Here is a 53,937-nt window from a genome sequence, read left to right as displayed (position 1 = left end):
TGGTGCAGTTAATGTTCATACTGAACATCTGAATTGTAATTGACCACACTTCTCGTGTTGCAATCTTTATTGAATATATTCCTATAGTAGACAAGGCTCTGGGTCTAACAGGTGCTGTTAACCACTGCCACCAAAACCCAATGCAACAACCACCACTGTTTAAAGGCTGATTCTCCTACTCTGATCATAGAGGCCAGTCCCTATTTAGTTATACAATTAATTGAAATGCAAGTCAGGTTACCAAGTCGTAAATCAAATCTGAGATGCATGTATATTGAATGTTGGCTCACAATGTAGGGTCAATGAGCGTGGAAAAGCCCTTTCGATCCAACTCTTCCATGCACACAGAGTTTCTTAAACTAAACCAGTCCCATTTGTCTGCATTTAGCCCATGTCCTTCAAAACCTCTCCTATTTATGCACTTGTCCAAATGTCTTTTAAAATGTAGTAACTGTACCTGCATCTCACTTCCTCTATCAGTCCATTCCATGTAAGATGCATCTGCTATGTGGAAAAAGTTGCTCCTTACGTCCCTTCTCAATCTTTCCCTTGTCCCCTTAAGCTATGCCCTGTAGTTTTGAAATCCCATACCTGAAAAGAAAGATAATAAAATGTGAGGCTGGATGAACATAGCAGGCCCAGCAGCATCTCAGGAGCATAAAAGCTGACGTTTCGGGCCTAGACCCTTCTAGGCCCGAAACGTCAGCTTTTGTGCTCCTGAGATGCTACTGGGCCTGCTGTGTTCATCCAGCCTCACGCTTTATTATCTTGGATTCTCTAGCATCTGCAGTTCCCATTATTCCTGAGGAGAAAGACCTAGGTTATTCGCCCTATCCATGTGGTACGTGTATGGAACGAGCTGCCAGAGGAAGTGATGGAGGGTGCTACAATTATAACATTTAAAAGGCATCTGGATGGGTACATGAATGGGAAGGGTTTGGAGGGATATTGCCCAAAAGCTGACAAATGGTGCAGACAAGTTGGACTGAAAGGCCTGTTTCTGAATAGTGGAAGGAGGAAGTGTACAATACCTACTCTGTTAATATATGCCAATATTAGTCCTATCACCAAGATGAGGGGGAGAAAAAGAAATGGTGAAAATCATGAACTGCCTCTATCTGGTGTGGAAGACATGATGATAGAGGAGGTCCACAATGATTCCTTTAAAATCTAAAAACTGATCTAGCTGTTGAATATATTCAGTGACTTGGCTTCCACAGTCTTCTGTTGTAAAGAATTCCACAAGTTCACCAACCTCTGAGTGATGATTGCATTTTCAGTCTAGCTTCTCTCTGTTGATGAGTATCTCCCTTTGGATTCGGGTACCATTAATGTACCAGAATGATTCAAGCTTTAAATTGTGAAGGGAGGCTCGTAAATGGTTTGACTTGCCCTGTATACAATTGAATCTATATAAAATCCAGATGAATAAGGTTACAAATCTCTGATACAGGATGGAGAACTAGCTCTGCCATCAACCTTTCCATCCCAATTCTTCTCTATTGATTGTAATTGCATGCCAATTTCCCTAACTCTGTACATTTATATGGTTTATTCATGGTACTTTCTCATCACAATCTGGAACAAAGCCATTGATACTTTACCAGTGGGTGTTTGCTTTGTGGATAGTGTACCATGCCTGCAGAATTTATCATCTGCAGGGTGGACACATCAACTTTCCAATGTTTCTTCATCTGAAACTCCCAACTTCTATCGAAAGACGTAGGCAGCAGCTACTGGGGTACGTTATTATGTTCCGTTTCCTCAAAGTTTCACACCATTCTGGCTCGATCACATGCCACCACTTTTTCAGCGTTGCTGGATCAGAATCCTGGCAATTCCTACTCAAGATACCATTTCAAGAGTTAATTATTCCACGAAAGCTGGTATCCCATCACAAAGTCACTCGAGTGTCAGTTTCTCTGACGCACTGTTTATGTCAGCCAGGGCTCCCTGATTGAACCAGATTAACAGCCCCAGTCAAGGAACTCATACTCTGTAATGTCCACTAGCTGCCCTTGTTATAATCACCACGTAAATATTTGCCAGCATTACTAGCTTCCTGGTGCAAGCCTTATAAGTTCTGTACATATTTCTAACACATTTGGGGTCAAAAGTTATATCTTATGATCACAGGACAGCTTTGCCTTCTGTTCCCTTGAGGTTCAATGGATATCAAGGTCATGAGTAACATCCTGCTTGACTGTGAGAAAGGTAGAACACTGTTCCTGATCCTTCTCAAAATGTCTGCAGCCTTTGATTGGTTGGTCTAACCATTCTCCTCCAACACCTCTCCAGTAGGGCTGCAATTCCCTATTTTTACAAGGATAAGAAATTTTCACATGACTTTTTATTATGGAATTCCACCCATTGAAAAGACTTCTGCTTACCTCTCTTCATTGCCCTTTGCTATGTACCATATATAAGCCAGCAAAGCCATGTTCTGCAGTCAGTTTGGACTTCATCCTATGTTACATGCAGTGTACGTTGAAATGCTGAGGTAACTGGTTCAATCTCGATGATCGTAAATGGTAAGATAAGGGAAATCTATTGTTTCTACCCACAAAGATGAATTATTCTCTGCATGTGAAGTGACTTTGAAGCATATGCATTTCACTATCGATTTTAGTGTCATAATTTTCCAGTTCCTTGTGCTACAGTGACTGCCTCTTATTGCAAAATTGTTTACATGATTCTTTGTCCCAAAAGAATCTGACCCACTCTCATTTCTGATTCTTAGCTATCCATTCATAACCAAGAGATTGCTCACACTGGCTTCGCTGCCTGCTCCCATATTGTTACTGCTCTCTTATTTAGCATCTATATTTAAAACTGGGACAGACAGTGACCAGGGAATGGGGTTTAACATTGATGATGAGAAAAACAATAGAATCATTAAAAAGCAAGAGAATAGAAGGACACCTAATGAAATACTGACTAGTTGGGAAGGATGTCAAATGGGAAAATCTTGCTTGACCAATCTTATTGAAATCTTGAGGAGGTAACAGCAGATAATAGTAATGCAGTAGATAAATGAACTGGGTCAGCTAGTGTGGAAGTGAGGGACAAGAAGCTGAATGGGGATTGCAGCCAGTTAGGAACATAGTCAGTACTGAGGAGGATGGCAACAAATGGTAGGTGAGCACAACAGCCTTGCAGAATGGGCAAATAATTGGCAAATGCAGTTCAGCACATAAATATGGGATGGTGCACGTTTTGTTGGAAGAAGCTAATAGTCTAGGTGGGGGTAAGAAACAAAAGGATTTTGGGAGTAGATGTACACCAGTTGTTGGAAGTTGTGCCACAGGTTTTCAAGGTCATAAATAAAGCAAATCCAGAATGGGATGGGTATATATTTCAGGAAAAGATTGACAGACTGGGTCTCTCGTAACAACAGTCAGAAGGGTGACCTAATGCAGATCTTTAAAACCCCGAAAGGTTTTAATAGGGCAGGTATAGAGGCAATGTATCCTCTTGTGGGGAATAGTATAACAGATCTTTGAAAGTGGTGGAACGTGTTGAGGGTGTTTGAGTTAGCAAAATATGTGGGATCTCAGGCTTCATAAATAGATCCATTTTGTGCAAAATCAAACATTAAGCTGAACCTTCATGAAGCCCTAGTTAGATCCTAAATAGAGTATCACATCTAATTCTGGAATTACATTTCAGAAATAATGTGATGATCCCTGGGAAAGTAGAGGAGATTTACAAGAATGGTACTGGGGTGAGGGATTTTAAAGGCGTGGCTAATTTGAGGAGGAAGCTGGGGTTATTCTCCTTGGATCAAAGGAGATTTGAGGGCAGCTGGGACAGAGGTGAAAAGATCATAACAATTTTAAAGTAGAAAAGGAGGCATTCCATTAGTTTGTGGTACAAGGTCTAATGGGGCAATGATTTAAGGTGTTGAGCTAGAGATGCAGAAGGAATCTGAGGAAGAGTTATTCATGACCAAGGAAGGCGATAGAAGTGGAGATAATGAATGATTTCAAAGAAAATTGGCTGGGTGTGGAGTTACAGGGATAGGGAATGAATGGATTGCTCCACGGTGAGCTGGCATGGACATAACCTGTTGAATGATTCCAACTAGTACTATAAATAATTCTGTAATCTAATGACAAGGCTGTCCCAAAATAGTACAGTCAACAAATTCCAGTAAAGAACATCCTTCTGAAAGAGAGTGGTGAGAATGAACTCCTAACCAGACAAAGTGTTTGATGCTTTTAAGGGGATGCTAGACAAGTATCTGAGGGAGAGGTTATTTATAATAGTAAATTGGTCCAAAGACGTGCAGGTTAGTTGGATTGGCTATGGGAAATGCAGGGTTACAGAGATGGGGTAGAGGATAGGTCTGAGTGGAATGCTCTTCAAAGGGTTGATGTGGACTTGATGGGCCTAATGGCTTGCTTCCACACTGTAGGGATTCCATGATTCTGTGAAATTGCGATGAGAAAAGATGGAAGGAGGCTAGGGCAGAGAATAGGCATCAGTTTCATATGGTCACCCAGCCTTACCTCACCACCACCACTTGATTCAATTGTCGGGCTGCACAACCCACTTGTGACAATGGATGAGCTGTACCCACCCCCCAGAGAAATGTCAGGAAGGCCAACCATTGTCATGACTCCTTGCTCCAGACTCTGCTCCTTTAGCCACTGACTTCATCCTTCTTGGGAACTCTGAGGCTGAGTTGAACTGTTGGCTGCCCACAATGCCCTCATGTGGAGAATGAACTTTTTAAAAAATCACCAAGAGTTTCTTTGTCAAGCCCCTTAACCTCTTGCCTTGGCCCTTCCCTCAGTTTATCTGCTTTTAAAACCCACAACCTTGATGTTAAGTGCCTTCCCAAAGATGGCCATCCCTCCAGCTGCCTGGGCCGCAGGTACTGGAACTCTGTCCGTAAATGTCTCAGCCTCTCTACTTATTTCTTTTAAGATGATCCCTAAAACTAACCCCTTTGACCAAGAGTTTGGTCCTTTGCTTAGGTGTCTCGTTACATGGCTCAGTGTCAAACGTTTCCTTTGCAATACCATGATGTGATTGGGATGGTGCTGTTTTCAATCAGTGCAAGCGTGATGTTTAAGAATACGACACTTTCCTACTGGGTGAACAAAGAAGCGTAATCCCAACATTATTGCTTTCATTGCTCAGACCTTTGAGTAAAGAAGTTGGGAAGTCATGTGAAGGTTGTACAGGACATCGCTGAGGCCTCTTCTGGAGCAAGTTCTGTGTGAAGTTCTGGTCACCCTATAATTAGGATATTATTAAGCCGGACAGGCTTCATAAGAGATTTACCAGATGTTGCTGGGAATGGAGGGTTTAGGTTAGAGGGAGAGGTTGAGAGATAACCTTACAGAGGTTTATAAATCATGAGACAAGATGAATGACAGGTGTCTTTTCCCTAGGGTGGGGAATTTCAAGACTTGGGGGGGGGGCAAATTTTTAAAGTGAGAAGAAAATCAAGTAAGATCTGAGCGGCAACTTTTTTCGTCAGTGAGTGGTGTGTGTGTGTGGAATGAACTTCCGGATGAGGTTCTGTATGTGGGTACAGTTAGAAAGTTTAAAAGTCGTTTAGGAAAGCACATAGTTGGGAGTGATATGGGCTAGGAGCAGGTAGGTGGGACTAGTTTAGTTTGGGATCCTGGTCAGCATGGAACTGGTTGGACCAAATATAGCTGTATGACTATCAGAATTTCTGATGAAGGGTGTAGGCCGGAAACGTCAGCCTTCCTGCTCCTATGATGCTGCTTGGCCTGCTGTGTTCATCCAGCCCCACACTGTGTTATATTAGACATTTTCCAGTCCTCTGGCTCCCTCCCTGTTTGAACAGGGGTGTTACATTAGCTAGGTGGTTGAACCTGAGAGAGGTTATAAAATCGCAGCAGGCATAAATAAGGTGAATAGTGAGGGTCTTTTCCTTCGGGGGTGGGGGGGGGGGTGGTGTTCAAAACCATAGGGTATATTTTTTAGGTGGGAGGAGAAATTTTTAAGAAAGACATGAGGGGCAACTTCTTTACACAGAGGATGGTTCATGTGTGGAATGAACTGCCAGAGGAAGTGGTGGATGAGGGTACAGTTACAATGTTTAAAAGACGTTTAGATAAGCACATGTAGGCAAGTGGGACTAGATTATTTTGGGAACATGGTTGGTATAGATTAGTTGGACCGAAGGGTCTGATTCTTCGTTGTCTGACTCTGATGATTCCTGAAAGACCACCACAAATGCCACCCCAATCTTCTCCACTATCTCCTTTAGAACTCTAGGATGTAGCCCATCCCCTTCCGAGGGATTTATCCAGCTCAGCCCTTTCAGCTTTGGCAGTACCTTCTCCTCAGTGATGGCCTCTACACTCACTGCTACCCCCTGGCTCTCCTGAAGTTCAAGTGTGCTGCTGGTGTCTTCTCTCATGACCTAAAGATTCACAGCAAATGGAGAGGTTATTGTGACAAGCAATGCCAGCATTGATGGTCCCATTGGGATATTTGCAAGCGCTCTCCTGTGGTGGCGTGCTATCGCAAGTGCCCCATCAGGGCAATTTTCCAATCATGGTGAAGAATCCATTTTTCTCATCCAACCAAATGTAACTTGCTGAGGCAATGTAAACAATAGCTCAGAGTGGCTCGAATTCCTACAGTGCAGAGAGAGGCTATTTGGCCCATTAAGTCTGCACCATCCCTCCAAACGGCCTTCCACCTACCTCATCCCTGTAACCTTGCATTTCCGATGGCTAATCCTTGGACACTATGGGCAATTTAGCATGGCCAAGCTACCTGGCCTGCACATATCTTTGGACTGTGGGAGGAAACTGGAGCACCCGGAGGAAACCTAAGCAGACAGGAGGAGAATGTGCAAACTCCACACAGACAGTCGCCCGAGGCTGGAATCAAACCCAGGTCCCTGATTCTGTGAGGCAGCAGTGCTAACCACTGAGCCACCCCATTGTGGATTGAAGGGCTCCCTATGTGGGAGAAATAGTAAAACTGCAAATTCTCTATAATTTGATCAAACTTCTTTATTCTTCAGACTTCATTACTTTCTCATTGCCCTGTCCTCCCTAATGCCTACTCAGCAACCTTGCACCTGTCTTCAAATCACTCCACAATCTCTCCTACCTTGTCTCCACAACCTTTGTAGAAACATAGGTCTTCTTCCAACATCTTCACTCCTCTTGTCCTGGCCTTCAACACATTCTTCTTTAACGGTAGCAGAGGCTTCAGATACATTGACTACTGTCTATTGCTTCCCTAAACTCCTTGAGCTCAGTTTTCAAACTTTCTCAAGACCCATGTGCTTGACGAAGATTCCTGGATCTCTTTCAGCAATTGTTGTGTATCTGTCTTTAACCCTTCTGCTGTCTCAATAACTCTGGAAAAGCTGAAGGTTTGTTTAAATCAGGCACAGTGTTAATATTGGAGATACTACAGTGTAGAGCTGGACGAACACAGCAGGCCAAGCAGCATCATAGGAGCAGGAAGGCTGATGTTTCGGGCCTAGAAGGGTCTAGCCTTCCACCTCCTCTGATGCTGATTGGCCTGTAGTGTACACCCAGCTCTACACATTGTTATCTCCGATTCTCCAGCAGCTGCAGTTCCTGCTATCTCTGATACAGTGTTAATATTGATCAGCCAAGTCTGTGATGACTGTGGAATTGACGCTAAAACCATGTATTGTGGTAAGCATAGAAGCGGCGGTGAAATCGCACCTCAGCCTGAGTCAGCAGATTGTTAGATCAAATCCCACTCGAGAGTCTTGAGCACAAACTCCAGCCAAATAGTGCAGTGTAGGACCCAGAGACTGCAGTTTATGAATGACAACACCAGCCAATGGGGCTGATGTACAAGATCTCCTTGCGAAAGAGAGCTGGGGAGAAGATTCCAGTGTCCCAGCCAATATTTATCAATCAGCCGATTTCACTAGAACCCATGACCTGGTCATGATGTTTTTCAGGACTGAGAAGAGAGGAAAATTCTTCACTCAGAGTTTTGAATGTTTAGAAGGCAATGCAGAGATATATTTAATGCCATAATTGATACTGAGGGATGTGAGAGGAGATAGAACATCAATTTTATTGAATGGCAGAACTAATTCTATGCGACACTTCATTACAACAGTGACTGCATTTCCATAGTATTTTAGTCACTATAAAACACTGTGGGACATCCTGTGGTTGCAGAAGACACTATATAAATGCAAGTTCTTTCTTTCGAAAAGTTGTATTGTGAAAGATGGTGAAATTGAATAACCACATGGCATGAACAATACAGAGCATGCAGTGAGCAAGTGGAACCAAAACCCAGTTACTAAAGAGTTACACACTGAGTACAACTGACAGACCGACTTAATGGCAGAGCCAGATGGAACATGCTGAGTCAAGGATCAAGTAAATTAAGTTGTTTCATGTTCCAGAACTGGTAGCAGCGTGCAACTCACACATACTTTGGTCGGAGTAAACAAAATAACACTTTTACACTAGAATATTCCAGTCATTTTGCAGCATTTTTTCTGTGACTGTTCCTCCAAAATGCACCCCTTGCTTTTCATCAATTTGACCATCACTACTTTTAAATGACATAAATGACCAGATTATCCTTCATCCATGATGAACTGAAGCTTATTCTAAGCATCTGTGGTCTGCGGTATCCTAGCTCACAGCTCAACGACTCTCACTGATTCCCAGGCAAGCAACACCTTAATATTTTAAAATTCTTATCTCAGGCTGAACATTCTGGCATGGTCTCTCCCTTCAGTACCTTAGTAACATGCCTAAGAGTTCCTACCCTTCCATCTCTGGTCTCTTGGGCATTAGCCATTCCCGTGACTCCACCCACGCAACCTTAAATGGCCTCAGCTGCTGTTGCCCCTACCTCTGGAAATTTATCCACAAATCCCTCTATCACTCCCTGCTTCTTGTAGTCGCACTTCAAGTCATATCTCTTTGAACAAGTGCTTGGCCAATTGTCCTACTTGTCTCCTTAATTGAAAACAGAAAGGACAGTAGAAACCCAGCAGTGCTGGCATCTGTGGACAGAGAGCGAGAGAGATACGGTAAACGTTTTGAGTCCAGCATGACCCCTCTTCAGATCCTAGAGGCAAATAAATATTAACTTTCGGCAGGCATTCTGCTGTGGGTACATTCTAATCAAGTCCAGGCCAGCACTACAAACACTATCCAGCATTCCTGCAAGCAGACAGAAAAATGTAAAAACTAGGGCCAGGAGGAGGCCATTCAGCCGCTTGAGCCTGGTCTGTCACTCAATATGATCATGGCTGATCTTGCCTTGGCCTCAACTCCACTTTCTTAACTGCTCTCCATAACTCTTTAGGCCATTACTGATTTAAAAACTATCTCCTCCTTAAATTGATCTGGTGTCCTGGCATCCACTGCAATCTGGGATGGCGAATTCCACAGATTCGTGACCTTGCAGAGAAGTCCATGTGTTATAAGGCTGCTCATCCCTGATCCTAAGACTATGACCTATCATTCCCAATTGTCCCACAAGGGGAGACATCCTCCCTACATATACTTGGGCCTAGCCGGCAATGCCCTCATCCTGGGAATGCGTTTTTATAAAATCACCAAGAGTTTCTTTGTCAAGCCCCTTAACGTCTTGACTTGGCCCTTCCCTCAGTTTATCTGCTGTTAAAACCCACACTTGTTACCCTGTGATTTGCCTATTCCAGCACGTTCTAGGCTGACTCCTGCAACTACCATCTATTAACTCAAGGTCATTGAAAACCTTGCAGACTGCGTCCTTATTTGGATCAAGTTCATTTGTCCATCACCTGTATGCTGGCTGATTTGGTCCACCACCGCCATTTTAAAGTTCTCACTTTGTTTGCAAATCCCCAATCACTCAGCATCTCAGTAATCACCTGCAACTCCATAACTGACTGAGACATCTGCAGTCCTCGATTCGAGCCACTTGAGTATCCTCGATGTTAAGAGCCTTCTCAATGATGCCCATGCCTCCAGCAGCCTGGGCCCCATGTACTGGAGCCCTATCATAAATGTCTCAGCCTCTCCTTTTATTTATAGTGATTGGTTGTAGAGCCGTACAGCATGGAAATAGACCCTTCAGCCCAACATGTCCGTGCTCATCAGATATCCGAAATTAAAATAGTTCCATTTGCTCCCTATGCCTCTAAACCCTTCCTATTCATATATCCATCTAGATGCCCTTTAAATGTTGTAATTGTACCAGCCTCCACCACTTCCTTTGGCAGCTCGTTCCATACATGCACCACCCTCTGTGTGAAAAATTTGCCCCTCAAGGTCCCTTTTAAATCTTTCCCCTCTCACCTTAAATCAATGCCCTCGAGTTTAGGACCCCTCCATCCTAGGAAAAAGACCTTGTCTATTCACTCTATCCATGCTGCCCTACTTTATAAACCTCGATAAGGTCATCCCTCAGCCTCTGACACTCCATGGAAAATAGCCCCAGCCGATTCAGCCTCTCCCAATAACTCCAACCATGGCAACATCCTTGTAAATCTTTTCTGTGCCCTCTCAAGCTTATGAACATCCTTCCTATAGAAGGTCACCAGAATTGTATGCATTATTATCTCCTCTTCTAAAGGTTGCCTCACGTCCTGTACAGCTGCAGCATGATGTCTAACTCCTATATTCAATGTTCTAACCAATGAAGGCAAGTGTGCCATATGCGTTCGTCACCATCCTGTCTTCCTCTGACACCACTTTCAAGGAACTATGCACTTGCATCCCTTGGTGTCTGTGTTTGGCAACACTCCCCAGGGCCTTACCATTGATATGAGTCCTGCCCTAGTTTGCCTTACCAAATGCAACACCTTGTATTTATCTAAATTAAACTCCATCTGCAACTTTTCTGCTTATTGGCCCATCTGCTCAAGGTCCTGTTGTACTCTGAGATAATCTTCATCATTGTCCACTACACCTCCAATTTTAGTGTCATGTGCAAACGTACTAATCATGTCCCCTATGTTCACATTCAAATCATTTATATGAATGACCACAAACCACTATTAATTCCACAGGGAGTGCAAAATGATTTTGCCACATGAGAAGCTGTGGATATTGTGAATCAAGATGTCATCAAGCCTGCAATCCCAAAATTTTTTTGGACATGATTATCAAGAGCGAGCCTTGTGGTCAAGAGGTACAATCCCTTACCTCTGAGCCTGGTTTGAGTCCCACTCCACATCTTGATGTCAAGGATGTGTCCATAATGAGGCCAAGCAGGTTAAGAATCAACTTGTAAATTCTTCCAGCAGATTTAGATTTGGACTTTATTGTCCGCAATCTCATCTTTAATGATGCATTCTAAAATCTTATTAGTGACCAGGCTAAATGGCCCGTTCTTTTCTGTCTTCTTCCTCCCTACCTGATTAAACAAGGGTGTAATATTAGCCACGAGGTCGATGGATGACCTTATTGAAATTTATAAAGAATGAGGGGCATAGATTAGGTGAATAGCAAGGATCTTTCTCCTAGGGTGAGGCAATTCAAAACAAGGTTTTTTTAACACACACAGAGTGGCTTGTCTGTGAAATGAACTGCCAGAGAAAGCGGTGGAGTTTGGTACAGTCACAGTGTTTATAACTAATTTGGAGAAGTACATAAACAGAAAAGGTTTGGAGGGATATGGACCAAATGCAGGCAGGTGGGTCTGGTTTAGTTTTGGAACATGGTTGGCATGGATTTGTTGGACCGAAAGGTCTGTTTCCATGTTGTATGACTCTATGACTTTGTAAACTCTCTTTAGCATGTAATAAACCTCAATTAGATCCCCTCTCAATCTTCTCAACTCCAGATAGTATAGGCTTAAACTGCTTAATCTCTCTTTATGAGACAAACCTCTGATCTCTGGAATTAATCTAGTGAACCATCTCCGAACTGCCTCCCATGCAATTACACCCTTACACTAAGTAAGTCAGATTCACACATATTTCAGTGCTCAGACTTCTGTAAAATTAACTCATGTCAGATGGATTGTGTTATTCAAACCACAAGGAGCACTATTTTCTGCTAAATGAGACTTCACAAATAAATGACCTTTAGAATATATAACAGGCAAATATCAACAGTTGAGTTTGATGGAGTTTGTAAGTTTCAGTGGTGTGATTCTTTCTCTGGAGTTGAACACTTTAACTGTACACATCAGCAATACATGGAATAAAGCAGCATTCTAAAAATTCTGAAAAAGAGGCAAGTTCGTCTGCAAACATTAACTTTGTTTCTCTCCCCACAGATAGCGCTGAGTTTCTCTAAAACTTTCTGCCTTTATTAACTCCTGCTTACAACTCTCAATCCTCGTCAATGCATTGATGCACTTTTTAAATGTAAACAAAGCTGCTAGCAGGCTCTGTTAGGGGGTTGTAAGTGCGCAGGAGGTGGGCTGCAAGGATTAAAGGTGACAGACTCTCCAAATCAGGGACAGTCCCACTTTAAGAGAGGCCCCGCCCCCGCGTTTGGGCGCGACCATTTCTGCAGGGCGGGGGAGAGTTAGGAAACGAACGGCCGGTTATCGCGAGAGCGGCTCAGGCCAAGATGGCGGAAGGTAGGAGCTTGTCGGTGCCGCGACTTTGTGGGGGCGAACCGCGCCGCGGCTGGCGGAGGGCGCAGGAGCATAGCCTGCGGTCCCCAGGCCCGGATACACTGGGCTGGTTGTGGTGACCAGGCCTGGCTTCAGGCTTATCTCGAGCTGGAGTAGAGAGTGACCCACCCCACCCCACCCCCGTCCAGTCCCTACTCTTTCCCAACCCCCCCCCCCCCCCCCCCGGGGTCACTGTGTCTCTGTTCCTGCCCCCACCACTGCCCCCCCCCCCCACTCCATGGGGTCACTGTGTCTCTGTTCCTCCTCCTCCTCCACTGCCCCCCCCCCCACTCCATTTGGGGTCACTGTGTCTCTGTTCCTCCTCCTCCTCCACTGCCCCCCCCCCCACTCCATTTGGGGTCACTGTGTCTCTGTTCCTGCCCCCACCACTGGCCCCCCCCCCCCCCCCCACTCCATGGAGTCAGTGTCTCTGTTCCTGCCCCCACAGTGTGTTGAGTTGTACCAGAAAAGGGAGTAGCTCCATATTAGAAAGGAGCAGGCTGAAGAAGTGCTGAGCAACACCCAATGCAAGCTCTGGTGAATAAAGTTAGTGATCTACAAGCACAAATTGCTGTGTGGGTATCTGATAACGTAGTAAATGCAGAACTGTGGCTTAAAAATGATACTTGGTGCTTCGAGGAGGTAGTGTTCAGCAAAGATAAATGAGAAAAGGGAGATGGAGTGGGAGAATTGATTATAACTTGAGAAAAAGGGACCTCCTTGAAGTATTGAAGTATCCCTCTGGTTACAGCTGAGAAACACAAGACTATGATTATTCCTGACATCTTATTGAGAGGAATTAATCTGATGTGGGTAAAAGAGAACTTTTAATTACTTGAGTATTGACTGGGGTAAAGGCTAAGGTTGGGGAGGTGTCTCTGGAATGGTACAGCCCAACCAGAAAGGATGTGTTATGTATGCCATGAAGTGAGGTGGCCAGGAGTCTGTCAGGGGCTCTTTGGCGTATGTGAATTTTGGATTGTAAGCTAATGGAGAAGAGTGAAAAACAATTAAATCAGCAGTGGGCTTGGTGATGGTAGATGACACTGGATGACCTAGAGTAAAATGATCAAGAACTGACAAAATCTCTCCTACTTTTCAGGAGATGTTATAGGCTAGGTACATTCTAAAGAAGCTGAAAAGGGAGGGGAGCTGAGTTGAAGGCCTTTATATTGCAAGGGGATGGCAAATAAAATCTTTTTTTTTAAAATAAAAAGGTTACACCCTTGAGCTTGCACCCTGTCAAGCTAATTTGGGAAAGATCAACATTCCGTCACGATTGTCAGAATCTTGGAACTTCTTTCCCGCTAACAGTGTGGGTGCAACTGTGGCTTTTGTTTTTTCAGCTCCAAGAATGTTTTTTTCCCCCCCCCTTTCTCAAAGGTAGTTGAAGGTGGCCATGTCGGTTGTGATTTCTTTCAAGAATGGATATTAAATAAACACAGGCCCTGTCTGATTTATCATCACTATGGTTATTCTTTCTCTTGCACTAGTAGTAGGTGGCTGTAATGACAATGGAGATTGGAATTTTAACCATCATTTGTGTACTTAATTACATAGAACTTAACATACCAACCATTTGACCAACTGGCCTGTGGTGACAGTACATTTTACATAAGTCTCTGCCCATCTTTTTCTCGTCTCACTATCAGCATATCCTTTCCTTACTCTCTCAATATCTAGTTTCCCTGTAAGTGCATCTGTACCCTTCACTTCAGCCACTCTCTAATGACTGAAACAAATGTGCCTAAATTCATTATTTTTGATAATTATCTTCTCTTCATAGGCCTTAACTTTGGTAGTGGGTTTGGAAGGTTTTGCACTGCTGCACTGAAACCTTTGTGTTTGCTGCCCCTATGCACAGTGTGAGGCTAATAAACGTTTTAAAGTGATAGTGGGCACTAATTTAAGTGGGGTTCTTTGTTCTGTGTCAAACTTATTGTGTTGTTGGAGCTGTACTTAGCTTTGTGAATTCGGAATCCGTTACACTCCAGACCTGTCCACCACATACAAGGCACAAGTTTTGGGAATTCTGGAGGTAGGTCATTTGCTGCAGAATTCCAGCCTCTGACCTGTCCTTGTACCACGTGCTTATGGCTAGTAGAGTTCTGCCCTGGTTATTGGTGGTATGATGATGGGCGGATTGTGTTGGGGGTGGTATGATGATGAAAGGGCAGTAGTTGCTGCCTGGCACTCCATTGTAAATAATGGTTTCCACTTATTAGCCCCCAACTTGAATGTCAATACATGGCACGATCTGGACAACAAAGTTAAGCAGAGTTCCTGACTCCTCAAACATGAACTGTGTGTGTGTGTGTGCGTGCGTGTCTACTCCTGCTTCTGATGTTGTAGTGCAGGAAAGATAATTGAAGCATCTGAAGACAATTTGGCCTAGAGCACTACTCTGAACAATTTGTTGCAGATTGCTAGCATCCACATCACTGATTTTATTTCAATAATCTGCTCATGCTCGCAGAGCAACAGTGAGTATGAAGTTCAATCTCTCATCCCCTTCTAGTGCCTCTGAATCAGTGGGGGTCAAGGAGATAGTGGAATCAAGGGTTATGGGGATAAAGCAGGAACAGGATGCTGATTGTGGATGATCACAATGAACGGTGGTGCTGGCTTGAAGGGCCGAATGGCCTACTCCAGCACCTATTGTCTATTGAGATGACTTGGAGCTGAAATGACTGACTCCTAACAACCACAATCATCTTCCTATGTGCCGAGTATGACTCAAACCAGCAGAGAGTTTGCCCCTTCAGTCCCATTGACCCTAGTTTTACTCGAGCTCCTTGTTGCTGCACTAGGTCAAATGCAATTTTGATGGTCAAGGACCTTCACACTTTCCTCCCCCTCTAGAATTCACCTCTGCCTGTGTTTAGACCAGGATTGTGATGACGCTCAGGTGTTGAGTGATCTTGGTAGATCCTAACTTCAGTGTCAGTGGGCAAGTTATTCTGAGCAGGTTCTGCTTGGTGACACTGATTAGGATCACTTTTTGATCGAGTAAAGTAATGGGCCAGTAATAGGCTGGATTGGTTTCATCTTGCTTTTTGTGGCCAGGATGTAAAAGGCATTTGTCCACGTTGGGCAGATGGCAGTGTTGCACCTGCACTTGTGCAACTTGCCTGGGGGCTTGGCTTGTTAAGTATTGTCATAGGGTATTATTGGGGAGTTAGAGACTTTGTACTCGGTGCCTTCAGCTGTTTATTAATAATGGCACAGCATGATCGAGTTGGGGGTCCTGACTGTGCATTAGCCTCTATTGTACAGTGTGTTTAATATCAGGGTGGGGCTGGAACCCAGTTTAGTTGTGAAGCCCACCATGGCCAAATATCTGCCTTTAGGAGCGTGTGATTGTTCACGGTGCCTGCTGTCCCAGCAGGGCATTTTGGAGTAAGAATGTTGGTGGGATTTCTGGCTGTGTATATAGTGTGTGTTCTGTTGAATTTAATCTTGGTACTAGGGCAGATGTACAGTGCTGCTAAGCTGGTTTTGGCATCAAATGGGAATGCTGATAAGTTGTTCCATTGATTTGTTTTCTCGCTGATTTCAGAGGCACTGGAAGGGGATGTGGGATTGAACTTCATACTCACTGCTCTGCAAGCATGAGCAGATTATTGAAATAAAATCACAGTGCTGTGGATGCTAGCAATCTGCAACAAATGTGGAGAATGTTGAAGAAACCTGGCATTGATGGTGGGTGGGTGGGTGTGGTGAGAGAGATTCTCCAGTGTTGTCTGTTTGTGGTGAATCATTGGCACTAATCCAGTCAGTCCCTTGTGTGTTACACCTGGGGTGAGCTGCAACTCTGATTTCTGGTTTGGGCTTTGTTCTTGACTAGTGGTCAGAGATGCAATGTGGGCAGGAGTCCCATTCTCAGTACTGATTAGACTGCAGACTGAACAGTCCTCTCCTCCCCTCCATATTATGAAAGGATTGTAGAAGCAGGATGATTTCAGGTAAAATAAGATTGACTGACTGGGTTTTGTATTAATGCATGCTTGGCTCTGTTGATCTGCATCCCACCCCCATCTCCCAATCAAGATTTTGTAAACTGAAGTGTATTTCAAGGCGGACAGTGTGCGGATTCTGTGATAGCCAAGCAGTCTCTTCTTTTTTTGTGAATTTCTCAGTGGACACTTCTATACATTTGCGATTGGTTTCCATATGTGTCAGGTACCCACTTTAGAAAATGAATACCCGAACAGGATAAGGGGTTTCACTAGGTAGCATTTGAACCACAAATGAGTGTTCTTTTGGGTTTTAGGGACCCTGGTGATTGTGGTTGAAGTCTTCACTATGCAGTGAGCAGTAGCAATTCCTTACCCACATGTTCTTGGAGCTTGTAGCTGGAATTTCTATGCTAACTCTTTTCTTAATTTGCGTGTGGAATTGGACTGATGGTTTGAACGTAGCAGACTAGGGAACAATTGCTGATTTTATTTGGAAAACTCTGTTCTCTCTATGCCAAAGATAAAACATCTTTACTGACCTAGTTATCTGTAGCAAGCAGTGCAACAAATTGGATGTTTTTAATTTTGTAAAATAACGAAGCTAACAAAAATAAAATAATGGAACTGACAATTTGTGGAATTCACATTAAAGCTTTTTAGCAAAGCCATTTTAAGTTCTCCTAGCACAAGGGCCTGTTAGTTACTTGTCATTTATATTTGTTTGTTTCCTCTTCTGACTGTTCTTGTGCCATTTGATAGAGGAGGTTGCTAAGCTGCAGAAACACCTGGCCCTTCTCCGCCAGGAGTATGTGAAAATGCAACAGAAGCTGGCAGAAACAGAGAAGAGATGTACCATGCTCGCAGCCACATCTACAGTAGAAAATGCCAGTGACTCCTTTGTTTGCCGACTTCTGTCTATTGTGTCTGAGCTTTATCAGCAAGAACAATACAGGTAAATCTTGTATAGTGAAGGTTAATGTATTGACTTAGCCTGTGATAAGATATTGGATGTTGGGAAGTAACCAGGTCTGTTGAACTGATACAAACTGCAAACGTTTTATTAACTGGCACCTGAAGGTTTAGTATTGTACCAATGGAACAAGAGATCCGCATAATCATTGTAAAAAAACACAGTAAGCAATAGAAATATACTGCAGCGGGTATGTGCGTCACTTTTATACTTCATTTACAGCATTAATCACTGAAAAAATAATAATCCAGCTTTGCCTTAAAACTTGCAGAGAATCTTCTCATTCTTGTACCTTCAATTGACTACTTAGAGTTCGAGCTAATAGTTATACACCTCAAATACCGGATGTCTAATTTTTGGCAGTTTGTCGAGAGTGCTGGCTCATAAGATGCTAGTTAAAACAAAGTTTTCTGTACTTATTGACTCTTAATTGAGTTGTTGACTAGATTACCTTTTTTTGCAACAATCATAAATTGACCATTGATGTCAGAACATCTAAATTCAAACAATGGTGCTATAATCCTTTGCCTCTTCAGCTCATCTGCTCCAGTGCCAATTGGTCTGAACTAGGAATATTAGCTTTATTTGAAAGATTTATTTTATGACCGAAGGATGCTTTATGGCTTTCTACATTGTCTTGATTAAATATACGTTCACAGTAAATAAATGTATTCTACACAGGAATATCCCTGTAGGACATTGTGGAAAGTGTTTTTCTTTCTGGATTTATAAATTAATCATTTGTGGGACAATGATTTTGTATTTGCCCTGAAATTTACTTCCATTTAAAGTATGGGCAAAGATCTGTAGCTTTGGTTGTGGGTGAGGTTGTTGACTTGCTTGCCAAGCTGGCTTGTTTTGGTGACATCATCAGTGGAACCTCCGATGAAGCGATGTTGTTCTACTCTGTTCAGAATTTACACTGTCTGCTCTGTTATGGTGAGTGCTGTCATTTCCGGCTTTGAACCCATACAGATCAAAACTGGGTAACAAGGTGTAGAACTGGATGAACACAGCAGGCTGAGCAGCACCTTTTAGAGCTTTCCTGCTCCTAAGTTGCTACTTGGCCTGCTGTGTTCATCCAACTCTCCACCTTGTTATCTCGGACTCTCCAGCATCTGCAGTTCCTATTATCTCAAATCAAAACTGGAAATGACAGCACTCACCATAACTGAACGGACAGTGTAAATTCCAAACAGAGTAGAATAACATCACTTCATCAGAGGTTCCACTGATATCAGCGTGGTGCTGAAACGTTTGAACAAAAACAAGACAGCTCAGCGAGCAAGTCAACAACTTCATATTCATCATCCATTCACTTCAGCTAACAGAAGTAGCAGTCTACTTCAGAACTGGCTGCAGACCAGCAGTGCCACTTAATGAACTTTAGCTCTGACTTGCAAACAAATCCTTGCATCTGTTGGCATGTTTTCTTTCATCACCTACTTTCCTCCCTTTCTTGGGTTGTTTTTCAGGCAATAGATCTCTTAAATGTGGTTGTTTCGTATGGTTAAAAACGTGGACTTTGATTTATCTTTTAGCTCTTTACAGGAGAATTTTTTTGATTGCACAGCATTAGATATGCAGTAATAATTCATAGAATCCCTACAGTATGGAAAAAGACCACTTGGCCCTTTGAGTCTGCAATGACCCTCCAAAGAGCATCAAACCCAGACCCAGCCGCCCCATCCTATCCTCAACCTCATGTTTCCCATGGCTAACTCACCTAGCCTGCGTATCCCTGGACAATTTGTAGCTCAGCCAATCCACCTAACCGGCACAGCTTTTGAACTGTGGGAGGAAACTGGAGCATGTGGCTGCATTCGATTGTAGTTTGTTAGGCTCATTACTCCATTTGGCTTTCTGTTTTGGGGGGAAAGTAAAGATATGTTTGGGGATAAAACAAACAATGTAAGAGGCTGGGGAGAGAGTATCTATAGTAAATTAACAGCTAACATCCCAAAGCCTGTTTATAAATGCAAACAGTGCAAGTGAGCACAGGGCTAATTTAGGATCATAAAAGAAATTATCAGGAATTAATGAAGGGTGTTGATCAGGACCAAAGTTAATTACTGGCTCATAGTCTACATGAGTTTTTAAAAAAATATAAATTATTTATTACAGACCTATCCTGTTTGAATTTGGTTGAGTCCGTTGAAATAACACAATCGATGAGGGTGTGAAATTTGAAGTATATGCGGACTTTCAATTAATATTTGGCAAAATGGGTTTATTTTCCTTTTCAGCAGAGAATGCTATGATAAGGTATTGGAAATGTTTGGGTCTGCCAGGATCTGTGAAATAGGAGAAAAAGTTTCTGGACACTGACTCATTGTCAGGACTTCTAGGTGTCTGATGTAAGGATTCTAAGATGGGTGCTCGACCTGAGGAGTTAACTGTTTCTCCACAGATACTGGATGGCCTGCTGAATATTTTCTGTTTTAGATTTGCAGTATGTTGCTTTTGAAGTAATGCGAAGAGAGGTTTATTCACAGTAACTTGAGAGTCACTAACCAGATTTATAGATAGTGAAATGTTTGGCAAAGAAACCCAATGATGAGGTGAAGTGTCTTTAAAACAGTGAGCTGATTGGGGAAAGTACTGAAAGGACAATAGAAGCAGATTCGATATTCTCTTTTCAAAGAGTTGATTAAGTATTTGGAAGAGAAGTTTAGTAGGATTAAGTGAATATCTCTTTTCAAATGGCATGGTGTGTTTATTTTTCATTAATCATTTGCAGGATGGGGGTGTCATTGAAGAGGCAGCGTTTATTGCTTATCCCTCACTGCTCAGAGGGCAGTTTGGTGTTGTGCTCTATGAACATTTAACATTTCTGTGTGTTTGGTCCTGTAACTGGTGCATATCCAGGACACACTCTCTTTAATAGCTAGATTTAGTGACAATGGCTCATTTTAGCTTGGAGGATCATTCCACTGAAGAATTTTTTTTTTGTTTTAAAGCCTACACTTTTTTAAAAAAGTGCTGATTCTGAGCATCTTGACAATTTTAATGCTAAGTGCCGCTGGAGGAGATGACTTCTAGGAGACATTTTATAGCAAGGATGAGGAAGAATAATTCTGCACCAGTGTAGGGCCAGGAAGTTTGACTCATGAGCCTGTAGTTAATGTGTAATGACAGATATTGAAACAGCTGAAGAGTCTAAATGCTGCACAACCTTTACAATCACTGAAGCTTTCCAGTTGCTCAGTTTCCTATTATACTTGGCTGAAGAACCATTAAGTTAACTGCATTATCCCTGGCAAGCTTTAGTGCTTTTCTGTTGACCACTTCCATATCCAAAACAGACAATTTGAATATTGGGTTAACCCACTTCCCATTTAATTTGGTTCATTTGTCCCACCTTCCCTTCTTGCCGTGCCACCTTGTTTGAAACCTCTTGCTTCCTGCCTTTGTTTTCCTAAACTGCTTGGAGTCCAACCAGCCTCTCAATTGTGGTATTGCTCTTCCTTGATATTTCCCAATGTTTCACCCTGCTGGGCATTTGTCAAAAGGGATATCTTTGCGATTGCTCATCATCGCTCTGGCAGGTTTCAGTAATGGTGCAGCATAAAAACTGTTTTTTTTTTTAATCTTGCAGTGATCTGAAAGTGAAGGTTGGGGGAAAGTACATCAACGTTCACAAGTTTGTTTTGGCAGCACGCAGTGATACCTGGAGCCTGGCGAATCTTGCTTCTACTGATGAACTTGACCTGTCAGGTTGGTGTATAAGATGGACTCGGAAAGCAGTTTTCACTCCCTTATTCATGCTGCAATATTATCCTAGTTGGTGAGGAATGGTTATTCGGTCCCTTGCGAGGGGGGGACATAGAATCAGGAGATGTAGAGTCAGTATGGATAGAGCTGAGGAATTCTGAGGGTAGAAAGACCCTAATGGGAGTTATCTACAGGCCCCCAAACAGTAGTCTGGATGTAGGGTGCAGGTTGAATCAAGAGTTGAAATTGGCCTGTCACAAAGGTATCACTACAGTTGTTATGGGAGATTTCAACATGCAGGTAGACTGGCAAAATCAAGATGGTACTGGACCCCAAGAAAGGGAATTTGTAGAGTGCCTCCAAGATGGATTCTTAGAACAGCTTGTACTGGAGCCTACCAGGGAGGAGGCAATTCTGGATCTGGTGTTGTGCAATGAACTGGATTTGATCAGGGATTTCAAGGTAGTGACCATAATATGATAAGTTTTTTTTTAATCTGCAGTTTGAGAGGGAGAATCGGAAGTGTCAGTATTGCAGTTGAACAAAGGGAACTATGGAGCTGTGAGGGAGGAGCTCGCCAAAGTTCAATACCCTATCAGGGAGGCAGTGGAACAACAATGGCAGGTATTTCTGGATATAATGCAGAAGGTGCAGGATCAGCTCAGTCCAAAGAGGAAGAAAGATCCTAAGGGGAGGAGGGGGCAGCCGTGGCTGACGAGGGAAGCTAAGGACTGTATAAATATAACACAGCAAAGATGAGCTGGAAGCCGGAGGACTAGGAAAGTTTTAAAGAGCAACAGAGGATAACTTAAAAAGGCAATGCGTGGAGAAAAAAGAGGTACAAAGGGAAACTGGCCAAAAATATAAAGGAAGATAGTAAAAGCTTTTTTAGGTATGTGAAAAGAAAAAAAAATTAAGACTAAAATTGGGCCCTTGAAGACAGAAACGGGTGCATTTATTATGGGGACCAAGGAAATGGCAGAAGAGTTGAATAGGTGCTTTGGCTCTGTCTTCACTCGGGAAGACACATGCAGTCTCCCAGATGTTGTAGAGGCTGAAGGACCTAGGGTAATGGATGAACTGAAGGAATTTATATTAGGCAGGAAATGGTGCTGGATAGATTGTTAGGTCTGAAGGGTGATAAGTCCCCGGGACCTGATGGTCTGCATCCCAGGGTACTTAAGGAGGTGGCTCTAGAAATCGTGGACGCATTGGTAATTATTTTCCAATGTTCTATAGATTCAGGATCAGTTCCTGCGGATTGGAGGGTGGCTAATGCTGTCCCATTTTTCAAGAAAGGAGGGAGAAAGTAAACAGGGAATTATAGACTAGTTAGCCTGATGTCAGTGGTGGGAAAGATGTTGGAGTCAATTATAAAGGATGAAATTACAACTCATTTGGATAGCAGTAACAGGATAGGTCAGAGTCAGCTTGGATTTACGTAAGGGAAATCGTGCTTGACTAATCTTCTGCAATTTTTTGAGGATGTAATTATGAAGATGGACAAGGGGCAGCCAGTGGATGTAGTATTCCTGGACTTTCAGAAAACCTTTGATAAAGTCCCACATAGGAGATTAGTGAGCAAAATTAGGGCACGTGGTATTGGGGGCAAAATACTGAGTTGGATTGAAAATTGGCTGGCTGACAGGAAGCAAGGAGTAGTGACAAACGGGTCCCTTTCGGAATGGCAGGCAGTGACCAGTGGCGTTCCATGAGGTTTGGTGCTGGACCACAGCTATTTACAATATACATTAATGATGTAGATGAAGGCATTAAAAGTTTAATATGAGCAAATTTGCTGATGACACAAAGCTGGGTGGCAGAGTGAAATGTGAGGAAGATGTTATGAGAATACAGGATGACTTGGACAGGCCAGGTGAGTGGACGGATACATGGCAGATGCAGTTTAATGTGGATAAATGTGTGGTTATCCACTTTGGCAAGAACAGGGAGGCAGATTACTATCTAAATGGAGTCCAGTTTGGTAAAGGGAAAGTTCAACGAGATCTGGGTGTTCTTGTACATCAGTCACTGAAAGCGAGCAGGCATTGAAGAAAGCTAATGGCATGCTGGCCTTCATAACAAGAGGAATTGAGTATAGGAGCAGAAAGGTCCTTCTGCAGCTGTACAGGGCCTGGTGAGACCGCACCTGGAGTATTGTGTGCAGTTTTGGTCTCCACGTTTGAGGAAGGACATTCTTGTTATTGAGGGAGTGCGGCGTAGGTTCACAAGGTCAATTCCCGGAATGGCGGTACTATCATATGTTGAAAGATTGGAGCGACTGGGCTTGTATACGCTTGAGTTTAGGAGGATGAGAGGGGATCTGATTTGAGGCATATAAGATTATTAAGGGATTGGACAATCTGGAGGCAGGAAGTATGTTTCTGTTGATGGGGGAGTCCAGAACCAGAGGACAGAGTTTAAAAGTAAGAGGAAGGCCATTTAGAACAGTTGAGGAGAAACTTCTTCACCCAGAGAGTGGTGGGTATATGGAATGCTCTGCCCCAGAAGGCAGTAGAGGCCAAGTCTCTGGATAGTTTCAAGAAAGAGATAGAGCTTTTAAAGATAGTGGAATCAAGGGTTATGGGGATAGGGCAAGAACAGGATACTGATTGTGGATGATCAGCCATGATCGTAATGAATGGTGGTGCTGGCTCGAAGGGCCGAATGGCCTACTCCTGCACCTATTATCTTTCAGCATGTAGTTCTCTTATAGCATGTTACGTTGATGTTGTTTGGATAACGTAACCTTTCTACTGGACAGTTAGTGATTTCCCTGTGACGTGATTTTCTACAGTGCAAGGTCACACAATGTTGAGTATTAGGAGAACTACCTGTACTTGATTTTATGTTATAAGCTTAAAGGTCAGAATGTGAAGTAGTGTCTACGCTTCTTGAGCCTGCTGCACCAATTTGTCCATGACTTTTAAACCGCTGCATCAGCTCCACTTCCCTGGATTCCCTTATTGCCCAAAAAATCACTTAATCGAAAGCCACATGGGTGTTGAGCACCTGGAGCCCTTTTGGAGAAAAGAATTCGCAAGCTTTTGCGTGAAGGGATTTCTCATTGTTCTCCCAAACAGCTGAACCCCTTATCTTGAGAGACCCCCTAACTCTTAAACCCGTTAACCTGGAGGAGCAACTTTTTAGGATATCCCTTGTCAAACCATCTCTGGTATTTTAATTCGATCACCTCTCATTCTTCTAATCTCTAAAGAATATAGGGCCTTTTTATTGATTGTCTAAAATGGGTGAACTGCCTGTTTGAACTCTATTTCTGGCTCGTTGGCCACTGTACCATATCGATCCAATATCTCTCACATTTATTTTTCCTCCTATGTGGTGCTGATTTTGGAGTGTTTGTGGAGGGAAGAAAATAATCAGTCCTGCTGCTGTTTGGTTGAACAAAAATTACACTGTCCGAAAGGAGTGTTTTATGTTGAGCACAGCCTAATCAGATAACTGATTCATGGGGTGCTTAATGTACAAAATTTCTAAAGTGTAGCTGTTTGTATTTGAAAGGGTTAGTACTGAGGTGTGCCATAAGCATGTGATTTTGTGGAACTGTAGCAAAACTGGAGTCAGTTGGTCTCAGTGGGGAAAAACACTCCTAGTTGGAGTCATACCCAACAAGAAAAGGTAGTTGTGATTTATGGAGATTGGTCATCAGTTTTCTAGGATATCTCTGCAGGAGTTCCTCCGCGTCCTAGGCCCAATCGTCTTCAAGTGGATCATAATGACCTTCCCTCTATCTGAAGTGCAGATGGGGTGGGGGATGTTTAATGACTACTGCCACCATGCTCTTTACATGCAGCAATCTTAAGCATCAGGTCTTGCAGTCTAGTCACGTGACCTGCCTGTTCAGGTTAGCAATTATCTGGGTGAAGCCTGGGCCTGAGAACTGAGTGTTTGCTTGTTTGTGTTCTGGTAATGGTGTATGACCCATTGCTGAAGTGTTGGCGCTATTATTTTGTTTGCAAGGTGTCCCTAGCATGAGTAAGTACTAAGCTGTATAGATATGGTTTCTCCTCTGGTTTACAGACTTGAATACCCAAAATGGAAAGCCTATATTATCTTGAATAGGTTTTGCTCCTAAAGAATTATTGTTCCCATGCCACCTTGTGGCTCTACCCGTTCTTTGTGAGGAAAGCTATAAGCCAAAATTTAATGTGTAAAAGCTGCTGATTTGCTTAACCCTAATGGTCCAAGGTGTTTTTGCTCAAAAAGAGGTAACTATATGGGTGCTAAATGCTTTTGTTTTGACTTTCTAGAATTGAGGGAATTCTGGAATGATCCCTATGTGGGGAAAAAATATAAACTTCCTGTTCAGGGATGGGGATAGAGAATACAGAGAGCTATAGTTCACCGGTATCCATTCTGGGGCAAGGCTAGAAGCTGAGGACATAACAGGATTTGTTGGACAAGCAGTGGCACAAGGTGTACAGTGTTGGGAAGTGGAGAATTATTCACTTTGTTTGGAAGAATAGAAAAGCAAAATAGTTTGCAACCATCAAGTATTAGGATTTGAATGGGTTTGAGTGTCCTTGTATGCAATTTGGAGAAAGTAAACTTGCAATTTCAACAAGCAGTTTGTAAGGCAGCTAGTATATCACCGCTATTGAAAAGCTTATGAAGTACAAGGGTGAGGAAGTTATACTGCACTAATACAGGTCTTTAGTGAGTCCGCATCAGGAATACTGGGTCCCATTTTCTTTTTACCAAAGGTAGGACATACTTCCCTGAGAGCAAGGTATAACAAAAGTTTACTAGATTGATTTCTGAAGTAAGAAGGCTGACCTCTGAATAATGTGGACATGTGTTCTGTGGAATTGGGCAAATGACTGGAGATTGTGCTGGAAGTAACATTTTTAAACTGACCTAATACAGTAGATACTGAGAAATTGTTTCTTTTGCCGAGAAAGTCTAGAAGGTAAAAATCAGTCTCAGGCATGCAGTTGCGACTAAGATGAAAAACTCCTTTGCAAGTGTTAGTGTTTGGAATTCAGTACCTCTGTGCACTGTGGCTGTTCACTTGATGCATGCTCAGGTATGAGATTGACTTTTGGGCAAAGGGTTTTGAGCTTAGAATGGCAAGGTATCATTAATGGAAAGATGTGGTCATGATCTTTGTTGAATGGCAACTTGTCATCCTCATGCTTATTACATTTTCTTACTATAAATGATTTTCTTTTGTTCACCTTGCCAGATGCAGATCCAGAAGTAACTATGGCAATGCTCCGATGGATTTACACAGATGAACTTGAACTGAAGGAGGATGATGTATTCCTCACTGAACTAATGAAACTAGCTAATAGATTTCAGCTATATCTCCTCCGAGAAAGGTAGGATATTTTACGCTTGTTCTGTGTGAGTATGGAGATCTTAACGTTGTCTGGCTTGATGAACACTTATAAATGAACTATACAACTGAGATTGATAATTCTGTGTGAGTTGCAGTTAGACTTTCAATTCAGTTGCTGTTTGCTTCCTTGTAACTTCAAGTTCGAAACAATTTTTTTCAAAGTAGTTATATGTGGGAAGAAAATTTGAGGGAAAGTTTGTTTCACATTAAATTTGTGTGATTATGTAGCATTGATGCTTTACAAATTAACTACAAATGACAAAAACCGTTTGACTTGTTCTTCTCGTTGGGAAGAGCTAATCCCTGTTGTAGTACATTATTGATGGCCACCTTGCTCCTTTTGGCCTGTTCAGGCAATCAACTCCCTGGATTCTACAGTGATTACATTTACCTTCCCTTGATTGAAATCCCTGATACCAGTGAGTTTTGAGAAGATTTGTAGCTCAGGTTGAGGTTCTGGATGTGAGTTTGCTCGCTGAGCTGGAAGGTTAGTTTTCAGACGTTTCGTCACCATTCTAGGTAACATCATCAGTGAGCCTCCGACGAAGCGCTGGTGTTATGTCCCGCTTTCTATTTATCTGGTTGGGTTTCCTTGGGTTGGTGATGTCATTTCCTGTTCTTTTTCTCAGGGGATGGTAGATTGGCTCCAAATCAATCTACCATCCCCTGAGAAAAAGAACAGGAAATGACATCACCAACCCAAGGAAACCCAACCAGATAAATAGAAAGCGGGACATAACACCAGCGCTTCGTCGGAGGCTCACTGATGATGTTACCTAGAATGGTGACAAAACATCTGAAAACTAACCTTCCAGCTCAGCGAGCAAACTCACATCGAGATCCCTGATACCTTCGACCAGCAGAAATCCTCTGCCCCTCAGTTCACTTTTCTAACACCCAGCTTCTATTAGAAGAACAGTTCCAGATTTCCCCAACTCCTTCCTCCCGGGCAAGATCTTGAGGTTGTGCTACCTTGTTCCGGGTTCTCCTAGTGTTTATGGAGTGATTGGCCTTCATTCCTAATGCTGTTGTTTTTTTTTGTTTTGGAAGTCCTGTCCATCTGTTGATTTCACTGTGAGGTAGTTTTTTTAGTTTTTTTTTGTCTCGCTCCCATTACAACTATTAGCCTTGCATTGGTTAACTTTGCCTAGAGTATGTAATGAATAGCTGGGAAGTATCTTTAGCTTCAACTGCTCTTGATGTTTATTTTTTTCCTGATCTGTGATTGTATGTGCTTTTTAAGATATGCTTGTCATGTTTTCAGCATTACTATTTCTTTCCTGACTGAAAGACTTAAATCACAGCCCAATATAGGAACTGAATTCCAGATCATATTTAATGTGATGGTGTGGTTGCACCCCAAAGTGTTTCTGTTTACGCTGACGTTAATATCATGAAGAGAAACTAGGCTATGTTTTAAGCAATGCTTTTTGCTGTGTCCTGGGCATATGCGTCATGAAGCAATAATACATAATTTTTGACTGCATTGGAGTCAGTGTGGTTATACCTCATTTCTGCTGACCTGGAATCTGCTTTTGTGTTTAAACTTGTCTGTAAAATGGCTTCATAACTGCAGTATGGCAGCAGGACATCTATCAGATTTAATAAACATTAGAAGGCATGCTGCAAAATTCAAATGTGGCACCCTTGCCAGATATTTCACAAGCTCAGATTCTGAATTGAGTGAATGAGTTCTGGTTGTAAATCTCTTGCATACTATGACCTTAAGGTGTCATGAATTCTGTCCTTGATCAATTTTTGTCAAATTACAAGTTGGGGAGTGCATCACAAACATTGTGCTTGTCCATTTTAACTTTTGTTACGTGACTAGTTTTTCTACAGGAACAGGCCTGTACTAGTGTTGTTCAGCCTTGCTTCAACTTGCCCTGTGATCACATCTGCTTATTTCTCAATGTTTTCCCGTTACTGTGCTATTCAGCTGAACCACCTTTCCATGTTGAAACAGTCTGTAGAGTTTCTTTTTGAATTCCCGGATTTATCAGTGACTATAACAATTTGTCTTGTTGCCACGAGTCTCCACCCTGATTTTGTAACTGGAATTTTTAATATACTCCTGCAATTTCAAAGTTCAATTTTTACTAGTGTAAATAGTGAACAACAGTGGCCCAATCACTAATCTTTTTAGAATGACTGCCACTATCTAAAAAAGTGGACAATGGCCAGTGATATTGTTGCTGGATTAATCTAGCAATTCAGTGAATATTCTGGGGACTAGGGTTTGAATCCTGCCATGGCAGATGGTGGAATTGGAATTCAATTTATATTTTTAAAAAAAACACTGGAAATAAGGAAAAGGAATCTACCATTCTGACCTGGTCTGGCCTACATGTGACTCCAGACCCATAGCAGTTTGGTTGACTCTTAGTAGGCCTCTGAAATGGCCTACCAGGCTATTGAGTTGTACCAACTGCTGCAAAGTTTCATTTCTTTGCAATCAGACAAATCGTCTGGCATCGACCTAGGCACCAGAAAAGACAATGGCAGAAACATCTGTGTTGACCCTACAGGGTCCTCCTTACTGACCAATTGGGGTCTAGTGCCAAAATTGGGAGAGCTCTCTCATAGACTAGTGAGGCACAGCCTGATATTGTCAGTAAGGTATGATTCAGTGACAATGACTGTTCCAGGTACCACTGTCGCCATACATTGATATGTCCAGTCCTGCTGGTAGGACAGACTCAGCAGAGATGAAGGCACAGTGATATACAGTCTGGAGGGAGTTGCCCTTGGAGTCCTTAACATTGACACTGGATTCCATGAAGTCCCATGGCTTCAGATTGAACATGGGTAGGGAAACCTCTTCTTGATTACCATGTACTGCCCTCACTTGACTGAATTGGCACTCCATGTTGAACAACACTGAAAGCAAATAGTGAGAGTGGCAAGGACACAAAAATGTATTCTGCACAGAGAATTTCTTTGTCCTCCAAGTGTGGCTTGGCAGCAGTACTATAGATCAAGTTGGTTGGATCCTAAAGGATGTAGCTAGGCCTGCTGTGTTCATCCAGCTCCACTCTTTGTTATCTTAGCTACTAGACTGAGTCTGCAGCAGTTGGTGAGAGAACTAACCAGAAGGAAAAACACACTTGACCTCTTCCTGATCCAACCAAGTGGCTCTGTCCATGATGGTATCCGTATGACCTCTGCGCAGTCCTTGTGGAGACAAAGTCCTGCCTTCACATGGGGATCACCCTCCATGTTGTGTGGCACTATCCCCCTGTGCTAAATGGTACAGATTTTGAACAGATCCAGCAACTCAAAACTGAGCATCCATGAGGCACAGTGGGCTATCGGCAGAATTGTACCCTGATACAAGCTGCAAACTCGTGGTCTGGCATGTCCCCACTCAACCCTTACTACCAAGTCTTTGGATCAATCCTGGTTCACTGGAGAGTGCAGGAAGTAATGCCAGGAGAAGCACCAGGATTACTTGAATGTGAGGTGTCTGCCTGGTGAAGCTACCAAACAACAGAAGCAGCAAGTGATAGAGATATCACAACCAACTGACCAGATTGAGCTTTGCAGTTCTGCCGCATCTACCATGTGCATGGTAGTGAACAATTAAACAACTTGCTGGATGAGAAGGCTCTACAATTATCCACATCCTCTATGATGGAAGAGCCTGGCACGTCAGTGCGAAAGATAATGGTGGCACAGTGGATTGGTGGTTACCACTACTGCCTCTCAGTGGCAGGGGACCTGGGTTTGATTCAACCCTCAGGTGACTGTCTGTGTGGAGTTTGCATGTTCTCCCCATGTCTGCGAGGGTTTCCTCCCGTAGACCAAAGATGTGCAGGTTAATGGTTTGGCCGTGGGTAACTGCCTGTAGCGTTCCAGGTTGCATAGATTAGATGGGGTTATAGGGAGATAGATCTGGGTGGGATGCTCTGTGGGTTGGTGTGGACTTGTTGGGCTGTTGGGGTGCTGAAGTATTCACAGCGTTCTTCAGCCAGAAATGCCAAGTAGATGATCCGTCTCAGCCTTCTCTGGTCTTCGGCATCTCTGGAAGCAGTCTTCGCCCAATTTGATTCATTCCATGTGACATCAAGAAATGTCTGGAGACACTACATAATGCTAAGTCTTTTGGCTCTGACAACATTCCAGCAACTGTACTGAAGACCTGTGCTTCAGAACTTGCTGTTCTAGTACAGTTACGACACTAGCATCTACCTGAAATGTGGAAAATTGCCCGGCTATTTTCCTTCCCTTAAAAAAAAAATCAACCCAGCCAATTTAGTAAAATGATGAAAGGTTGTTATCAAACAGCATCTGCTCAGTGACATCCAGTGACCACTCGGCTCCTGACCTCCATTACAACCTTAGTTCAAATGTGGACAAAAGAGCTGCAGTCGAGAGGTGACGTGTGAGTGACAGCCCTTGACGTCAAGGTGCATTTGACTGGAGGTGGCATCGAGCTTTCGCAAACTAGAATCAACGGGTATTAAGGGGCAGAATCTCCACTAGTTGGAGTCGTACCTGGCTCACGGGAAGATGGTTGTGATTGTTGGAGGTGAGTCATCTCAGCTCGTGAACATCTGTTCTCCAGGGTAGTGAACTTAGTCCAATCATCTTCATCTGCTTCACCAAAGACTTTCCCTCCATCGTAAGTCAGAAATGGAGATGTTCAGTACCACTTGCATCTCTTCAGATAACAAAGCAGTCCATGTTCACATGGGATACCAAGGTGTAGAGCTGGATGAACGCAGCAGGCTGAGCAGCATCAGAGGAGCAGGAAGGCTGATGTTTTGGGCATAGACCCTTTGCTGCTTGGCCTGCTGTGTTCATCCAGCTGTACACCTTGGTATCTCTGATTCTGCAGTTCCTACTATCTCATGTTCAAATGGAACAAGGTCTGGACAATATCCAGGCTTGGGCTAACCAGTGGCAAGTAATATTCATGTCACAAGAATGTCAGGCAGTCTTACCAATGCATTATGATGTTCAGTGATGTTACCATCACTGAATTCCCGCTATCAGCACCCTGGGAGTTTCCATTAACTGGAAACTCAGCTGGACTTGACACACAAACGCATTGGCTGTGAGAGTCTGTCAGAGACTCGGAATACTGTAGCGAGTAACTCAGTACGCCCCCACCCACCACCCCCCCCCCCCCCCCCCCCAAAAAAAAGCCTGACCACCATCTACAAAATACAAGTCAGAAATGTGATCAAATACTCCCACTTCCTTGAATGAGTGCAGCTCCAACAACGTTCAAGCATGACACGCTCCAAGACACAACGTGCTTGATTGGAACTACGTCCACTTTCCACTGGCCCTCACGGCAGTGTAGTCATTACAAAGTGTACTGCAGAAATTCAGAGGCTCCTTTGGCATCACCTTCCAAACCCTTTCACTTTAGAAGGACAAGGCCAGCAGATACGTGGGAACGTGACCACCTTTTAATTCTGTCCAAGCAACTCACTATCCTGACTTGAAAATGTATCACTGTTCCTTCATTTGCTGGGTCTAAATCCTAGAATTCCCTCCTAAAGGTATTGGGAAATCTACCTACACCAGGTGTTCCGCAACAGTTCAAAAAGGCTGTTCAGCACCACCTTCTCAAAGGAAACTGGAGCTGGACAATGAATGCTGGTCAGGCAGTGATGCTCATGCCTCAGAATGGCAACAGGAAGGATTTTATTCATTCTAAGCAGTTACTGTTTAATCCCAATAGTTTTTAGTTTTGTAATTTAGTTGACTTAATTGTATTATTACTTGTCCCCTGACCCTGCATGTGCTGACCTTACTCACGAATATACATGCAGCACCTTTTTGGGTAAAAATATCTTCAGTCTTTTTATATTGCATTCACTTCATTCTGTACTCTCATCTAGTCTTTTAACGATGGAATTATCCTTTCTGGGAACCTTAACTATGAAAACAATTTGTGTAATGTGATTTACCTATACTCTGACATCTTTTGCTCAAATGCAAAGAAAAAGCAACTGTTTGATCTGAGCTAAGAGGTTACTGTTGAGGGGATGAGGGTGCTTTTGACAAGGTACTCCTGTTTAGGTGTGTGTATAACCAATCTGTGTAACCAGGGATCGTAATTTGTGTATGCTAGCATCCTATTTCCTGGTGATAATGCAAGATTTTTCAATGTATTCTGTACGTGTACAATGTGTATTGATGTCTGTGCTTCCCATTGACAGGTGTGAAAAAGGAGTAATGTCACTCGTTAATGTTAGGAACTGTATTCGCTTCTATCAGACTGCAGAGGAGCTAAGTGCAACTACGTTGTTGAACTACTGTTCTGAGATTATTGCCAGCCATTGGGTGAGTTAGTTTTGCGCATATATATAGCACTTTTGTAGCAATGTTCCAAGAGTTTCAGATTTGCATGTAAATCAATGCAAAAACTAAGAACCTAAGCTATATTTGTTAGCACATTGGTTTTCAAATTGGTCAGAGATATTTGACAAATGTTGTTGATGACAAACCTTCCAGGTGACTTAAAAATGCAGTTTGTCACTTTCCAAATTGACGAGCTGGGAGGCAAGCTGTTTACTAGTTTTTGTTTTTGTCTCCCTTGATTTGAGCTGTAGTGATCTACATGAGGAACATTGAAAGAAGTGTGTTTATTTTGAAACCTGCCCTCTTTCTTCCTTCCACAACCCCCCCCCGCCCCAAACAAAACTGAAGAATTAGTTGAGGTCAATTCTGGCATCAGAATTTCCACTCAGGGTTTGACTCCAGCAGATTAAAGGGACAAGTTCCTTGTTTGCACAATTCTGTAGTATCCAGTGGTCAATATAGGAATTCCATGTGCCACAATTGATGTAATTGACTGACTGGGGAAAACCCTGTGGTATGGATGACTAGTTTGAGAAAGGTGTTGTGCTGCAAGTGAATTTGTGGTTGGGGTGGGGGGGGAGATGAAGAACCCCTGTGCAGTAACTAGTGTGCTCAGTGCTATAGCTGATTCCTAGAGTGAAACGTGCCTTTCTTCAGTAATGATATAACTCACTTTGCTGACTCCAATTCATCCAACACGTTTTGAAGAAGTTTGTTTTAAATTATGCAAATTTGGTGTAAAACGCTCAGCCGAGATTCTTTCATTTTGCTATTTGGAAGGATGGTTCACTTAGAGTTATTAATTCTGGGAGAATTAAAGGTAGACATTAAAAATGATATGAATGTTAGACATGGCATTGTGCAGAGTCTGTGCTGGTTAAAGTGATCAGTAACTGGATTGATTTATATCTTCCCAAAAAGCTTTTAGTTTGATCTTCTGTGTTCATTGATCTCAGAGTAGAGATTGATACAGTTTTAGTTTCCATACCTCTTTAAGATCCCTTTGGATCCAACATAGAATGGATGGCCCCTCCTAACTATTCAGTTGAATGTTAATGAGTGCTTGGTACTATTTTAAGTTCAACTAGATATTGCTGAATATTTGTCCCTCCATCAGCCTCAAAAATGAGGATTGACTGCTTAGGCACATGTAAAATGTGTCCCTCATGTTTGAGCTGGGAAAACATGCTTGTTTTGTCAGCAATTTCTTTTGCTATTCCAAAAAAACTTTTTTATACTCTGCTGTAGCAATACCAAATGACCTTGCACTGTAACAAAGGTGCAATTAGTTTTGAACATAATTTGCAGGTCCAAATGTAAGTTGATTACATGCCATTTTCTTTTCTTTGTCCTCAATCTCTCTCACTGGAATTTCAGTTTCCATCTTTCGCAATAAAGGTAATGTGTTGCAAGATGATGATGGAAATTCTTTTGAAGGTCTTGAATCTTAAGTGCATGTTCTTTTTCCAAAAAAAGTTTTTGTCATGACTTTTGTGATCACAGGGTGCCTAAAATGTGTTATGTGCAACTAAATCCTTTTTTTGAATTGAACTGTGGAGGAATACCTTAAGATTTTCAAGCTGTAACCTATAAGGGCTACAGTAACAGTATGGTTGTGGTAATGATCAGCATTGAGAGGCCTTGAGATTTCAACCAAAAGCGCATACTTTAAATACCACAAAAGGATTTAAATTCTATTTAATATGGTTCATCAGTAATGAAAGTTAATACTGGTGGTGATGAAACTGCTGAATTGTTGTCTGAGTACCAATTTGGTTTGCCAGCATCCTTGGGAAGGAAACATTTTCTGGTTTGGTGAATGGTATGTAAAATCATTTTCAGTCATTAAGAACTGCAAGTACTAGAATACGAGAAGCGTGCAACTGGAGGAACACAGTGGGCCAGGAAGCATCAGAGGCGCAGGAAAGTTGTCGTTTTTTGAGGCAGGGTCCCCACCCGAAATGTCAACTTTCCTGCTCCACTGCTACCTGGCCAGCTGTGTTCCTCCAGCTCCACACTTTAACACTGCATGATTGCCTGTCCTTGAAAGTGGCCTGTGCAAGCTACTTTGTTTTGAATAAGGTGGCTCATTGGTCGTCTCCAATTGTCCTCAAAAAGATGGCGATTTTAAGTTCGAACCTTGACAGTGATGCCTAGGCCTGGTCAATGAATTTTTACAGTGCATTATTTTCTCCTAGCTTTAGCTGTCAACATGCTCACTGCAGGCATTCATCAAACATGTCACCAACAACAATGAAACCATAAACAGTCACAGAATGATTCGTGTACGTGTGTGTGTGTGTGTCTCAAGTTAGTCATTATGGCTTTTTGATCTCTCAAGTCTATGCTGGTCCTCTTTTTTTTTTAAAGAGCAATCCCACCTCCCCACCCTCCATGATCTATCCGTGTAGCTCAGAAAATTTCTCTTCAGTGCCCATCCAATTTATTCACTTTGATTTCCACCACCCTTTCAGATTGTACTACTATTTGTTTCTTAAAAATTATTTTATTCTTTCTCTCCAATCACTTCATTATGCTTGAACATCTGCATTACAACCTATCTCTTTGACTTTCTACTTTCCAGTTTTTCTACTGCCCCTTATAAACTGTGTATTAGACATTTCAACAATGAGGACTATAGACATGTATCGTTGTGAAAGTAGCTTTTATGTATGCAGAGAAGTATCAGCTGATACACAATGAAAATGGTCCCTTTTGGAATGATTTTCTACTCCTCTTGAAAACAAAACTAGTGCTTTTGGTGTTTTGTCCAGGATGATCTGCGGAAAGATGACTTCAGTAGCATGACTGCACCTTTGCTGTATAAAATGATTAAATCAAAGACGGAATACCCTTTGCATAAAGCCATCAAAGTCGAAAGAGAAGATGTTGTATTTCTCTACCTCATTGCGATGGACTCCCAGGTAGGTGTCGTCTTCTAACTAAAGAAATGTGCAGAAGACTTTCCTTCAGGGTTCCTCACCATGTAAATCTTTTTTCAAATGTTTACATATGTAACTTTTGGAGAACCCTTTTGCCTCATTCCTCAAGCATGACATGGGCTTTGAAAATAGAGCACTTGCTTTGTAGATTTTTTTTGCAAAAAAAAATCCTACAACTGCAGGAACGCTGAGATTTAAATATCCACTACAAATTGAAGGCAATTTATTTAGGAATTCTCTACCAGGAGCAAATTTTCTTTACCTTCATTGGTTTATTGTAAGCTCTGGAACCTCTTAGTTCAACTTACGAAGACATGTATACATATTTAACATTAATTGCCTTTACTAATCTTGATGTACTGAATTAAGTTTCTTAAGAAACTGCCCTATCTAAAACTCAACTCTTCATAGTATAATAAGACAAACTGGACAGGAACAATGGATAGCAGAACAGCTACCTGGTAAGCTGATCATCTGAGCTTGTGACCCCTGAGCTCTAGTTTGAACATGTTGATCTATATAGTTGGATCCTGTACCCTTTTTTAAAGTCATTTTTTTCTTGTAACTGAAACTCTTCTCCAAGAAATTTCTCATTGAGACAGATCACCACCTCGCAAAGCTTTTTTTTAAAAACTGTGAAATAATTTTTTTGTATGGTAATATCACCAGCTGTAGTTTTCCAGATCATTAGATTTGGTGTAATGACGTAGGGTCTTTTTTCCTGTTGGCTGTTGACATTAATGTTTTTCTTTTGCTCTTGCTGTTTGTTTGTTTATTACTACATTTTACAGTTGCCTGGTAAACTGAATGAACTTGATGATAATGGAGACCTGGCCTTGGATCTGGCACTGTCTCGACAGCTGGAAAGCATTGCAACCACGTTGGTTAATAACAAGGCAGATGTTGATATGGTTGATAAGAATGGCTGGAGTTTGCTTCACAAAGCTATCCAAAGAGGTAAAGTGATGGCAAGGTGTTAAGATCAATATATTGATAGCACAAATAGCTTGCAAGATTTTCCACTTCTTGTGTTCACTACACACTCTAAATGTGACAGTGGCTTGTCAGCATTGAATGATTCAGTTTAATGTCAAAAATTACAATTTTCTGATTCAGACTTTGCAAATTGGCAAATTTATTTGTGGTGCAAGTAAAGAAACAAATGTCCGGAAAGGCTTGAAATCTCAAACTGAAAACATTGGGAACACTCTGCAGGTTAACTGACATATGTGGGGGAAGCTGCATGGTTAACACTTCAGATGAATGACTTTGAAAGCCAGGTAAAGTTAGATGTAATAGGAACTGCAGATGTTGGACAATCAGAGATAACCAGGTGTAGAGCTGGATGAATACAGCAGGCCGAGCAGGAAATCTGAAGTTTTGGGCCCTTCAGAAATGGGGGAGGGGTAGAGGGTTCGGAAACAAATAGGGAGAGAGGGGGAGGCAGATGAAAGATGGATAAAGGAGAAGATAGGTGGGAGGAGACAGACAGGTCAAAGAGGCGGGGATGGAGCCAGTAAAGGTGAGTGTAGGTAGGGGAGGGGATTGGTCAGTCCAGGGGGGACAGACAGGTCAAAGGGGCGGGATGAGATTAGGAGGAAGGAAATGGGTGAGGCTTGAGTTGGGATGAGGGGGTAGGTGGGAGGAAGGACAGGATAGGAGGGTGGGGATGAACTGGGCTGGTTTTGGGATGCACTGGGGGGAGGGGAGGTTTTGAAGCTTGTGAAATCCACATTGATAACATTGGGCTGCAGGGTTCCTAAGTGGAATGAGTTGCTGTTCCTGTAATCTTCGGGTGGCATCGGTGTGGCATTACAGGAGGCCCAGGATGGACATGCCGTCTGAGGAATGGGAGGGGGAGTTGAAATGGTTCGCAACTGGGAGGTGCAGTTGTTTATTGTGAACTGAGCGTAGGTGTTCGCAAAGGGGTCCCCAATCCTCCACTTGGTTTCCTTGATGTAAAGGAGGCCACAATGAGAACAGCGGATGCAGTATACCTCATTAGCAGGTGAACATCATCTGTTTGTGGAAGGTCGTCTTGGGGCCTGGGATGGGGGTGAGGGAGGAGGTGTAAGAGCAGGTGTAGCACTTGTGGTTGCAGGGCAAAGTGCTGGGTATGGTGGGGCAGGAGGGGAGTGTGGAGCGGACAAGGGAGTCACAAATAGTGTGGTCTCTCTGGAAAGCAGACAAGGGTGGCGAGGGATAAAATGTCTTTGGGGTCAGATTGCAGATGGCAGAAGTGTCGGAGGATGATGCATTATATGCAGACGTTGGGGTGGTATGTGAGGATGAGGGGTTTTTTTTGTTTAAATTGCAGGGATGGGGTGTGAGGAATGAGTCGCAGGAAATGCGGGTGACACATTTGGGGGGCTGGGGGTGGGTAATGTTGCAGTCCTTGGAAAAACGAGGACGTCAGATGTTCGGGAGTGGAATGCCCCATCCTGGGATCAGATGCGGCGAAGGAATTGGGAATAGGGGGATGGCATTTTTGCAGGAAGGTGGATGGGAGGAGGTGTATTCTAGGTAGCTGTGGGAGTCAGTGGGCTTAAAATGGGTATCGGTTTCTAAGTGGTTGCCTGAGATGGAGGCAGAGATCCAGGAAAATGAGAGAGGTGTTAGAGATGGTCTGGGGTGAACTTAAGGTTGGGGTGGAAGCTGTTGAAGTGAATGAACTGTTCGAGCTCCTCATGCTCCCATGAGGGGCGCGGATTTCACAAGCTTCAAAATCTCCCCACCCCCTGCTGCATCCCAAAGCCAGCCCAGCTTGTCCTCGCCCCTCCCACCTCAAGCCACACCCCCATCTACCTACCACCTTCATCCTTCCCCCTGGACCGACCATATCCCCTCCCTACCTCTCCTACGCTGACCTCTACTGGCTCCATCCCTGCCTCTCAGACTTGCCTGTCTCCTCTCCATGTATCATCATCTTCTCTATCCATCTTTGATCCACCTCCACCTCCCTCTCCCTATTTATTTCAAAACCCCCCTATCCTCCCCCCATTTCTGAAGATGGGTCTAGGCCTGAAACGTCAGCTTTCCTGCTCCTAAGATGCTGCTTGGCCTGCTGTGTTCATCCAGCTCTATGCCTTGTTATCTAGGTAAAATTCTGAGATTGTTATGGTAATGCAATGTGAAAGAATTAAGCTACAAGACTAGTAGAATGTGGAAACTAGGTATGAAAGCCAAGATACCTTGCACAAACTTGGTACTTTGTTCAGTTGCGGAGTGTGGATGTGCATGAGTCTTAAAGCAATGAAGATATTGAATTCTTTTAATTTCGAAGCTGAATGTGCCTGAAATATTAAAATTACACCATAAAGGTTTTTCTGTACTCTGATCCCATTGTTTTTATTTTTACTAAGCTTTTCTGTTTTTGAGCCTGAATAGCTAGGTGAGAATTCTGTAAACTCCTCCTGAATCTGGTTGTGGGAGACAGGATAAAGTGCCTTTGGGTGATGTTGCAAATAGATCTTTTGAAAAATATTGTGGAAACCTGCAGTTGAAATTGCATTGTGACCTCCAAGTTGAGTACGGCTTGATGTTAAGTAAACATACAAATTTGTGCTATTCTAGCTGCTACTTCTACAGATTGCAGTGAAAGTTTCTCTGCACTTTTCACTTTTCTCCCCACTCTTGCATCCAGATTGCTAATTCCTTGCTTGGTTGTGGTTATTTGATGCTGATGGCCTTCTACGCAAGTGAATTTGAGACTTTATAGGGGGGTGATGGCCTTGGTGGTGCAATCTCCACACGTTTGCCTGAGGCTGGAATCACAATGGGGTCCTCGGTGCTGTGAGGCAACAGTGCTAACTGCTGAGCCACTGTGCTGCCCATAATACCTTTTTTAAATTGTCAAGATAAGCATTTTGTGGGTTTTCTTAATTAGTGAGGGCAGTTAAGATGTAAATTACATTTTTTGTGCATTTTAGAGTCAGGCTTAAGCCAGACTAGTCACAGAATGCAGATTCCTTTTTGAAAAGGACATGAAAGAGGGATTTTTATGACAGTTCTCAGGATTGCCATCACTGACTAGCTTTGTATTCTAGAATTTGAATTCAGTTAACTAGTATCAGCTATCGTGGTGAGATTTGAACCCAGGTCCCTAGAGCATCTTGTGCTGCTGGATCATTTGTCCAGTAATATTCACACAACACCACCAAGTCCCCTAAAGCTGTATTTGTTTAAGCTGGTTTTGTGCACACTGCTCTTTTGAACTCGTGACTTCATATGTGTGGTAGTGATCTGCCTAAGGGCAAGCTGTCTACTCATTCCTTCTGCCTTGCAATTTTGTGCCTTTTTTTAAGCTCTTCATGATGAAAGAGTTCACACAATTTTGTGGGCTGTAAGCTGAAATGGAAGTCTGGTAGCTATAACTGAAACACTAGATAGGTTTTGCAGCTTGAAAATAGTGTTATGTACGAAGCCATCTCTTCTTTTTCCCCCACTCTCTCTCTCTCTCTCTCTCTCCCTCTTTCTGCCCTTCTTTCTCCTGCCACATCCTTCTCCCACCACTGTTCTGTCCCTTTCTTTCTCATACAACAGTGAGGCATGATTTATGACCACAATCTCTCCAGTCAAGTTGTGCCAATATAAATTTCCCACATTCAGTTTTGATGAATCATGTGATGAGGTCAAAGAACAAATGAAGTGGTTTCCTGTTCCATCCTTGTGTTTGGAGGATACAGAAGTCGTCATCCTCCAAAGATTCTGAACCTGTCAGCATCTGTCCTTTTGCCATGGCTTAACACTGGGGCCTTTGGGGCACCTTGGAAAGGGGCAGGGATGATGTTCCTTCTACCCCTCGTACATGGAATGAAAGAAGGCTTAACTTGAGAGGGAGAACTACGAGTTTGGTCCAAGAATTTAGTTTACAATGCTCCTTTAAAGGAGGAGAGATTGCTGTATTGGAGTTGGATCACTGTAGGATGCACAGGAGAACTCTTCAGCCACAAAGTATTTGTGACTTTAAGCTGTTTGTTAATGATAGATATTGGCTGGGGAGCATTGTCCCAGTTGAGGTATGTACAAAGTCAAAGTCTGAGTGGCGATTTTTGTGCTTCAGGATGTGTTGAGAGAAGGCAAGGATAACATGATCTGAGTAGCTAAGTTATTGAGATCTCTTCTGGGGGGGAAAAAAATATGAGGTGCAGGAGTAGGCTGTTCAACCGGTTTGAGTCTGTTCAGTTATTAATTAAGATCATGGTCAATCTGTTCATGACACCAACTCTATATTCACACCTACGTCCAATAATCTGAGTCAAGTTATTGATCTGTCTTAAGAAATTCGTGACTTTGCAGAGGCAGTGTTTCAAAGATTTTCACTCTTCTGAGAAATAGTTGCATGTCTAATCTTAAATGGAAGATGCTGTTTTTCTTCCCCAAAACTGTCCCTTAGTTCTAGTCATTCCCACAAACACAAACATTAATTCAGGATCTTTTGTCTCGGTAAAATCATCCTGTTATTGTTCTAAGCTACAATGGATCAAAGCCTGTCTAAACTTTTCTCAAGTCAAGTTTCTCACCTCTCCCTAAAATTCCCCAAGTGTCAGTCGAATGAACCTCGTCTGAACGCCTGATGTAAATATATCTTATCATAAGGAGACCAGAGTTCCCTTTATCCACGGTGCTTGCTGCTACTGCAAATAGAAACCCAAGAAAGTTAATCCGACATGATTGTCCTGTCAACCATGTTGACTATGCTTGGTTGCATTTGAGATTTCCTAAGGCTATGGTTTCTGTTTTCTGTCCTCCTTCCTTGAACAGGGAAATCACATTTGCTATTTTCCAATCAAATGAAACCTTTCCAGAATTTAAGGAATTAGGTTTTAAATTTAACCAAATTACTGCTGAAATTTTTAACCTTTCCTGAAATGAAGACCATGCAAAATATCTGCTCAATTTGCCTGCCATTTCTTCCTTCCCACTTAATTACCCAGAAAACTGGTGCTGACTTTACTTCTCCTTTTTCCTTTAAAATACCATTTTAGAAGGGTTTTTTAATGCTTCCAGTTAGTCTTCTCTAGACTTTAATTTCTCCAACCTTATTCATCTTTTTGCCTCTTCCATATGTCGTCACATCTTCTGATATGCCACTCATCTTTTATGGAATTATTGGCTTTTTTTGGTTTAGGTTTTTTTGGCCGTAAATGGTGCATTCTTTTCTTGGAGTCTTTCTTTCATTTTCAATGTGATGTACCTCTTCTGAGTTTTCTGAAAATGCCCTTAATGTCTGCCACTATCTCTACTGGTTTATCCCACAATCTAACGTTCCAGTCCACTTTAGCAGCTGTCTCTCGGACCATCATAATTTCTCAAGTTAAAACACCGGTCTTAGATCCACTCTTCTCTCCCTCAAAAATTTGAATGAAAAATTGACCTTTGTTACATATTAATATGTGCCTTTTCTAATGAGGTCACTGACTAGAAGATTTGATTTGTATCATCACTTAGCTTTAATGCTCCTGACTTCCTTTTATTTTGAAGGTACTATATCAAAATAGGCAGAAATTGTGGCTAATCTAATATTGGATGTTAGACAAGTAGTACACAAGCAATAGAGGAGTTGAGAGGTAGTTACTGGTGTTGTGTGTAGGAACATAAGAGCAGGAGTGGGCCATCTCTCCCCTCAAGCCTGCTGCCCCCATCCTTTTTGCTGGCTGATGTCATGAAAACTTAACATTAATTGAAGAGAAGAGGAGCAAAGTGGTACTTTTGCAGTGACTGTTAAGGTTGGGTGTAAGGGGAGGAAGAGAAAACCACATTGAAGATGCTCTTGCCATGAGTATAACCAAGAAAGAGGGAAACGAAAACCAGAAGTTGCTGGAAAAAGCTCAACAGGTCTGGCAGCATCTTTTGAAGAGGGGCGGGTGGGGGGGGTGGGGGGGGGGAAGAAATCAGTTAATGTTATGGATCTGGAACTGAGGAAGGGTTACTGCACTTGAAACGCTAACTCGGTGTTTTTTTTAACTTACTCTTCACAGATGCTGTCAGACCTGCTGAGATTTTCCAGTAACTTCTGTGGATGCTGTAAATAATAAACATAAGCAGTTCTTTTGGTTTTTAACTGAGTAAGAGAGGCCCACTTACCTGGAGAATTAAAATAAATATCAGAAAGGTGATGTTATCAATGCTGCTGGCTCTCAATCCAAAAATTATAATCTGTCTTTTTGGGGAGAACAGTGTTACTGGTAGAGATGAAAAACCCAAGAATGTGATTTGCTTACAGTTGAGAGGCTTAACATCTGGCTGAGTGGATAGGCTTCATCTGGGTGACAAACTCCCAATTCCTGTGAGCTCCTTGCACTTGGAGAGGATGAAGGAGACCTTTAGTGAAGCACTGGTTGGTTTGGCAGAGAGGTGGGGTTGGCCTGTTGTTGTGTCATTCAGACCAGCCATATTTGGTGGTGGATGACAACTGAACAAGGCTGCTTCTGATGTTTGTCTACATATGCCTTGGAAATAAAAACAAATGTGGTAGTGATGGGAGAGGGATGAGGATTGAATGAACAGAATAGAAGAGATTGGAGATTTAATATGAGCTGAAGATGTAATCAACAGCTTGAAAAACTGGTGTATTGCATATGGAGGGCCAAAGGCTTAGCATTTGGTGGTTTGAAAATGAGATGGGTAGCCCATCAGTTTGAGATTTGGCTACTTGATGAGTTTGCCGAACTATGAAAGCAGATGTACAATCTATCCAGCGTTTGATTTATCATTTTTGTCATTTGAACAATTGCGTGAGTCTTGGTTACTCATTTGGCATTGGTGCAATATTAAACTGTTATGTTACGATTTGAGAATCAGCCTGAGGTTACCTGTATTGGTAAACTTTTAATTATCTGAGTAAAAGTTCTGCATATGGCTTCAAAGAAATAGCTTGAATTTAAATCTCGGAGCACTAATTATTTTCGTGCTGTATCCAGGGTTGCTCATATAGCAAGTGCAGATTGCCATCTTGTGGAAGGGAGAGGAGTCTGGGGATGCTGTACAGTTTTTTAGTAAAAAAAAAATTGAGACTTTCGTCTTGTTCTGGGCTTGAACCATTTGATGTTGTGGAATATAGTGTTTGGTTTTTATAAAAGAGACAAGCAGCCGTAAATATTCAGGAATTAAGGCAGCATGCGTGGAGAAAGTGTTGCTATTTCAGATCAACGGTTTTCTGTCATTAATTTCTTTCTGCTTTTAGACTCAACATTTTGTTCTCCCGGCCTGAAAAAAATAATGGTTGCGCGGTTATGTATCAAAATTTCTAAATTGTAATGCCTACTGACTGCCCTAAGTTGAATTAGTGTATTTTAAAACAAAAACCAAGCATAAGCAAGCTGCATTTCTCCTGTAAATGACAGCCATTCTTTGATAACAGGGACTTGCCTTCCGGAAAGGGGTTGATATCAAGCACTCTCCACAGTTTTCCATCAATGCCCCCTGGGTCACTGACGCCATTCGTGTCTGTGCCCAGCTGATCTTTCAATGATGTAACAGGAAGGCGTGGAGCCTTCAAATTTGGCAAGCACTAAGGATGTGCTTTCAGGCCACTAGGGGAGTTCAGCAGAAAAATGTAGTTGCCACCAAATGGATTATTTAAAACGAACTGCATAAATGGAAAAGCTAGAAAATTACACGCAGCAAAGAATGGAATGGTATATTGGATGTGATGGAAGTAATAGCATAGACTTATGGCACTTGCTGAAAAGCGCAATTCTTTTAACATTGTAGTAGTTTAAAGTGTTACAGTTCTAAAGACTAACATTCTTCAACCAAGTGCTAGCTTGGACCATTTTCAGTGTTGTGAACAAAAATCAGTTTGACTGTCAAACATCCCCAAAAAAAGCTAAAATTTCTGGTTTGTAATGTTGATCCTTGTCCCTTGGTGCAGTGGGATTTTGAAGAACCATTCATTTCCCACTTGACACAAATTTTGGAATTCCCATGTTGCTGTCTGAAACCATACTCCTCCTCAAACAGTGTCAAATTAAACATTAGTTGAGCCAAACAAATGAATCCCACTCCTATCCTTGCATTTACTGAGAAAAGAATGATCTTGCTGTTTTGGTACATTGTACAATTTTTTTTGATTTATTTGGGTTGAAGTGAAGGTGAACATTGACACTCGGGTGCTGAAAGGAAATTGGAATGTGAATGCCTTACAAAGGGCAAAGAAAATTACCGCACAGGAACAGGCCCTTCGGCCCTCCTAGCCTGCACCAATCCAGATCCTCTGTCTGCACCTATTGTCGCCTATTTCCCAAGGATCTGTATTCCTCTGCTCTCTGTCCATTCATGTATCTGTCTAGATACATCTTAAATGATGCTAGCGTGCCTGTCTCTCCCACCTCTAGCAACGTGTTCAAGGCATGCGCCATCCTGTGTTTTCTTAAAAAAAAAACTTTTCACACATAGCTCCCTTAAACTTTTCCCCTCTCACCTTGAAATCGTAACTCCTAGTAAGTGAGTCCCTCACTGTTTTTTGGTGGGGGGGGGGGGGGGGGTGCGGGGGGGCGCAGTGGTGGTGGAAGCTTCTTGCTATCCACCCTGTCTATACCTCATGATTCTGTAGACCTCAATCGGGTCCCCCCTTAACCTCTGTCTTTCTAACATAAATAATCCTAATCGACTCAACCTCTCTTCGTAGCTAACACCCTCCATACCAGGCAACATGCTTGTCAACTTCCTCGGCACCCGCTCCAAAGCATCCACGTCCTTTTGGTAATGTGGTGACCAGAACTGTGTGCAGTATTCTGAATGTGGCCAAACCAAAGCCATATACAACTCTAACATGACCTGCCAACTCTTATACTCCATACCGTGTCTGATGAATGAAAGCAATCCAAATGCGTCCTTGACCACTCTGTTGACCTGCATTGCCACTTTCAGGGTACAATGGACCTGAACATCCAAATCTGTCTGTGCATCAATTTTCCCCAGGGCTTTTCCATTTACCGTATAGTTTGCAACTAGTAGAGTTGTGTTCATGCAATGGAGTGGTTTTTCTATGCCAAATGACTTGTCTTGCAGACTAGTTTCCTGTGAAAGTAAAAGATTTCTATGTGAATCTACCCTATTAAAATGGAAAGTTGGGCTTAGACTAGTTCTAGCTATTACCTACTGGCAGCTAAGTCTTTCTGATAACTATGAATTTGTGTATTTGACTTCAAACCTAAAGTTGTCCTTTCACTGTGTAGATGAAACATTCTCTTTGCTCCAGTTACAGCATTGTTTTCACCAACTATTTCTAGTAATGTGCGATACTGATTGCATAGGTTTCTGTACATACCATTCTGACATTTTTTCTGTCTTTACACTGTTTTATTTCTCTTGCTGTTTGGATGGTATAGAGCACTACTGTATTCCTGCAGTTTCTTGTTGAACTGCTTCAATCTAATTGTACATTATAGTATACTTTTCTGCTAAATATTGCATGTCTATTTTTCATAAGTTGTCATTTGTTTGGCTTGTATAATGTCTAGGTTTGAAACTGATTTTGGGACTCCTTTTTAATGCAGGTGATGAATTTTCAGCTAGTTTCCTAATTCGAAATGGTGCTCGTGTGAATGCAGCTACATATGGAGAGCAGGAGACACCTCTTCACCTCGTGGCCTTGTACAGTCTTAAAAAGCATTCAGTGGAAACAATGGCGGGAATGGCACGTATTGCACAAGCACTGGTGGAAGCATCGGCCAATTCAAACATGCAGGACAGCAAAGGGCGGTGAGCAGCAGTTGTCACACTCTTCTCTCTTACCCAGCCTCCTGTATTTGTGATAAATTTTGAACTAAGTGCGTGTTCTACCAGTATTTCTTCACTTGTATGTTTTCACACTTCTCTCTTTCCTGCTATGCCCCTCTAGAGAACTGTGTATTCTATTTGAGTTGTTATGGTGGTGGTTGTAGTATGAGTAGCAATACCATCTAGTTGAGTCATCCACTTATTTCGAATTGGGGTTATAAAGATCTGAACTTAATCCTGAAACCTGTTCGGATCAGAATGACCTTCCGAAGAAGCCACAAACAAACTGCCTCATCTTGTTAGTGAGGGCATTGTTTAGTTGAAAAAAAAATGATAACTTCTGGATTAGGTGTATTAACTTGTGTAGTAGTGTTCATATGAAAGCTATGTATTGGTTGTTAACTCCTTTTACTGAGATCTCGTCCTCATTTGCACAGGACACCTTTACACACCTCTATACTGGCAGGCAATGAGTATGTTTTCACACAGCTGCTGCAATGTAAACAGTAAGTATGAGTCACAAATCTCATCATTGCTTTTTCTGAGAGCGCTTTGATTCTTGAAGTGAAATTGTTTCATTCGTGTTGTGCATTCCAGCATGTTTATTTTAATATTTTAAATGTCTTTGGCCCATGTATTTTTGCAGATGTGACCTGGAGCTGAAGGACCATGAAGGAAGTACAGCACTATGGTTAGCACTCCAGGATATAACAGTAGACTCTGATCAGTCGGTGAATCCATTTGATGACGTTCCAGTTGTGAATGGTACCTCGTTTGATGAGAATAGCTTTGCTGCAAAACTTATTAAGCGGGGTAGTAATCCAGATGCTCCTGATGCAAAAGGTGAGAAACCAGCAAATACACTGGCAACATTAAATATGTACAGACTGGTCCTCCCTTTTTAAAACTGTGCTGTAATCCAGAATGTAATGTACACTGCAACAAGTTGGCTTCTCACGGCAGAAAAAAGCCAAAGGGGATGTTAATGTAATCTGTAGACCTTGCAGACTGCAGCTCCTGTAAGCTGGTGATGTTGAGGTCCACATTAAACAGGGAAAAGCTGAGAAAATTATTCTACCTTAGGATCGAGCCAGCCTTTGAATGTGGCTGCATTCATCCAGGGAAGCAATGCATATGCATGCAAGCATTGGAGTGTCAGAATATATGCAGCAATTATTTAGCTTCTAATCAAACCAAGCTAGCCAATACAATATGGCCAGAATTAATGGTAAACCAGAGAATTGGGAAAACATTTAAAAACCCACAAAAGATGACCAAAAATGAGAATAAGTTGAGGGAAAACTAGCAAGTAATCTAAAGATGGATAGTAAGAGCTTGCTTATTTAGAAATATAAAAAAGAGCAGGGCCAAAGTGAATGTAAACCTGAGGCTAAGGAAATAATAATGGAGAGCCCAGGACATGGCAGAGAAATTGAGTAAACACTTTGCTTCATTCTTGACCATGGAGGCCAATTTTAAAGCATTCCATTAATACTAATTAATCCAAACCTGAAGGGATGGGGAAGAAATAAGCACACTATCACTGGAGAAATGTACTAAGTGAACTGATGGGCTGTATGCTTGGATTGTGAAAGAAGTAGCTCTAGTGACAGTGGGCTCCTAGTAATCTTCCAAGAGTCTTTAGATTCTAGACAAGTCAGAGAATTGTTACATAAACAAATATAATTTGCTGTTCAAAAGGGGATCGAGACTAAAAATGCATAAATATAGGTCAGTCAGCTCAACATCTGTTATTTGGAAAATGTTAGTCTATTCTAAAGGATTTTAATGGTCGAGCATTGAGAAATACATAACTTAGCCAAGCAGAGTCAGTATGGCGCCTTGAAGGGAAATCCTGCTTGGAAAAATTTATTAGCACTCTTTTTGAAATAGCAAGCAGGATAGATAAGTGAACCAGAAGAGGTACTTTATTTGATGTCCAAAAGGTGTTTGATAAAATGCAATGCACGCTGTACTTGCTGAAGTAAGAGTGCATAGTATTGCATGTGCTATATTAGCATGGACAGTGGATTGGCTAACTAATAGGAGACCAGAGTTGGGAGATGTGCAGACTTTTCAGAATGGCAATCTGTAAAGTGCCGGAGGGATCAGTGCTGGGACCACAAATATTTATCCTCAATTGGATGAGGAAAGTAAATGTGCTATCACGAAGTTTGTGGATGACATGAAAATAGCTGAGATGACAAGTGGTGAGGATGTCATCTATAAAGGGAAACACCACAAGTTAAGGGAGTGAGCAAAAGTTTGGGCAGATGGAATCAAATGTGGAAAATTTGATGTTGTGAACTCTGGCAGGAAGAATAGAGGAGTGGAATATTATTTAAATTGGAGAGCTCAGAAAACTGCAGTTCAAAAGGATTTGGAAGTTCTCGTGCATGAATTACAAAAAGCTAGCATCTAAGTTCAGGTAATAGGGAAAGCAAATAGACTATAACAATAGAGGTCTTGCTAAAACAATACAAGGTACTAGTTTGACCACATTGGGAATACTGAACAGCTTTGGTCGCATTATTGAAGGAGAGGTATGCAAGCATTGGAGACACCACAGATGAACCTTCGCTGGACTAGGGTATGAAGGGAATGTCTTATGAAGAGAGGTTGAGTAGGTTAGGCTTGTACACATTACTGTTTTGAGGAATGAGTAGACCTTATTGAAAGTGTGGGATTCTTAGGGGACTTGAAAAGATTGTTTTTCCCTTTTTTTGGGGAAGTCTAGGGGCAGGACACAATTTCAGAATGAGGTGTAGCCCACTGAAGTCACATGAGGATTTTTGAGGGTGGTGAATTTGTGGACTTTCTTACTGCAGAGAGCTGTAGAAATTTGGTTAAGTATATTCAAGGTTGAAATTGATTCACCTTCTGATTCAGAAATCTAAAGTCACAGGAATAAAGGCAGGAAAGTGCACTTGAAGATTATCGAGTTGACCATGATCTCATTGGTGGAGCAGATTTTGGGCTTAATGGCCTACTTCTTCTCCTATATCTTTTGTTTTTGGGATATCCCAAAGTACTTTGAAGAAATGTGGTAGCTGATATAAGCACAGTACAAGTTAGTAACTTGGTTAGTTTATTATACTAGTGTAAATTGACAGATTATTGGAAACTGGGATACTGTAGAACTGCTTCAGTAAGATGGATGTTATGTCCAGCTGAATAAACAGTTTAACATCTGATCTAAAATGTCACGTTAACTGTCACCGTGGCTTGCTAACCTTTTTGTGAGAAAATCAGTTTAATTTGTGCCCTGAGAGGTGAATTTTCATCTTAGCTGACGACAGTCTTGGATAGATGAGTGTGCAGCTAATCAAGTTTAGTGCTGGTCAGGCAGCTTCTGTGGAGAGACAGTGTTAATGTTTTGAGTTAGGTATGACCCTTTTATGAAACTCCATTATATTTCCCTTGTTGTGGTTTTGTTTTTTTAGTTTTTCCCTAAAACTGAAGTGGGTCTCTAACGTAATGAAAAATATTATGATTTTTTTCTGGAAACACAAGTTGCTAAATTCCGAAATGACCCCAAAATGAAGAAACTATCAACAACAATTATTTTAGTTCGGAATCATATGAAAGTTTATAAAATAGAAATAAATTTAAAAACAGGATGTTGTGCTAAGAAGTTAACTAAATTGTCAGTACAATTATGAACCATCCTGCTCAACTTGAGCATTACCCTTCATGTTTGTCATTGGAGTAGTACCATTATTCCACAACATGCTGCTCGTTATTCAGGCAGGGTAGGTTTAGTGAGTTTTGAGAAGATTTGTAGCTCAGGTTGAGGTTCTGGATGTGAGTTTGCTCGCTGAGCTGGAAGGTTAGTTTTCAGACGTTTCGTCACCATTCTAGGTAACATCAGTGAGCCTCTGAAGTGCTGGTGTTATGTCCCGCTTTCTATTTATCTGGTTAGGTTTCCCTGCGTTAGTGGTGTCATTCCCTGTTTTTCTCAGAGGGTGGTAGATGGGCTCCAAATCAATGTGTTTGTTGATGGAGTTCCGGTTGGAATGCCACGCTTCTAGGAATTCTCGTGTGTGTCTCTGTTTGGCTTGTCCTAGGATGGATGTGTTGTCCCAATCAAAGTGGTGTCCTTCCTCATCTGTATGTAAGGATACTAGTGATAGCGGGTCATGTCTACAGGGTAGGTTTGGTTAGGAGTCGGCAACTATTTTCATAAAACCCAGATGAAACCATCAGAGACTTTTCTGTGAACCCTGTTTTTCGAGCTGCAGCAGTTCTGATATAGCTTTTCCAAAGTTACTTTATTCAAGCAACGCACTAAACCAGCACAACCAACACCACCATGTCCACCCCCCACCAGGTTCAGGGAACACACCAACTCCTTACTGTCTGACCTATTCACACAGCTTTCCAGAATAAAGCTCTGGTCACTGTTTTTATTAGCATTTTAATGTTTAAAGACTTCTCAAGGCTGTGTCTTTGTAGTACAGAAGCTCTGTTGGGAATTATTTCCAAGAGCACTGCATCTGCATGTGCTACATTGTAATTATAGGAATATATACTGGAGAAATTGCTGAGTTGCTAACAGTAAACTTGTCACTTCAATGTGTGGGACACCCTGGTCAAGAAGAAACTCTCTTTCGAGAGTCATAGAATGCCCACAGTCATGTTGTAATTGCCAATTGGTGTTGGAGGCCAGTTTGTGAAGGGAGTTCTTGTAACACAGTGGCAGGACCCCCTACCTCTGAACTTGAGGGCCTTGTAAGGGGCATTTATAACACTGCCTAATAATTTGGTTATTAACTTGCACTGACGTGCCTAACACAGGTGGTAAGAGCAAGTGCTTCTGTTCAGATAGAGCTCGGATAGTTGCAGCGTATTAACCTTCCCATAGTAAAACGCTCCATGAGCTGTAGTCTCTGACAAGTGTCAGACTGCATGTGTGCAACAGATATTTATAAGCAAACTTATCACAATTTACGGAAAAGGTTTTAGAATTTGCCTTGTTAGCAAGTAGTAGATATTCAGTTAATAACGTGGAGGTACTGGGGTGGATAAAGTCAAATCATATGACACCAGGTTTATTTGAAAACAAGCTTTGGGAGCCTCCGTCCACCTTCAGGTGTTAGTGAGAGAAGTAGTGTCAGACATTTTTTCATATAAGAGATCAAGGGTCACACCATTTGAGGATGTACTAAACAAACCAAAGATACAGTTAAATCTTTAATCACTTAGGTTTTAACTGATTTTAATAGAATTGGTTAATAACAGTCAGTTAGATAAGAATGCAGTTAATGTAGTGCTGGACAGGCAGCTTCTGCAGAGAGGAAAACTTAATGTTTTGAGTTGAGTATGACCCTTCTATGAAACCAAGGGTTTTTTATTTCCCCTCATCTTGATGTAGTATAGTATGGCCTCTTAAAATGGTGACTTATTTTGTTTTAATTATTTCTCAGTTTCTAACCTTCAGCTTAACAATAGTCTTGACTCTTTGTAAATTGCTCATAGGACATTAAGTACATAAAATTTGTGACACTAGAGGTTAAATATAAATTAAGATGTTATTTATCTAAATGTGAAGTAGTATTCAATGGGGTAACTTTCCAATCTACTATACTGTTTAGAGGTTTCTAATATAGTGAACTGCACTTCACTCTGCTAGGGAATTGTCTAATGCAAAGAGCATCGGAGACTGGCAATGAAGCTGCTGCACTCTTCCTGGTTGCTCATGGGGCTAAGGTTAACCACACCAATCACTTGGTGAGTTTTTTGAAGTTAATATTCTAAGGGATTGTCTTAAATGGCTGGTGAATGAAACCATTATAATGTCATTTATCACAACGCATTATTGGTTTGCAACTTCTCTGGTGTGGACTGGCTTTGATTTTTTTTATCTCCATTGATTACATAGAGCAGAATTTAATATACAGTAGCAGAAGCATAGTATGAAACTGCTTCAGTAGCTTTGATACATACTCACTAGAACAAGTGCATGCTTCTCTCCGCTAATGGGTGAATGTACCACTTGGCATGTTGACAAAACAGTCAGACAGAAGACACCAAAGACTTAATTTGTGATGTTAGTCTGAATTGACTTTGAATTGGGGTAAAAGGAGAAATTGACCAAAAAACTTCATGATTCGATAACAAATCATCTTGATTGGACGTGTGGTGAACATTGAACATGAAGAGAGGGGCTGAAAGCCTGGTCTCAGCCCTTCACCTTCAACTTGGTGCTTGTAACATGCTTTAGGAATTAAATGTTTGGGGCAAATAATATCACACTTCCCCAGTGTTTCATCTTTCTACACCTAGTTCCAGTTGACTACTTCAAAATTTGCCATTATTTAACTGAATAGGAACTGAATGCAAGCGTAGAGGGGTAATACTTCAGTTATACAGACATTGGTGAGACCTCATCTGGAGGACTGTTATGACAAGGAGAGCAAGCCAAATTAAGTCAGCCTGTCTATCACTCGTTTCACTGTTTTGCAAATCCAAAACATTCAATGACCTTCAAAATTGCCCAATTTTTTTTCTAATCAGACTTTATGAATAGATATCATCAGACACAAGTTTAAGTTTAACTTAAACAAATTGTTAGTTTCTATTTCAGTATTAATAATAGAGCAAAGCTAAGCAGCAAAGTAATTAATGTTAATGATTTAAACCCAATCCTCTTTGAAACCCCCACACTCAGACCCAAATAAGGGATAAATTAAAATGAGCTTGGGTTGTAACTGGCCAGTTCAATAAGGTTTAACGATAAGTACCAGATCTTTGTGGAACCCTTGAGCAATATGTTGTACTCCCATGGACAAAGGAATTTGAGTAAGATGCAATTCTAAGTTGCTGACAAATGTAAACAGTCTCCAGCAGGAAGTGATGAATATTCAAAATTCAATAATTCTTCTTTTAACTGGATGTAAAACTAGAGTGTAAAACTTGAGTGCAGCTTTGCAGTCCAGCGGTTTCCAAGCACACCGCTTTCTACATCAATAACAGTCAAAACCAGTGCAGTATATGTTTTGCTTTTTTTTTGCTACATTGTGATGGGAGGCCAGCACTGGCCTCCCCATTTATTGGCCAGCATAACATCCAACCAGCTGCCAATCCTTTAGTTTAACTGGTTGGTGCTGAGATGACTGCAGTCATCTTGCAGCTCTAATTACCTGCAATATCTTTCTGGGCCAGTTACCAAATGCAGTTGGTTTGCTCTGTCCTCCTCAAAATAAGCTGCTGCTCAAAGTGCAACATTCGAGTCTTAACTACAGTTCATAGTCCCAAACCAAAAATGAGACACATCTGTCTGAACAGTATACAGTAATCATGCTTGCAGAAGGATGGTAATGCTTTGGAAGCAGAGTGACTCGAAGCATGGGTTCAATTCCCCACACTGGCAGAGGT

General features: G+C 42.0%; 1 protein-coding gene across 1 annotated transcript; it reads left to right on the top strand.

Moving 5' to 3' along the window:
• Nucleotides 1-12,466: 12,466 nt before the first annotated feature.
• On the top strand, nt 12,467-52,290 carry LOC132208711 (rabankyrin-5-like; the record flags this gene model as incomplete). The annotated part of the gene is made up of 11 exons (XM_059644104.1): nt 12,467-12,534; nt 17,289-17,481; nt 21,098-21,216; nt 26,420-26,555; nt 32,752-32,875; nt 35,668-35,817; nt 36,627-36,792; nt 46,338-46,542; nt 46,998-47,066; nt 47,207-47,403; nt 52,193-52,290. Coding segments are annotated over exons 1-11 (1,467 nt in total), but the record flags the coding sequence as incomplete, so codon positions are not given.
• Nucleotides 52,291-53,937: the final 1,647 nt, after the last annotated feature.

This window comes from Stegostoma tigrinum, unplaced genomic scaffold, assembly GCF_030684315.1.
Source record: "Stegostoma tigrinum isolate sSteTig4 unplaced genomic scaffold, sSteTig4.hap1 scaffold_515, whole genome shotgun sequence".
NCBI lineage: Eukaryota > Metazoa > Chordata > Chondrichthyes > Orectolobiformes > Stegostomatidae > Stegostoma > Stegostoma tigrinum.
This window is presented reverse-complemented; position numbering and strand designations above follow the sequence as displayed.